Below are 72,089 nucleotides of genomic sequence, written 5' to 3'. Positions count from 1 at the left end.
GGTCCCTCGTCGGGATCATGGGCGGCTCTCCCTTCTCCTGGTGGGCGTCAGCATCGTCGTCGTCAGGAAGGGTGCGGAGGATGTCAGCCTTGCTCAAGGGGAGGTCTCCCCCATCCCTTCAGGGGTCACCTCCGAGTCTTCCTCCTCCTCCTCTTCCTCCCTCACAAGACTCACCAGAAGACAGATCCACCGGCGTCAGCGCCGCAAGGGCCCCGGTGGGCGCCGGCGGCACTAGCCCGCGTCCGTCTAAGGTCGGCATGGCGTCCACGACCTGCGCCCCGTCCTTGCGGAGGAACAAGGGAGTGAAGACACTCGGCGGGTACTCCTGGTCGTCCCCAACCAGGAGGTGGAGAGCCACAGCCAGCTCATCATCGAACAAGGCTTTTGAGCTGAGGCGAACCTTGTCCTCTTCACCCCAAGCTCCCACAAGGGGCGCGTACGATCTTGAAGCGGGGCTACACGCAGCACCAGGAATTCCCTCAGGAGCATGGCCCTAGTCAACTTTGCCGCCTTCGCATTGCCCGGCTTCAGGTCGGTGTTCATCTGCTCCACCACCAATGTCGCCCGCTCATCAGTAAGCTTCGCGCGAGACCACCCCTTGTCGGACTAGGGCATCTCCATTGGCAGCATCAAGCGTGGGTGGACGCACTTGGCGTCCATCATGGCCCACTTGCTCCTGAAGCCGTCGGCCTTCTTCCCAGTCTTCGAGATTTAGTTGGCCTTGCCGGCCGTGATGAAATTGGCACACCCGGAGGTATGGCACTCGTTGATGCGGAGGAACAAGAAGTGGCGCAGCAGAGCCACGGATGGCATCACACCAAGGTACGCCTCGCAATAGTAGGCGAAGATCAACAAGAGAAGGATGGAGTTGGGATGAAGATGCAGCGCATGCAGGCCATAGTGGCCAAGGACCTCGCAGAAGGAGTCAGAGAAGGGGGGAACCAACCCTCCGACAATGCTGCTCATGAAGAAAGGGAAGAAGGTGCTTCCCTCGGGCTCCGGCACATCGGAGCCGGCCCGGAGCCCAGTCTTCCCCCTCTCATTGCTTTCCCCCGCCATCAGCAAGTGCGTGGCGGCGAGGTTCTTCTCCGAGACATTGGGCGCGTCGAGAGCTGGCTCGTACCAGGCCGGCGACGAGGCAGGCTTGACCTTCCGGGGCGCCATTGGTCACTAATGCGGAAGGGATGGGAGTAGATATAGAGATTTCAGAAGCAGGGAGCAAGTAAGGGGATCTAGAGCAAGGAGAAAGGAAGCAATGAAGGCAAGCGCTGTCTACGCCAGCCTTTGACAGTCGGGCAGTTGCCGAGGAAGCATGGGGAAGCAGAGACGCCCACGACCAATCAACCGCCATGCGTCATCCAAGGCCGCAGGCTGATGGGGCCCGCGGCGCTCCGCACTTGCCCTTCGGCTTCGCCCCGAAGCCAAGCCCGAGCGCGCCTTGGGCCCGGGGACTACTGTCTGCGTTCTGGGAACGGGGGTCCCCAGACTTGCCTGCCTGTGGTTCACGGCGTGGCTCTCTGAGTGGGCCCGTACGGCCCATCCTCACCAGCAAGGATTCAAGACCCTCGCGACGGGTCAAGCCTCCCGAGGTGGATGACGCAAGACCTCCTTAGGAGCGGCCCCACCAGGCTGGCTCGTGAGGGATGGAGAGATCAAGGCAAGGCAAACCTCGTGAGGTTCCCATGACGTGAGCCATGACGATCGAGACCAGGCGGGCGCTAGCGCACAAAGTGTCCTTGTTTCCTCTTTGGTGCTAAGGAGGCAAGTGCGGGCGAGGAGTTCCAAGGCATCAGACAAAGGTTTCCATATCGGTGCAACGAGACCAAGACCAGCAAGATGGTAAGATGGAGGTCACCGTGGAGCCCAAGACGGCGTCACCACCAGAGCCTTTGGCAGGCGAAGACTACTTTTGTCAGGATAAGCTGTACTAGTTGTCCCCTTTCAAATTGGTCATTGTTGGCTCCCTTCCCGCTCAATATTTGGGAAGAGGACCAGCGCCTCTATAAATAGGACTAGCCACCACCATAGCTAGGCATCGGATCAGATCATAGGGAAAGGCATACCACCCCCAAGTACACCAAGCACAAGAACACCTCTTCCCAAGAGGCTGTTCTTCCCTTTGTACTATTCATCCTCAGCCCAAGAGGCAATCCACCACCACCACACTAGAGTAGGGTATTACACCACAACGGTGGCCCGAACCAGTATAAATCTTGTGTCTCGTGTGTTGTGAGTTCGTGTGCCTAGCCTAGAGATCGTGAAGTGTTTGAGGGCGTGATCTTTGCGCGCACCCCAGTGTTCAAACCTTAAGGGTTTTGCCGGAACCCGAAATCCGACAATTTTCTTTTTATAAAACCAAACTAGTGATAAACAAGAAACTAAAAGATTCAATTGCAAGATCTAAAGATATACCTTCAAGAACTCACCTCCCCGGCAACGGCACCGGAACAGAGCTTGATGTCTACTACACAACTTGTTCTTGTAGATTCATGTTGGGCCTCCAAGCGTAGAGTTTTGTAGGACAATAGAAAAATTCCCTCAAGTGGATGACCTAAGGTTTATCAATCCATGGGAGGCATAGGATGAAGATGGTCTCCCTCAAACAACCCTGCAACCAAATAATAAAAAGTCTCTTGTGTCCCCAACACACCAATACAATGGTAAATTGTATAGGTGCACTAGTTCGGTGAAGAGATGGTGATACAAGTGTACTAATGATAGTAGATATTGATTTTTTTAATAGTAACAATAAAAAACAGCAAGGTGGCAATAGATAAAACGGAGCACAAACAGTATTGCAATGCTTCAAAATGAGGTCTAGGGTTTGTACTTTCGCTAGTGCAATCTCTCAACAGTGCTAATATAAGTGGATCATATAACCATCCATCAACGTGTGATGCAGAATCACTCCAAAGTTCCTATCTAGTGGAGAACATAAGAAGAAATTGTTTGTAGGAAAGAAAACCACCTCAAAGCTATTCTTTCCAATCAATCTAGCCTAGAGTTCGTCCTAAAATAACACCAAGCTATTCTTTACGATCGATCTAATCAAGAGTTCATACTAAAAATAACACCATATGATACACATCACCCAACTCTAATGTCACCTAGATACTACAATGTTACTTCGAGTATCCGTGAGTTGATTATATGATACACATCAAACAATTTCAGATTCATAATACTCAATCCAACACAAAGAACCTCAAAGAGTGCCCCAAGATTTCTGCTGGAGAAATAAGGACGAAAACATGCATCAACCCCTATGCATAGATTACCCCAGTGTCACCTAGGAAATCTGCGAGTTGAGTGACAAGACATAGATCAAGTGCTCTCAAATCCATAAAAGTATTCAGTCCGATAAAAACGATATCTCAAAGGAAAAACTCAATTCATCACAACAAGATAGAGAGGGGAAAACAACATTTGATCCAAATATATTAACAAAGCCCGCGATACATCAAGATCATGACATCTCAAGAACACTAGAGAGAGAGATTAAACACATAGCTACTGGTACAAATGCTTAGCTCCGAGGGTGGACTACTCCCTACTCATCATGGTGGCCGCCAGGATGATGAAGATGGCCACCGGTGATGATTTCCCCCTCCAGCAGGGTGCCGGAACGGGGTCTAGATTGTTTTTTCGTGGCTACAGAGGCTTGAGGCGGCAAAACTTCTGATCTAGGGTTATTTCTGATGGTTTCTCTATTTATAGAATTTTTTGGCGTCGGTTTCACGCGAAGACGGGCCTCGAGGTGAGCACAACCTACCGGGGCAAGCCAGGCCCCTCAGGCGCGCACTGGTGGGTTGTGCCCTCCTCGTGGCTCTTTTGGCCTTCCCATGAAGCTTCGGGGGTCTCTTTTGTTCCAAAAAATCTTTAAAAAAATTCAGCTCATTTGGAGAACTTTCATTTCTGCACAAAAAACAACACCACGGTAGTTCTGCTAAAAACAGCGTTAGTCTGGGTTAGTTCCATGCAAACATACCAAAACCATATAAAATTGTTGTAAACATGGCATGAATACTTTATAAATTATAGATTCATTGGAGACATATCAAGCCCCCATTTATTCCCTCGGCCATTTACCTTCATCTCTCGCGCCCCACGAGACACAATAATCAAGCACACCCACGACGACACATACTAAGAGGATATCCAGCGGCTGCAATGTCGCTCCCCGTGGCTCCAACTACGTTCCCCATGGCTGATGATGACAATGGACGGTAGTTCACCTCGCCTCATGTAGTGGACACCAATGTGAGGGGGAAGGACCTCTCGGTGGTGTACACGAACGAGTCGATCTCGGTGAAAACCTCCATCCAAACTATGGAGCAGTTGCTTGCCGAGGACAAGTACCATGTGGTCGGCTTCAACCTCGAGTTCATTGGTGGTTGTGCCGGGCGGGACCAGATGGTTGTCGTCGCCCAGTTGTGCGTGCGCCATCACGGCCTTGTCTACCATTGTTGCCTGGCCACAAGGCCTTGCGAGCGTTTCGCCAGGTTTATCAAGAGTCGCAACTACAATTTCGCTACAATGTACATCATCAACGATCTAAAAGCACTCGAGGTTTCAGGCTTGGCCTGCCAGAACCTTGTCGACAACCATCACCACTACAGGGTCTGGGGCAGCCCAAAGAACAAGCAGAACTTCTTGGTTGACCTCGCCTCGGCCATCATCGACCCCTATTACAAGAACATGAAAGTTGCGTGCAATAAGGACAAGATCGCGTGCCACAGTGCCTGGGAGCAGAGACTGGATGAAGAACACGTCAAGTACGTGGCCAAGGACGCGTACACAAGCTACAATATGTATAGGTGGATCGTTGACATGACGAAGTGCCTTCGTCCTGCCCCAAACAAGGGATTGAGCCACGGAGTAGTGACGACAGCCTTAGAAGAAGTAGATGATTAGATGATCATTCCTCCTAGTTTATAATGCATGTAATTGTTTATTGAGGTGTGTATGTGAATGTTTTGTATAGTCACTTATGTGATTGGATGCTTATTTTTGGTTATGAAGGTAAAGGGAGGAGTTTGGAGTGTGCAAACGCAATTGGAGACACGGAGATTTTTGGCGTGGTTCTGATAGGTGGTGCTATCGTACATCCATGTTGATGGAGACTTCAACCCACGAAGGGTAACGGTTGCGCGAGTCCACGGAGGGCTCCACCCACGAAGGGTCCACGAAGAAGCAACCTTGTCTATCCCACCATGGTCGTCGCCCACGAAGGACTTGCCTCACTCGGGTAGATCTTCACGAAGTAGGCGATCTCCTTGCCCTTACAAACTCCTTGGTTCAACTCCACAATATTGACGGAGGCTCCCAAGTGACACCTAACCAATCTACGAGACACCACTCTCCAAGAGGTAACAAATGGTGTGTTGATGATGAACTCCTTGCTCTTGTGCTTCAAATGATACTCTCCCCAACATTCAAATCTCTCTCACAGGATTTGGATTTGGTGGAAAGATGATTTGAGTGGAAAGCAACTTGGGGAAGGCTAGAGATCAAGATTTATGTGGTTGGAATGGAATATCTTGACCTCAACACAAGTGTAGGTGGTTCTCTCTCAGAAAATGTATGTTGGAAGTGTAGGCATGTTCTGATGGCTCTCTCCATGAATGAATAGTGGGTGGAGGGGTATAAATATCTTTCACACAAAATCTAACTGTTACACACAAATCACCAAACTTGGTGGGACCGAATCATGAAACTCGGTCAGACCGATTTAGTTCAAAATGTGAACGTTGGGATTTTTGGTGGGACCGACATGTCAACTCGGTGGGACCGATTTTGTTAGAGTTAGGGCATAACGTAATCTCGGTGAGACCGATTAAACAAACTCGGTGAGACTGATTTTGGTAATGGACTAACAGAGAGTTGGTCAGACAAACTCGGTGGGACCGATTCGCTCTTTCGGTAGGACCGAAACGTTATGAAAGGGAAACAGTGAGTTTGCATTGCAATCTTGGTTGAACCGATCGCTCATCTCGGTTTAACCGAAACGTTGTGAAGGGAAACAGAGAGATTACAATCCCATCTCGGTGAGACCGAGATCCCTATCGGTGAGACCGAAAAGATTGGGGTTTCTGGCAGTGGCTATGTCAATTGAACTCGGTGGCGCCGGATAGAGAGTTTCGGTGGGGCCGAGTTTGACTTTTGGTTTGAGACATATGTGGATTTAGGAAAGTAGTTGAGGGTTTTTGGAGCATATCACTAAGAACTTTGAGCAAGAAACTCATTAAGCAACACCTCATCCCCTCTTAATATTATTGGCTTTTCCTATGGACTCAATGTGATCTTGGACCACTTAAAATGAAAAATGTAGAGTCATGAGCTTTGAGCTTGAGCCAATTCTTTGTCCTTAGAATTTTGAGGGATCCGGTTTTCTCATCCATGCCATGCCAATCATTGAGCTTTCCTGAAATGTTTATATTTAAGTAGCATTAGCTCAATGAGTTATATGTTGTTAGGAATTACCAAAACCGCCCAGGGATAGTTGCACTTTCAGGTGGTGAGTAAAATTGACTTACTAGCACAGTCGATGTTTCCTCCATACTTCTATAGCCAATCCATTCCTAGTATTATATCCAATCCTTGTGATTCCAAAATTATTAGATCTGAGGGGGAAACATGGCTAACAATGGCTAATGGTAACCAATCACACCATCGGCTGGTCATATACTCTGCTCCTGGAGAGCTTACTAACATGGGTGACCTAAGGGCTAAGGTTGGCAATTTAAACTTGTCCACAAATCCCCTTGATATGTATGAATGTGATGCACCAGTGTCAAAAAGAACGAGAGTGGTAAATAACTTAATCAAAAACTTACCTATCACTGCGTCAGGCTGCTCTTCAACTTCCTCCACGTTGATGTGGTTCACCTGACCTCTGGTGAAGGGATTGAGCTTCTTTCCAGAGCTTCCATTTCCATTGCCATTCTTCAGCTCAGAACAATCATTGGCATAGTGTCCAGTCTTCCCGCACTTGTAACAAGTGACATGACTTAGGTCCTTCTTAGCGGGTGTTGCTGGGTTGGAACGGTTTTGATTGTTGCTTCCTCCATTCCCATTTCCATTCTTAGGACCATTGTGGTTATGCGAACTTCCTCCATTGTGAGTGTGGCCTCCATGGTTATGATGAGTATGCCCTCCCGAGTTCGGGGTAAAACGAGGCTTCTGCTGAGCTCCAGAGTTGTACTTCCCCGGTCCATACTTCCTTTTGCGGCTCTCTATCTGCTGCTACTTGCCTTCAATCATAAGAGCCCTGTCTACCAACTCCTGGTAGTTAGTGAATGCTGCCACCATCAACTGCATACTCAGCTCATCATTCAGCCCTTCCATAAACTTCTCCTGCTTCATGGCATCTGTGGCCACATCATCTGGGGCATAACAAGCTAACTTACTAAACTCATCCACGTAATGTGCCACAGTACGATTTCCCTAGCATAGGTTGTGAAACTCACGCTTCTTCATACTCATAGCTCCAGCTAAGACATGTGATGTGCAGAAAGCTTGCTGAAACTGATCCCAAGTGACATTAGCCACGGGGAAAGTGGTTGTATAATTCTCCGACCATGAGGATGCGGGTCCATCCAGTTGATGTGCGGCCAAGCGCACCTTCTCAGCATCGGTGCAACCTGTGGTGGTCAGCTCCCTTCCAATCTTGCGGAGCCAGTCATCAGCAACAATCGGCTCGGTGCTACTAGAGAACACCAGCGGATTCAACCTTAGAAAACGGGCTAAGTTGTCAACTGGAGGTGGTGGCGGTGGATTGTTGTTGTTGCCTTGGTTCTGGACTAGCAACGGCATCAAGGCATTCTGCTGTTGGATCAACTGAGTGAGCTCCGGTGGGAAGACAAATCCGAGGTCATGTCTCGGAGGCATCTGATAGGTTTAGAGGGGTGAGAACAGAATAGAGTGAGGTCCAAGGAGAAATTCACTACCCATATGCACATGAGACAAACACATTCATTTCACACCACTCAATTCAAACAAGATCTTACAATCGATCTAAGCTACTATTACAAAATGCTCGGACTATTACTATATACATGGGGGAATACTAATGGTAATATGGTGGTCGACTAGAAATTTTGATCGGTGGAAGACTCCATGATATCTGCTCCAGCTTCATCTTCATAATCATCATCACTATCGGGGTCTGAGTTGGTGTCGTCGATTATGATGTAGTCTTCGGGATGATTGTCCTCTTCTGGTGTGGGATCTCCCATGAATATTCCTAGATTCTTCTTCGGGTCTTCATTCTTCTCCAGTAGTACAGCAATTTCCTCTTCATATCCATCGCGTGTAGACTTGAGTTCCTCTTCTAGCTCCATGTTCTTGGTCATCACCTTCTTCATGTCTATCATGCTGGCGCACATCTGGTTCTCCTGTCGACGGATGTGCTGATTTAACTCCTGGATGTAGGCTGCAATGGATCTATCCTTCCTGGTGCAAATCATCTCCCATTGCTCATCTCGACGTCCACATATCTAGTAGATGGTGTCCTTAAGCTCCTTGTTGTATACCTCGCCGATACGTTCGATGGCGATGTGGGCGGCCATGCTCTTTCCTAGACTCCAGGTTGGTGCATCAAAGGAAAACTCTATGGGCTCAATAACTGGTGTGAACGTCCTTCCTAGAACATGAACTCGAATCATCCAGCGCTCCTCTTCTGGTAAAGTGGCAGCGTAGGTCTCGGTGAAGCTTGGTATTCTGATGCTTAAGTACCTAGTGACTTCCTTCAAGTGTCGTCCAAAAGGTGTGTCCTCATCTGGTTGAGTGAACATGTTCCTTGGGTCCGCCATCTATAGAGTAGAAAATGGAGAGAAGTCAGAAATGAGTAGAGAAGAGTATCATGTGGCTTGTCTTAGTGGTCGCGTCCTACAGTCAGTGTGTGCTCTGATACCATCTTGTAGCGACCCGACCTCAGACAGTCAAGTCTCTGTGCTTAAGTGTCATCCCTGGATTGGTATTGCTGACACACATAGTACTCGAGGTTTTATAACAAAGTTCAATCACACACTTATTACATCGAATGTCTCAAAAGAGAACTTATTACAATAATATGGCTGGAGGCCATCTAAATAAGATAACAACGAAAGCTTCGAAGGTAGTAGAGTCCATCCAACTCCACGGCAAAACTAAGTGCATGACAATGACCTAGCGCACCTTACTCTTCGTCTAAAAATTCTGCAACATAATACGTTGCAGCCTGTGTAGGTCAGCACATGGTATATGCTGGCAAGATAACACTATAGAGCAATGAACAAATAACAGCTATCACTACATGCATATATGGCTGGTGGAGGCTCTATGGTTATCATTTGCATAAAGCTAGTTTTTCCCTACAACAATGGAATATATTTTATTTAACTACAAATTTTGTTGAAAACATTGAGAAGGTAACCCCAACTCAATCCCAATTAAAAGTTAACAATCCGACAAAATTAATTATGTAGAGTGATGAGATCAACATAATAATTCAAGCACCAAATACTCAAGATGTCCATAACCGGGGACACGGCTAACCATGATTAGTTTGTACACTCTGCAGAGGTTTGCGCACTTTTCCCCACAAGACTCGATCTCCTCCGTTTTATTTCTCGCACTGCATGATGTTTGAGAAACGGATGACTGATACACAGTCTTTCAGAAGCGCTAGCTCGTTACGACGGGTAGACAGTACCACCTACATCCCCTACATCTACTAGTCTACCACTGTAAGAGGTCACACAACATACTCAACTATGATAGAGTCCATAATGGCTTGTGGCTGCACATGGAAGTTTCCAGCATGAATAACATAATGATCCCTTTGAGCCTGGGTGGCGAACCATAGGATAATCACACGGATTCCCCGGGATCTCCTTGGACAACACTGGGTTCCCCAGGTGCCCACAAACCAATCCACCCATATGTGTATTAAAGTAGCCACCTTAAGTTAAACCTTAGATAACAATAATCTCTCACATCTTTCATGAATTCTCTCAAACCAAACCACGTCTACGAGCATAGCATAGCAGTATAAGCATACGTAGTAAATACCCAGGGTTTGATATAAGCCAATAGGTTCTACCTCATCAAATACTTCCCAATACCCACATGTTAATCAAACCTACTCATGCAATGTTTGAGGGTTGAAACTAATGCACAAAAAACTGGGTAATAAGGGATATGATCAAAGTGCTACTTGCCTTGCTGACGTTCGGAAAATCCTAATGATTCGTAGTAGCAAGCCTCGCACTTCGGAAACTCTATCGTGAACAAACAATAGCATACATAAGCACTCAAGCATAATATTCAAAAGTAAAAACAAGAGAAAAGATCTGAACTGAAAGTCTGAATGAAGAGCTTCGATTTGCACAAATAATCAATCGAATCGGAGCTACAAAACTCAAACTACGATCAAAAAAAGTTCGAATTCAAATCTGCTTGAAACCAAATTTTAAATTGTCAAAACCATGTTCAAGTTGATTATCTAGAAAGAGGGGATCAAGACAAAGATTTTGGCGTTGGTTTCACTGGATTTGGACAAACGAGTAAAACGTAACGGGGTTTTGAAGATCATGGACTAATCTATAAGAAAAGTATTCGCGGATAGGTTCCTAGCCGAAAAATAAAATTAAAAAGAAAAAATCTATCGGCCGAACGTCCGTTAACAGAGACTAACAAACAAAAACCGTTCGTTAAAATGATCTAACCGGTGAACGTTCGCTAAATAAAGTAAAACTAAAACGAAAAACAGATCTAAACTAAACCGATCTAAAAAACCGAGAAAAATTGAACGGTTTTATACTGTTTAACCAGAGAACCAGCGGCAGAAATCCGGCGAGCGGCGGCGAGATTCGGCGGCTCCGGTGGTGGGGCGACGGCGGCGAGGCGACGGCGAGGCGGTGGTGCAGCGCGGGACGGCGGCGGCGACGGGCGGTGGCACGACGCGGCTCGGCGGCGGGGCTGCAGCGGCGGTGTGTGGAGGTCGAGAGGGGGGTGGCGGCTTTCAAAGGCCAGGGCGGCGGCGGCGGACGACTTGGAGGAGGGGTCGGGCGGTGGTGGCGGGGCGCGCTCGGACTCCTCCGGAGTCCGGCGGCGCGGCACAGGGAGGCGGTGGCGGCCTGCTAGGCCAAGGTCCGGCTCGGCTGGGCCGGCCTAGAAACTTTTTTTAAAATAAATTTCGCCGCGTAAGAAAAATCCTAATAAAATATAAAAAATTCTAAAAATACCAGAAACAATTTTCACCGTCCAAACTAAATATTTAGGACAAGATGAACATTTTTCTAGACTAAAATGCAATTTACAAAAATGCATGTTTTTCTCTAAGTCAAATAAAATCACAAAAAATACGAATAAAATATTAATTTGATTTTAAAATTTCTTCTCCAATATTTCTCTTCTGTTGAAGAAGTCATTTTATCTTCTCTCATTTATTTTTGTTATTGGAAATTATTGGAGAGAAAATATAAAAATCAAAATTGATCCTCTTTTCAAATTTGAAAATAAATTCAAATAGGAAAATTTGTGAAACCTCCAACTCTCTCCTTGGGTCATTGAGTTGCTTAAGATTTCTAGGATCACAACCAAATGCAAATAAAAATATGATATGCATGATGATCTATGTATAACATCCAAATTGAAAATTGGGATGTTACATTATATAATAAAGTTTAGTATGAGTTTTGCTTTCTTTACTTTCATGTTGCAAATAAAGAAAATAAATTAGAAAGAAATAAATGAAGAAAGGAAATAAATCAATAACATTATATACTAATCCTATGGTAGGTGATAGCACCACATAAGGAAAAGTATAAGTATAAAATTTTATTAGAGATTGACAAACATATCATTAGTCAATGATGCAACTCATGAAAGAATTAATAGAAGAGAAGATTCACATGTAGATATACTATCCTAGAAATCTTTTGTGATTGTGAGCCCTCATCAAAATATTATATGCCAAAAAATTTGACATTGGACAAGGAATACAACTTAATGGTTTATGTTTGTTTATATTCACATAGAAATCATATTGTCATAGATCCTTTAACATGTGGTGCTTGCCCCCTATCTTTGCTAGCCAAAAATTATGTACTAAGTAGAGATACTACTTGTGCATCCAAAAACCCTTAAATCCAAATCTTTTTCAAGTGTCCATCATACCTACCTAGGGATTGAGCAAGATCCCTCAAGTAAGTTGTCATCGGTGCAAAAAGGCAATAAAAATTGCTTCTAAAAGTGTGAGATCATTTAGTGTAAGAGAAAATTGAGCATTGTACGAACTTGGATGACAAATAATAAAAGCGACAGACTGCATAATAAAGGTTGTCATCTTAAGGGGCAATACAACGTGACGTTCCCTTGCACTAAGGGATTGAGCATACAAACAAATAAGCGCATGGCAACCTCTGCTTCCCTCTGCGAAGGGCCTATCTTTTACTTTATGTAAAGAGTCAAAGTTTTTCCCTCTATTCCTTTTATTTTTCTCTTTGGGCAAGCATTATGTGGTGAGGAAAGATCTAGGCACATATGTCCAGTTGAATATAGATGGCATGAGTTATTATTGTTGACATCACCCTTGAGGTGAATATGTTGGGAGGCGAAACTATAAGCCCCTATCTTTCTATGTGTCCGGTTGAAATGTTTTGCTCATGGGTACGAGGTGAGTGTTAGCAATCATAGAAGACTATGTGATGGTTGAGTATGTGGACTTGCCTAAAGGCTCCGACACGTGACCCTTCCTGAAAACATGATGAATTGTAGTTGCAAAGTTGACTGAGAACGTAGTTTGTCTGCTTCTAATAGAGTTTTTGCTTTATACTTAGATTGTGTGATGAACTATTACTTATTCATGAGAAGCATATGATAAAAGTTCTATGATAAAAGTCCTATGTTTAATTTTGTTGCTGTTATAATAATCAACATGATGCTTCTGTGTCTGTATATTTTTTTTATCGACACCTCTCTCTCAAAGCATGTGGACATATTTTTCGATTTCGGTTTTTGCTTGAGGACAAGCGAGGTCTAAGCTTGGGGGAGTTGATACGTCCATTTTGCATCATGTTTTCTTACTGTTATTTATAATGTTTTTATCCATAATAATGTTTTGGAGTAATTCTAATGCCTTTTCTCTCATAATTTGCAAGGAACACACCAAGAGGGAGAATTCCGGCAGCTGGAAATCTGGACCTGGAAAAGCTACGTCAGGCTACCTATTCTGCACAACTCCGAATGAGATGAAACTTCATGGAGATTTTTTATGGATTATTTAAGAAATACTAGAGCCAATAAACACCAGAGGAGGGCCACCAGGTGGGCACAACCCACCTGGGCGCGCCAGGCCCCCCAGGCGCGCCCTGGTGGGTTGTGGCCTCCTCGGCCCACCTCCGATGCCTATCTTCTGGTATATAAGTCATTTTGACCTAGAAAAAAATAAGAGGAGGGCTTTCGGGACGAAGCGCCGCCGCCTAGAGGCGGAACTTGGGCAGGAGCACTTTTGCCCTCCGACGGAGCGATTCCACCGGCGGAACTTCCCTCCCGGAGGGGGAAATCATCATCATCATCACCAACAACTCTCCCATCTTGGGGAGGGCAATCTCCATCAACATCTTCAACATCACCATCTCCTCTCAAACCCTAGTTCATCTCTTGTGTTCAATCTTGTTACCGGAACTATAGATTGGTACTTGTGGGTGACTAGTAGTGTTGATTACATCTTGTAGTTGATTACTATATGGTTTATTTGGTGGAAGATTATATGTTGATATCTATTATGCTATTTAATACTCCTATTATCATGAACATGTTTATAATTTGTGAGTAGTTACTTTTGTTCTTGAGGTCACGGGAGAAATCATGTTGCAAGTAATCATGTGAACTTGATATGTGTTCGATATTTTGATAGTATGTATGTTGTGATTCCCTTAGTGGTGTCATGTGAATGTCGACTACATGACACTTCACCATATTTGGGCCTAAGGGAATGCATTGTGGATTAGCAATTAGATGGTGGGTTGCGAGAGTGACAGAAGCTTAAACCCCGGGTTATGCGCTATTTCGTAAGGGATCGATTTGATCCAAAAGTTTAATGCTATGGTTAGAATTCTTAATACTTTTCTCGTAGTTGCAGATGCTTGCGGGGGGGGGGGTTAATCATAAGTAGGAGGTTTGTTCAAGTAAGAGCATACCTAAGCATCGGTCCACCCACATATCAAATTATCAAAGTAGCGAACACGAATTAAACCAACATGATGAAAGTGACTAGATGAAATTCCCGTGTACCCTCAAGAACGATTTGCTTATCATAAGAGATCATTTTGGCCTGTCCTTTGCCTCAAAAGGATTGGGCTACCTTGATGCACTTTTGTTACTATTATTTTTACTTGCTCGTTACAAAATTATCTTGCTATCAAACTACTCGCTACTTACAATTTCAGCACTTGCAGACAATACCTTACTGAAAACTACTTGCCATTTCCTTCTGCTCCTTGTTGGGTTCGACACTCTTACTTATCGAAAAGAGCTACAATTGATCCCCTATACTTGTGGGTCATCAGGTCGCGCTCCCACCCTTTGTCCAATTCGGACTGCTAGGGGGGCGCCACCTCCTGTGGCCTGCCTCCTCCTCTCCACTATGGCCCATGAGGCCCATTAACATTCCCGGGGGGTTCCGGTAACCTCCCGGTACTCCTAGAAATCCCTGAACCTCTTCAAAACCATTCCAGTGTCCGTATATAACCTTCAAATATATGAATCTTTACCTCTTGACCATTTTGAGACTCCTCGTCATGTCCGTTATCTCATTCGGGACTCCGAACAAACTTCGGCCACCATAACACATAACTCATAATACAAATTGTCATCGAACGTTAAGCGTGCGGATCCTATGGGTTTGAGAACTATGTAGACATGACCGAGACACATCTCCGGTCAATAACCAATAGTGGAACCTAGATGCTCATATTGGTTCCTACATATTCCATGAAGATTGTGGGAGTCCTGGATTAGGGGGTCTCCGGACAGCCGGACTATCTCCATTGGTCGGACCGTTAGACTATGAAGATACAGGATTGAAGACTTCGTCTCGTGTCCAGATGGGACTCTACTTGGCGTGGAAGGCAAGCTAGGCAATACGGATATGTGTATCTCCTCCTTTGTAACCGACCTTGTGTAACCCTAACCTCTCCGGTGTCTATATAAACCGGAGGGTTTTAGTCCGTAGGACAACATACAATCATACCATAGGCTAGCTTCTAGGGTTTAGCCTCTCTGATCTCGTGTAGGTCTACTCTTGTACTACCCATATCATCAATATTAATCAAGCAGGACATAGGGTTTTACCTCCATCAAGAGGGCCCGAACCTGGGTAAAACATTGTGTTCCCTGCCTCCTGTTACCATCCGCCTTAGACGCACAGTTCGGGACCCCCTACCCGAGATCCGCCAGTTTTGACACCGACATTGGTGCTTTCATTGAGAGTTCCTCTGTGTCGTCGCCGTTAGGCTTGATGGCTCCTACTATCATCGATAGTGATGCAGTCCAAGGTGAGACTTTTCTCCCCGGACAGATCTTTGTGTTCGGCGGCTTTGCACTGCGGGCCAATTCTCTTGGCCATCTGGAGCAGATTGAAAGTTACGCCCCTGGCCACCAGGTCAGGTTTGGAAGCTTAAACTACACGGCCGATATCCGTGGAGACTTGATCCTCGACGGATTCGAGCCTCTGCCTTGTGCGTCACGCGGTCACGATGAGTATGATTTAGCTCTACCATCGGATAGTGTTCAAGAGATCGCACAGGCAGCCGCTCCGACCCTCAATTCGGAGCCAGTTGCGCCATCCATGGACGGGTGAATGGACCCCGCCATGGAGGCCTTACCCTCAGCGGCGATCGAGCCAAACATCGACCTTACCTTTCACAAGAGCCGTGGTGTTAAATTGTCGGATCCTTCTCCGGCCACGGACTCCGAGCCGCCTGCGCCCGTTCCTATCGAATCCGATTGGGCGCCGATCATGGAGTTTACCTCCGCGGATATTTTTCAGCACTCGCCCTTTGGTGACATACTGAACTCATTAAGGTCTCTCTCCTTGTCTGGAGGATCCTGGCCGAACTATGTCCGGCAGAACTGGGATACGGACGATGAAGAAATTCACGGCCCACCCACCACCCACTTAGTAGCCACTGTCTATGACTTAACCGACATGCTCGACTTCAACTCCGAAGACATCGACGGTATGGAGGACGATGCGGGAGACGAAGAGGAACCACTTCCCATAGGGCACTAGACAGCCACCTCATCATACGATATATACATGGTGGATACACCCAAAGAAGGCAATGGCGACGAGATAGCGGAGGATGACCCCTCCAAGAAGCAACCCAAGCGCCGACGTCAGCGGCGCCGCTCTAAGTCCCGCCAAAGCAAAAGTGGTGATACCAGCACAGGAGATAATAACACTCCGGATAGTGCCGAAGACAACAACAATCCCCTCCAGCAAGATTTAGAGCAGGAGGATGGAAGAGTCGGCCCTCCTGAGAGAGCGGCAGATGGATAGGTGGAGGATGATAATTACATGCCCCCTCCGAAGACGAGGCAAGCCTCGGCAATGACGAATTCGCCGTGCCAGAGGATCCCGTCGAACAAGAGCGCTTCAAACGCCGGCTTATAGCCACGGCAAATAGCCTTAAGAAAAAGCAGCAGCAGCTTCAAGCTGATCAAGATCTGCTAGCTGACAGATGGACTGAAGTCCTCGCGGCCGAGGAATATAAACTCAAGCGCCCCTCCAAGAGTTACCCAAAATGCAGGTTGCTACCCTAACTGGAGGAAGAAGCATATGACGCGGCTGATCGGCCACCTCGTGGCCGCGATAGAGAGGCATTCTAGCCAAAAACTCAGCCTTCACCCCGACGCCATTCAAATAAAAAGGCATGGGGAGATACGCCAGACCTGCGAGACATATTGGAGGACAAAGCAAAGCATGCAAGATCGATCTACGGATCACGAGGGCGCGCCACCATGTGAGACGATAAATGTCACACCAGATACAGTAAAAGTAAATCCAGCCGGGCCGAACACAGCGGGCAAGACCCATTCGAGCTGCGTCACGATATAGCCCAATACAGAGGTGCCGCACACCCCTTATGCTTCACAGACGAAGTAATGGATCATCAAATCCCAAAAGGTTTCAAACCTGTAAATATTGAATCATACGACGGCACAACAGATCCCGCGGTATGGATTGAGGATTTCCTCCTCCACATCCACATGGCTCGCGGTGATGACTTACACGCCATCAAATACCTCCCACTAAAGCTCAAGGGACCAGCGCGGCATTGGCTTAACAGCTTGCCAGCAGAGTCCATTAGTTGTTGGGAAGATCTGGAAGCCGCATTCCTCGACAACATTCAGGGCACTTATGTGCGGCCACCAGATGCCGATGACTTGAGCCACATAATTCAGCAGCTAGAAGAATCGGCCAGGCAATTCTAGACTCGGTTCCTAACAAAGAAAAATCAAATCGTCGATTGTCCGGATGAAGAGGCCCTAGCGGCTTTCAAACACAACATCCGCGACGAATGGCTAGCCCGGCACCTTGGTCAGGAAAAGCTGAAATCTATGGCAGCCCTCACGACACTCATGACCCGCTTTTATGCGGGAGAAGACAGCTGGCTGGCTCACAGTAATAACATATCAAAGAACCATGGTACTTCGGATACCAAGGAAGGCAATAGCAGGTCACGTCGCAACAAACATAAGCGCCGCATTAATAGCAATAATACCGAGGATACGGCAGTCAATGCCGGATTCAAAGGCTCTAAACCCGGTCAGCGGAAAAAGCCATTCAAACAAAGTACACTGGGTCCGTCCAGCTTGGACCGTATACTCGATCGCTCGTGTAAAATACACGGCACCCCAGAAAAGCCAGCCAATCACACCAACAGGGATTGCTGGGTGTTCAAGCAGGCTGGCAAGTTAATTGCCGAAAACAAGGACAAGGGGCCACATAGCGATGACGAGGAGGAGCCCCGGCAGCCACACACCGAAGGACAGAAGAGGTTTCCCTCACAAGTGCAGACGGTGAACATGATATACGCAACCCACATCCCCAAGAGGGAGTGGAAGCGTGTGCTCAGGGACGTATATGCGTTGGAGCCAGTCGCCCCAAAGTTCAACCCATGGTCCTCCTATCCGATCACTTTCGATCGCAGGGACCATCCCACTAGTATCCGTCATGGCGGATTCGCCGCACTGGTTCTGGACCCAATCATTGACGGATTTCACCTCACTCGAGTCCTTATGGATGGCGGCAGCAGCCTGAACCTGCTTTATCAGGACACAGTGCGCAAAATGGGTATAGACCCCTCAAGGATCAAACCCACAAAAACGACCTTTAAAGGTGTCATTCCAGGCATAGAGGCCCATTGCACAGGCTCAATTACACTGGAAGTGGTCTTCGGATCCCCGGATAACTTCCGAAGTGAAGAGTTAATCTTCGATATAGTCCCGTTCCGCAGTGGTTATCATGCACTGCTCGGGCGAACCGCATTTGCGAGATTCAATGCGGTACCGCATTATGCCTACCTCAAGCTCAAGATGCCAGGACCTCGCGGGGTTATTACAGTCAATGGAAACACAGAGCGCTCTCTCCGAACGGAGGAGCACACCGCGGCCCTCGCAGTAGAAGCGCAAAGCAGCCTCTCAAGGCAATCCACCAGTTCGGCGTTTCAAGACCCGAACACCTTCAAGCGCGCTCGGAGCAATCGGCAACTAGACCGCCTGGCGCGATCTGAGCTCGCGTAGCAATGCGGCCCCCACCCCAGTACCAGCCGAATGGCGAAACTCGTGCCACGCATACATCATTACGCATTAAAAATACCATGGGCATAGGTGGGGAGGGGGGCACAACTGCGGCACGCCCCAAGACGCGGCTTAAACCACACTAGGGGCTTCCCGTTTGGTTATCTTTCTCTTTTTCAGGACCTTAATCTCTGGAAACCCTGTCCGGCAGCACTATTGCCGAACACATGATGCAGCAACCAAGAAGGCAGAAAGCTACGTCACACCACGGAATTCCCAGGTGGATTACAATAATGAGCGAAATATTTGATTTAATACTGTTCCTCAGCTTGCCCTTGGAAGGGACATAGTCCTACTATTTGCTTATCGCACCATCTGTATCATTCTGCTTTAAACGCACCTTTTTGAATAAACAATGCATAACATTACGACTATTATTGCATTCTTGTTATACATATATGTGTTCATTAATGACACCTTGCAACCGTACACTTTGGTACGGCCAATACACCAGGGGCTTACGTACCCCACAATATGGTGTGAAAAGTCCAAACACTTTCACAAGTGCGGCACCCCGAACTTATAGCATTATATGCATCAGCTCCGAATCATGTCTTTGGTCAAATGTTGGGTTTGCCCGGCTCCTATGTTTTGGTACCTTACGTTTCGCTCTATCGGCTAAGGTAGCGCTAGGAGAACTACTGCGATTGTGCCCCGGTTCTGCTGGGCTAAGCACCTCAGTAGAGAAAGATAAAACTAACTGTCATGATAAGGCGAGAGACTGGTCGCTGTTTGGCGAGGTTTTCGAGTCCCTAAAGACTTATGCCGCTTAGAGCGAGGGGCCAGCCCAGTCCGGCTTAAAGGCGTGTATCGCGCCCCGAATTCGGTCTTCCGAATACCAGGGGCTTCGCCGAAATTTAAAATTATAGAATTCTATGGCTAAGTGAGAGTGATAAAGAATTATTAGTCCGGTTGCCTTGTTCGTTGTGCTGAGCACCTCCCTCGAAGGACCCAAACATGGGAACAAGAGTGCTCAGGTTTATCCAGAACACCCCAGCACTCGTGGCATGGGGGCAGAAGCCAAGGACTAGCCATCTCTCAGATTGGATAAACAGCCTAACAGAAGGTAATATTTTAAATTCACACAAGCGTTGCATAGCGCATATGAAACAAGTTTTCATCATACAGGATCACACGAGCAAGTTTACTCAAATATTACATCCTTTGAACATTCGTCCACTACAAGACGGGCACCCTTCACGACACCCTCATAATAAATTTCGGCGGTGCGATGCTCCTTGCCTGCGGCGGCCCTTCCTTGATCAGCTTCACGGCATCTAGCTTGGCCCACTGCACCTTCACACGGGCGAAAGCCCGGCATGCACCTTCGATGTAGACGGACCGCTTGAGGACCTCCAGCCGTGGGCAAGCATCCACAAGCCGCCTCACCAGGCCGAAGTAGCTGTTCGGAAGGGCGTCGCCAGGCCACAGCCGGACTATAAGGCCCTTCATGGCCTGTTCGGCCGCCTTGTGCAGCTCGACCAGCTGCTTTAGTTGGTCGCTCAGAGGCATCGGGTGTTCGGTCCCAGTATACTGAGACCAGAACAGCTTCTCCGTTGAGCTTCCCTCCTCAGCCTGGTAAAACTGTGCGGCATCCGACACGCTGCGGGGCAAATCTGCGAATGCTCCTGGAGAGCTCCGAATTCGGCTAAGTAATCGGTAATTTACTTTTACATGCTTGCTCTGCATACAGAATGCCTTACCCGCCGCTATCTTCTTCATTGCGTCGATCTCCTGGAGGGCCTTTTGGGCTTCGGCCTTGGCACTTTTTGCGCTCTCGAGGGCCGCGGCAAGCTCAGACTCTCGCGTCTTCGAGTCAAGCTCCAACGCCTCGTGCTTCATCACAAGAGCCTGGAGCTCTTGCTGCACCTCGCCCACTCGAGCCTCTTTCTTTTCTCGCTCGGTGCGCTCCTTGGCCGCTTTATCTTCGGCCTCGGACAGCTTGCTTTAGGGTCGCCACTTCGGTCGTGGCCCCTAGCAAATTCACGATGATCCTGTCATTTTGCAATCGCACTCTTTTTATACATATCCACAGACTAGGTACTACTTACCTTTGTTCTCCTTGAGCTGCCTCTTGGCAAGGCCGAGCTCGTCCTGGGACCCCTTAAGGTCTTGCTTCAGTACGGCGACCTACGTAGTCAGTGCGGCAGACGCCAGTAGCGAAGCCTGCATATGCATATTGACATACTCATATTAGACTCCTGCGATATTGTTTGATCCTCTGTTCGGCTTTTCTTTGCGAACACCGAACAGAGCATCAGGGGCTACTGTCTATGCGGTAATATTTTCCTATATTTTAAACACTTACCTCAAAGCCTGTTAGAAGGCTGGCACAGGCTTCAGTCAACCCGCTCTTGGCGAACTGAACCTTCTGGATCACCGCACCCATGATAGTGCGGTGCTCCTCGTCGATGGAAGCACTGCGAAGCGCTTCCAGCGGATTGTCCGGCGCCTCTGGATGGACAGAGGTCACCGGTACAGGCGTTTGGCCCCTCTTAGAAGGAGGCCGCCTGCCCGAGTCCGGAACCACTGGAAGTTCCGGTGCGGTGTTCGGCTGAGGGCCGAACTCGGAGCTCTCAGGGGCCTTGTCCCCTCGGCTCCCGGAGTCCGGGAGGCCGCCTTGAGGCGCCTCCGGGACTGTCTCCCATCGACCCAGTGCCTCGTGAGACAGCACCTCGGCGTCGTCTGCAGGATGAGGGGAGGTGGCGGTCGGGACTGGATCGCTATCCATATCCGACGAGCCCAGGGAGCCGTCCGATGATACATCAATACGTGCTCGGGGCGGCCTACATAATCATATTTCGGCGTTAGGTGAAGTAGTGCGACAAAGAAATGCTATGAGTTACTCTGGTATCCAAATCCTTACGACTTCCCAAGGGGCTTGGCCTTGGGCAGCCACTCGTCTTCGCCGTCGAGGGCGGTGGTAGAGCTGTCCGGAAGGAGAGTCCTCCCCTTCTTGGACCCTTCGGCCTCCCCAGTTGGGGCGGCCTTCATTTTCTTGTCTCCCCCGTCTGGAGGGGGAGCATCTTCTTCTGCCTCCTCGTCTTCAGGGGAGGATTGCGTCATAGAGTCCTCGGACGGTGAGTCCGATGACGCCTGGTGTCGGGAACTCTTTCGGATTCCCTTGGCCTTCTTGGTCTTCTCCGGCACCGTATAAGGAGCCGGAGTCAGCATCTTTGTCAGAAGAGCGTCTGCTGGGCCTTCGGGCAAAGGAGCCGGATAGTCGATTTGTCCGGCCGTCTCCTGCCAGTCCTGTCAAAGGAACGGGAGTTTAGATCCCGCATGGAGTCAATCTATGAAAAATAAGTATCCTGTAAGAGGTAAAGCAGCTTACCGCACTGGCTTGGCGCTTTGCGCGGAATCCGCGATCCTCAGTAATGGGAGGGGGGACCTCGGCGCTCTTGAACAGCACCCTCCAGGCATCTTCGTGAGTTGTGTCGAAGAGCCTGTTCAGAGTTCGGTGCTGCGCCGGGTCGAACTCCCACAAGTTGAAGGCTCGTTGCTGGCATGGGAGGATCCGGCGGTGGAGCATGACCTGGACTATGTTGACCAGTTTGAGCTTCTTGTTCACCATGTTTTGAATACATGTTTGGAGTCCCGTCAGCTCTCCCGAACTACCCCAGGACAGGCCCTTCTCTTGCCAGGAGGTAAGCCGTGTGGGGAAGCCAGATCGGAACTCGGGTGCCGCTGCCCATGTAGGGTCACGCGGCTCGGTGATGTAGAACCACCCCGATTGCCACCCCTTTATGGTCTCCACGAAGGAGCCCTCGAGCCATGTGACGTTGGGCATCTTGTCCACCATGGCGCCTCCGCACTCCGCCTGGCGGCCGCTCACTACCTTCGGCTTGACATTAAAAGTCTTCATCCATAAGCCAAAGTGGGGCTTGATGCGGAGGAAAGCCTCGCACACGATGATAAACGCCGAGATGTTGAGGATGAAGTTCGGGGCCAGGTCGTGGAAATCCAGGCCGTAGTAGAACATGAGCCCCCGGACAAATGGGTGGAGAGGAAATCCCAGTCCGCGGAGGAAATGGGTGAGGAACACTACTCTCTCATGGGGCCTGGGGGTGGGGATGAGCTGCCCCTCCTCTGGGAGCCGGTGCGCGATGTCGTCGGGCAAGTATCCGGCTCTCCTCAGCTTCTTGACGTGTCCCTCCGTGACGGAGGAGACCATCCACCTGCCTCCCGCTCCGGACAGGGTTGGAGAAGGTCGAGGTGGGAAATGCGAACTTGGGCGCTGGAGCTCAAGTGTGCAAAGGTGGATGAGCAAAGGAGGAAGAAGGCATGGATGAAAATGCAAATCCTTACCCCTTTATATGGGCGGACGAAACTATGTGTCCCCACTAGCCTCATAAAACTCGCTTTTCCCCAAGCGTCGTAATCGATGGCACGGTTGGGTTACCCACACCTGTATTGATGAGAATCCCGTGATAAGGGGACACGATCTCTGCTTTGACAAGACGTGTCAAAAAACTGCCTCGCGTTATGTGCGGGGCTAGTTAAAGGAAACGGTTTGAATAATCATCGGGCCGTGACATAATGTCGTTGCCAAAACAAGTCAGCAAATTGGATTTATGGAAATATTATTCTCTCTACGGTGGTATGTGGAACTTATTTTGCAGGGTCGGACACTATCCTTATGTTCAAATTCTTCCGTGGTATATTCGGAGGAGGAACCCGCCTTGCAATGCCGAAGACAATACTGCGCGCCGGACTCATCGTCATTGAAAGCCTGGTTCAGGGGCTACTGTGGGAGTCCTAGATTAGGGGGTCTCCGGATAGCCGGACTATCTCCATTGGCCGGACTGTTAGACTATGAAGATACAGGATTGAAGACTTCATCTCGTGTCCGGATGGGACTCTACTTGGCGTGGAAGGCAAGCTAGGCAATACGGATATGTGTATCTCCTTCTTTGTAACCGACCTTGTGTAACCCTAACCTCTCCGGTGTCTATATAAACCGGAGGGTTTTAGTCCGTAGGACAACATACAATCATACTATAAGCTAGCTTCTAGGGTTTAGCCTTTCTGATTTCGTGGTAGATCTACTCTTGTACTACCCATATCATCAATATTAATCAAGCAGGACGTAGGGTTTTACCTCCATCAAGAGGGCTCGAACCTGGGTAAAACATTGTGTTCCCTGCCTCCTGTTACCATCCGCCTTAGACGCACAGTTCGGGACCCCCTACCCGAGATCCGCCGGTTTTGACACCGACAAAGATCTTTATCAGTCAAACCACAATAACAACATACGTTATTCCCTTTGTCATCGATATGTTACTTGCCCGAGATTCGATCGACGGTATCATCATACCTAGTTCAATCTCATTACCGGTAAGTCTCTTTAATCGTTCTGTGATACATCATCCTGCAACTAACTCATTAGTCACATTGCTTGCAAGACTTATAGTGATGTGCATTACCGAGAGGGCCCAGAGATACCTCTCCGATACTGGGAGTGACAAATCCTAATCTTGATCTATGTCAACCCAACAAACACCTTCGGAGACACCTGTAGAGCATCTTTATAATCACCCAGTTACGTTGTGACGTTTGATAGCACACAAGGTGTTCCTCCGGTATTCGGGAGTTGCATAATCTCATAGTTAGAGGAATATGTATAAGTCATGAAGAAAGTAATAGCAATAAAACTTAACAATCATTATGCTAAGCTAACGGATGGGTCTTGTCCATCACATCATTATCTAATGATGTGATCCCATTTATCAAATGACAACAGATGTCTATGGTTAGGAAACTTAACCATCTTTGATTAACGAGCTAGTCAAGTAGATACATAGTAGGGACACTCTGTTTTGTCTATGTATTCACACATGTACTAAATTTCCGGTTAATACAATTCTAGCATGAATAATAAACATTTATCATGATATTAGGAAATATAAATAACAACTTTATTATTGCCTCTAGGGCATATTTCCTTCACCAACGCCCACCATTGTTATACTACTACAACTGGCAGGCGGGCGCCTGCCATGCCTGCTACTGATGTCGTGTTGGCAGTGGAGGGAGGTCAATGGCAGGCGGCCCTGAGAGCCTGGCCTGCCATTGCTGGGCTTTTGGCGCCCGCCACTGGTAGGCATTCCTGTAGTAGTGAGCAATTTGGCAAGGTGTGCATGATTGGTTTCATGAGCAAAAACAATATGAGCCCTATAACAGGGAAATGATCCATAATATAATCCGATCGCTAAGCCACTGATGGTACACCATTCAAAAGGCCATCAACAAGTATTGTGGTGTGTATGCACGAATGGAAAAGCGGTGGCCAAGTGACGCATCACTCCTTAGCTTATAAGTTTTTGCATCATGTTGTTGCATATGTTGGTCATTTGATTAATTTTCTCTATGTTGCAACTTATTAAACATGTCATTATTTACTTTCCTACCCCGGCCGTGTTGCCATGTTGTGCCACAAGGCCGAGCCAAGCCATTCATGATGATGCACTGTTGGGAAAATTTGAATGCGCAACATTGTCAATTCTGTCAAAACCGACAACGCCAAAGCAAGTAATGAAGGTAGGCGGTGGAGTTGGAGGAGGGCTTGCACCGGCCATCCATGTGGCTAGGTTGAAGGAGGTGTAGGCGGGTGGGAGAACGAAAGGATATGCAAGAAGGGGTGGCAACCAAGATAACAGAGAAGTTTAAGAACAACATGTTCAAAAAGGGAGAGGCATGTGCCAAGCACAATGAGATCAAAGATGAAAAGAAGGCGGAGTTGTTTAGATTGTTCATGGAAATTCAAAAGAAGAAGATTGAGCTAAAGTAGAGGAAGCTTGCAATCAAGGAAAGAGTGTGAGGAAAAAAATGTCTTATACGTTAAGGTAGACGATTTATATCCTGATGCGGTGAAGTTTGTTCATGACTTGTGTGATAGCAAGTAAACAACTTTGCGAAAAAATAAGGGTGGTGAGAGGCCAAAAATAGAGGCATCTAGTAGGGACATCCGTTCATTTGGTTTGATGGGTCTTCGTTCATACGGAGCTGCTTGCAACTATAAAATTTATTGAACATACGGTGCTTTTGCTATTAGATGCATTTGTTTGCAAAATGTACGATCAAATTGCTATTAATTTAGAAAATTTGACAATCATTAGAGACCAAATAAATAGGGAAGAATATAAATGACATAATTGGATGACCTCCATCTAGTCGTATGTCGACAGACACGCCCTACCATGTTCACATACATTTGAAGGTGTCCATTTTGATGATGCCCTAAGTGGTTGCTCATGAGCTGCCAACAAGGCGTGTCATGTTCGTTGAGCATCACGAGCCGTGGTTTTAGAATAGTTCATGTTCTAAGAACATCTCGAACAGTTAGATTAAAAACTAGATATCTAAAAATAATGGAGAGAGAGAGAGAATGTTTTAAGTGGGCAAAAAATTGTCTACTTTTATAGCATGACTAAAAACTGGATACCTAAATTTCAGCTCCTACTTCTATCAAAAAAATTGTACGCAATGCTCTAAATAATATGAAACTCGTGTCAAATAAATTGTAAACAAATAAAACACAAATATTACTTAATTGCCATGCTTCGGCCGCTTGTTTTTCTCCATGTTGATCAATATGATCATGGCACTCATCTTTGGGTGGCAGCACAGGGAACAGCCATAATCAGCGGAATAGGGCAGCGGTGACCCAAGCTTCGGCAGCGGCCGTGACAGATGTCCCAAGTGGCAGTAATGAGCGGCGGGGCTCATGGGGGCTCGGGACGGCGATGGCATCCAGCGGCTGGAATTGGGCAGGGACCGGGGTGAGGCATCCCGGCAGCGGAGAAACTTCAAGGGGCGGTAGTTGGCGTTCCCATGACTATGATTTGGCTTTAGGCTTTGGGTTGGTGGAAGCCTATATTTTGCAATTGGGTAGAAAAATATAGGTAATGGCCAAACAAATAGTAATCCGTAAAGATTTAGATTAGTTGTTGGAGCTGTTTTTTGGCAAAGAAAAAGCCCAAATTTTAGTTTTTTGGTATTCACCTCATTTTTAGGCTAGCTATTGGAGATGCTCTAAGCATCTTAAATTTTAGGAGTGACTTCATCGAACAAAGTTCCATCAGTGTCACCCATCATTTAGCTATGCATTGAATTTTTGTCCCCAAAAACATATATGTTAAGATTGATGTCCAATTTGAGACCCGTTCAACAAAATCTATCGTTTCACATTTTTCAAATTCTTAACCATTGTTTATCTTGTAGATATATTTGAATCAAGATCAAGGCATTCGGTGTTTTTTATTCAAAGGATTAGAATTTTGGAGGCCACGGGCATGGCGTCGTGCGAGCTTACTTAGCGGTGGCTGTCGGCAGTCACGGGGTTGTGTGCCCCCCCCCCCCAGTCCACTGGGACTGGTTGGGAATACGGGTGTGGGCGCCTCCTAGCGGAGGCGTCGACCCAAACTTCGTGGCTGATGTCGGGCTAGGAGTGGAAGGAGGCGCCTTCGACTCTTTCTACCATGGTTGGTACTCCATGATGTGGGCAGTTGGTGGTGTCTTAGACATGGATGCCGGGGTGGCGGCCCAGGAATGCGGTCCGCATGGTTGGCTCTCCAGCGGGCGCCATGGCGGTGGTGGAGGCTCCCCTTCTTGCTCGTGTGGCAGCAAGAGGGGTAGCGGCTGGTAGCTCGAGCGTGTCTCTATCATTGGCAGTGGCATTGCCCAGATCCGCCCATGGGGTTCTGAACTCATCGCGCGTGTCTTGGAGGCCTGAGGTTGACATGGGTGAGCCTCCAAGAGAAAGCTCCACGCTTTGCCATTGACACGACGACGCTCGCAGGTGCCACTCTTCTTAAAGCCATTGTCGTGGTTCTCCTCTCTATGTCAGGGTTTCGGATGAAGATCCTTGTCCGTTTTGGACTTAGCAGCGGCGACGCTTAGCGCCATTATCCCTCTTGGGGGCGTTGTCGTGGAGTTTTGGTTTGTTAGGGCGTTGTGTGGGGTTGTTTCAGCTCTTCCTATGTTCTCTTTCGGTAGCATAGCCGCTTGCGTTCTACGTGATTCGGTTATCTTAGAATCTGCTTTGTAAGAGGGTTACCTCTTCACCTTGTATTATTCGGCCGTGTACTTTGATTTGTTGCTTTATATATAAAGCGGGGAGAAAGCTTTTTCCGGAAGGAGGATTTAAATCCTAAGGAATTTTTTCTACATGGGTTGTTTGATTCATAGGATGACACTCTAGTGGATTTTTTTCTTAAGATTCATTTGTACTAGATTTTATAGAAATAATAGGAAAATTCTATCTGTGTTTAGATCATGCTTTACTTCATGTTATCTCCCGTTATGCTTAAGATAGTCTATTTGTTTGTTCGTCTGATTTTCATCTATAGCTACTTAGTTGTCTTTAGCTCTAATGAACATCTCATAATAGCTGGTTAGTTTTTATCTCAGTGTTTTCCTTCGGTAGTTTATTTTCAGTAAACCTGCTTCTAATAGTTTATTTCCGATGTGATGTGTTAAGAGTTATGGAGTTTCAAAAGAAATTTTACTCCGATCGATATACTTAGATTCTAGACATACGAAAAGTGATTAGTTTCCATATTACTAAAGAAAGAATATGTGATGTCATGCAAAGAAAATTTAAAATAAATCAGAGGGGGTGTGAATTGAAGGGAATTGAGATGTCGGGCAAATAAAATTGGAAATAAATCAAATGGAAACGATTGCAAATAAATAAAATTATAAATAGTTTGGATGAAAATAAAATAAGATAAATCAGTGTGAGGGGGTGTGAATCAAAGCGAGAATATCACATGGAAACCAATATCCGGTGGAAACCATGCCGAAATGATGTTTTGAAGTTTCAATAAAAAATGCGGGATGCTAAGGGCATTTCTAACCGATCCCCCTAGAAGGCCATACAGGAGTAAAATTTTCGGTCTACTCCCTTATGGCGGACCTAGCCGATCCCCTAAAATAGTTAACGGAGTAAAAAAAATTACTCCAACTCCCTATTCCTCAAAAAAAACTAAATTTACTTCAACTTTGGGCGACCGAGTAAAACTGACTCTCTCCCTCCCACGTCGTATTGCCTCCCGCCCTCGCCGCCGCCACCAATGACCTCCGAGCCGGCCAGAATGCATAGCCAACACCCCCAGCTCACCCCGCCAGCTGCCGGTGCCGGCGAATCGCCACCGAAATCCACCCACGCGCCGCCGCCGGTGGTGAAAAAAAGCTTGGGGATGACAAAGAACCACTGCGTCCAAGCTTCGGCTCCAACCGCGCGAATGGTGTTCAGCGTGGCCACTGCGTCTTCGGCAAGGGCAGGCCGCCTTCCCGCCACACCCACCGGAGGCAAACAGTCTCGAAAGCCGATGGCGGCGGCGGCGATGCTCGCCGAGGCGGCTGCCAAGAAGAAGACAAGAAGACCGTGGCGTCGACTCATGCAAGGCTTACACCTCGTGCGGCAACTCTGGCTACCCCTACGGCGAATGCTCCGACTCGAGAAGCGGTCGCGGCCGACAACAAAAAACACGGCTGCCAAGTGCTTGATGAAATGCTAACAAGGTAAAAAACTCGTGTCCCGTTGGAATTCGATAGTGATTGTTCGTGATCGGTAGTGAGGGTCTGTAGTGCTTGCTTTGACATTGTAGAGCGGAGATGACCACGACCGAATTCCTTGCATGGTTGGAGTCCTCGGCACCGTTGGCCTTGATGATTTCAACTATGGTGAGTCGTTTTTCAATCATTCGGCCACCCAAGACACGGAGGAGGCCGAGGAGGAGGTGGTGGAGGTAACTGAATCAAGCATCAAGGCCGCAAGGGCCCTCACCCAAAACTACAACCAAAAGGAGGACCTTGCACTTTGCGATGCTTCGTGTGCCATCTCCATGGATGCAACAATCGGAACGGATCAAACCAAGACCATGTTTTGGGAGAGGATCACCGACTTCTACAACTCCTCCGTGAACGTGCGATCAAGCTGTACACAAGGTTCGCTTGGGCATCGTTGGAGCACCATCCATGATCAATGCAACCGGTCTTCTGGTTGCATCGACCAAGTGAACCATGCTCCACTGAGTGGTGTGCAAGTGGCGTAGTATGCCCCCTACATCCAAGAGCTATTCAAGCATCGAAACACCAAGTTCAGCCACAAGCCCTTCACTTTGCATCATTGCTACAAAGAGCTATGCAAGAATGAGAAGTGGATCCAAAGAATTGCGAAGACCACTCCCAAGAGGTCAGGGTTGAGCATATCATGTTCATGAATCCAAACACAATGGATGAAACCGCAAGAGAGTATTGGGGGCTCACTCATGGAGAAATCTCGGCCTCTCTTCGGAATGTTGGTGGTGGCCGAGGGATTGGTGGCCGAGGGGGTGGTGATGGTGCTCATGGCGATGGTGGTGATGGTCGTGGTGGTGATGGTGATGGTGGCCGAGAGGGTGGTGGTGAGGGTGATGGTGGCTGAGAGGGTGGCAACGTTGATTTCTTTGCGAATGACCTTGTTTGAATGGTGGTGGCCAAGAGTGTGGTGGTGCACATGCCAATGATTGGCTGGATCCACAACATATACATATGCTATGTTTGTGGTGATTTTGAATCAAACATTATGTTTGAACTTTGAAGTGATGTTTTTTTGGGTGAACTTCGCATGTTTAAATTTGAAAAACGCGATGATGAAACTTTATGTTATGACGATTATTGCTATCCATGCTTTCATTTAAATGATTTTAAGATATGTATTATGTAGTGTTTGAAATTGGTGTGGCTAGGACACAAAATCAAGACAATTTTATGTTTACTCCACTAACTTTTAGAGGATCGGCTAGGTGCGGCCACCGTTAGTGGAGTAAAATTGTACTCCACTAACTTTACTCCGCCATTTACTCCCTTAAGTTTCAAAGGATCGGTTAGAAATGCCCTAAGATGGTGACATTTAATTGCCATGAGAAAATTCAAGCTCAAACATATCACAGGATGCGAGATATGGAAAGACAAAATCCTGAATAGTGTTAAACAGAAACATCACTATTCATAGTTAATTTGTTTTCCATAACTTTCAACTTGGAATTTCACATGACAATAAAACTTGCCCCTCTTAACATTTCATGTATTTTCAGTTTTTCTTTGATGAATTTTTCTTGGAATGTTGGTTTTCATGTGATACTCCCCCTTATTTGAGACCGTGTGACCAAAATGCCATTTGTGAGGAGTGTAGAAACATCTCGATTCATAGTTTCAAAACCTTGATCATATACTTCTGAAAGGTTAATAAACATGAAAACCAGATGCAATCGACAATATCTTTCTTTGAATGTTGGTTTTCATGTGATATTATTTCTTATTTGAGACCGTATGACCAAAATGCCATTTGTGATGAGTGTAGAAACATCTAGATTCATAGTTTCAAACATATACTCCCCCAAAGGGGGGGAAACATAAAGATCAGATGCAATTGATAATAGACCTTTGTACTCCCTCCGATCCATATTACTTGTCTTGGATTTATCTAGACAAATCTAAGACAAGTAATATGAACCGTAGAAAGTACTAAAAATAGGAATGCATTCGTTACATAACACAATGCTTCAGATGGAAACTTCTAGCTTATCAAGCCAACATTGAGCATGATGCATCAGCCCACTAGATCACCCCAGCAACTAACGGCGGGCATGATGCATCAGCCCACTAGATCAAACAAAAATGCCAAAAATGGTAATTTGTTGTGTTCATCAAACTGGACCACGAGCAGGGTAATTTCATATTTGATCATTTGCACTCACCCACCCCGCTATCTGTATATGTCGGTGATTAGCTCTGGTAAAGTTGTAAGCCTATGGTGTCTAAATCCTATAATGAATGGATGTGTTAAACCTTCTTATCTACAAGGAAAATGTTATGGCTGCGCAAGATTAACAGCAAACTATAAGCATGCATATGTAGGAATTCTACTTTGTGCTTGCTTCCTCTATCTGGCCGACAAAGAATGGGCTAGCTTTCTAGCCTTCGTTTTATCAACTCCCAAAAACTTGAGTTGCAAAAAGCTCCCATGACCACTTCGGTGATCCGAATGCCATCACTGCCAGAATATAGTTGGGTCGTTGCTGTATACCGCACGATCCTGGATCTCTAAGATGGAGACGTGCCAATCAACAAGCCTTGCTTGGATCAATTTACACAACACGAGTCCAGTTGGGAATAACCACCAGCTAGTTTCATCCCTGAAAAGATTTGAACTCCGAGTTGTTAGGTGCTACACCCTCTGTTCCTAATTGAACTGCAAAAATGTCTTACATTTATGAACGGAGGTAGTTCCTCCGTTCCTAAATACTCCCTCCGTTCGGAAATAACTGATGTGGTTTTAGTTCAATGAACTAAAACCACATCAGTTATTTCCGAACAGAGGGAGTATAAGATATGGCCGACCAATTGCATTTAATGCTCATGTAACCCTTCTTCACAGAGCGGGCAAAGATGCTTACCCGCCCAAATTCCATGGCTGCATGCTTGGATGTCTTTTTGTTGATGACTTATAATGCACAAGTCCACATACAAAGGCCACGACCTAAGTCAAATGCAAATAGGTTACAAAGAGCTTAAAAAACATTGAAACTGGTATTGGAATAGCAAGCACAAAAACATGATAATGATAGGTATAGCTGAACTTGCTAGTATTCAGCCAGAGTAGAATATGATAATGATTGTATAGTCGTAAAATCAGTAGGCATGCTTGTCTGTGAAAGGTGCAACAAACTCAAACACTGACAATATATTACTGTTGTAACGAGCAAATATTCAAATGACATGAATCTGATTCTGCATGACATCCAGACAAACCACTGAACATAATTGCCTAGTTTTACAGCTCGATAAATACGGATAAGTAATATTATATGTGCATGTGCTCTGTTTTGTTTGTGAATGTGTGTGAATATGTGCATGTGCAAAAACTTTATGATAATATCAAACACAATAAACCAATGAAAAACCCCTCCAGAAAACAGTGATAATTTTAACCCTGATTATAGTCCCCAAAATATACAACATTCGAAATGAACTAGTAATAGCAAAATATATATACAGGCAAAGAAGGGTACTTACAACATTAACCAGAGATGTAATGTTCCACAACGCATACACACGAGCAAGGCCTGCTGAGCGACGTGGGCCATGACTAAAGAGAGCATTTATCCCAGCTGGAAATGGTGCCAGTATTCCAAGAGGAAGAACAAACAAGACTAACAAAATGTCGACCATAGAGTAAGAATATAGCTGGAGAGACGTAAGCAACACTAAGCTAAAATCTGCAAGAAGCAATATTGAGATGACCAGACCAACAAGATCCTGCAGTTAAGAAAGCAAAATACCCATGACAAGTGTAAGATACTCTGATCTCTTCGTAACCACACTAGGGGTTGAAATAATGGTCAGTCTCTGCAAAACAAGTCACCTGATGTCCAACCGGTTTAGTATTATGCAAGATAAGAGACAGGGGATGAAACAAATCACTCCTGTCTTTGAGCGTCATCAAGTTGTCAACATTGAGAATTCCACCGGTTATTCTTTTACACATATAAGCATCATTGCTCCTTGAGTGGCCTAGTTGAGAGTCAGCATCTTCATTCTGGTTTCTGCTCGACATAGGATCATTAGTTAAATTGTGATAAGAGAAGAAAATGAAGAATAACTGGAGCTAGTAACAGATAACTCACAATGAATGTTGATCAAATATTATTCTAGAGCCACTTTGAAGTTCAGCAGCCACGGCTTCTCCCTCCACAGCATGAATAACAAGACCGTATTGACAGTATCCTAATGCTGTAGCTTGGAACCATGCAAGGTCAACACGTACATGGTATGTGTCTAAGGCAGGATTTGCATGAGTTTCAAGCCATTTGAGCATAGGAAGAAAGGTTACTTTCAAATTTCCATGACGAACCAAACGCAGCTGGGCATTCAGTCCAGCAACAAGACGGTGCCATATTGATGATGGTACAACCTACAAAAGATATTTATCAGGAACTGAATAAAACGTTATTTCAGTGATTCGGCACAGAAGGAAATGTTTCAGAATCAACCTGGCTTATAAGACTTGTGACTACACTATCACTGTGAAGTGAAAATGGAGCCATGTAACTTCCATCACCGCCAAAAATCAAGGACATTGGAAATCTTTGATGAAGACAAGTGGGCAGATCGGGCCTTTTCTCATCCCCACCAAGGTAAAAATCCAAATAACCCAGCATTAAATCTGGAGTGGCAGCTACCTATAAATCGGAAAAAAGAGACCACCCTCAATCCATAATATCAGACTGCTAGTTATATAACAACTGGAATTGTAGGTGGCAAGGTGCAACCTACGATGTGTACTGCTATAGCAGCCAATAATGCACAGTCAACATGGCCACACTTATAAATCAAACACCACATTCCTTTTATCTGTTTGGATGCCCTGGATATTTCTAGTTATTCTGTGGTGGGTGGGAGTACTATGCATCTGTGGACTCAAAATATTGGATAATTCACTTAAATCAAGTAGATAACACTTAGACATTGGTTTCGTATGAAAAAGTGATACCAAACAGCCTAATTTCAAGAAAAAAATTCAATTCATAACAAACTGCAATTTTCTATGAAAAAATTGGTATTGGAAAACACAATACCTTCAGTCCTTCGTAAAGGGCACGTGAACGGCACGACCGTAAGCACGAATGATCATATTCAGATCGAACAAACTCACGTAGTCGTTGTAACTTTTTTCTTCGGCGCCACTGTTGCCAGGACCATGCCAAGGGGTAGGAAAGTATACACAGAATACTACAAATCGATCCCTCCCACCACTGATAAGCTGCCAGAGCATTGATCTCATCGACAAACTTGTTAAACGCATCCTCGTATCTGACAACAGAAGACAAACAGCACAACAGCAGTCAATACTCAGTTATATATTTCTATAAGACAAAGGGCTACGTAAAATTCATGAAAAAAAACATGAATATTGGGAAAATTTATAACAAGACAGCTAAATGACTTAAGGGAATTTGTGCAAATGTAATCTTGACCACGGGCATACACAATATCTGTAATCTGTTCAGGTGGCGTGTGCGGGAGATGCCAAGGTTCACTGAAGGTATTTGGGCCCATGAAAAACATCCTGTGCACATGGCAGTGAGATTCTTCGGCCCTATTTGTTTCCAGTACCTATCACATTAGCAGAAATTTCAAACACCACCCAGCATGATCATGCAACAGCTTAATGCACTGAGCCATGGCAACAGAATGTATTCCACTACCTCATTCAGTGATTCTAGGAAGGGAAAAGAGTGATCAATTTGGGAGCCATGTTGAGTTGGTGCTGGTCCAGGAAACTCATCAGTACCAACAAACTTCATCCGAGCAATACTCAAAACAAGAGCCAATAAAACAAGAAGGCCTGAAAGAAGCAAGCCAAAGAACCAAGGTCCACCAAAAGTGTATATTAGCTCTTCAAGAGCAGTAAAACAGTGAGGCATACGATATCTATCTGACACACATTTGTACGGGCATGGGGTTTCAGCGACACCTCCTGTGAAAAATGTTATTTAAGATTAGAAAATCAAGGTTAATCTAACAGAACTATTGATTGTGAACACAAATGTTCTGAAACTATAAAAAATAGAAGTGTAACAAAAGAACACAAAAAAAACTTGTAATCCAGTTTCTTGAACATAACACAATGAGCTAAAAGCAAATGGCTCAGTGGTTGAGCCACACACAAAGCTCTGGCATCTACCCACAGGTTCTTTTGCAAACAAGACCATTAGGTATATGAATTTATAAATAACACCACATCATAAAAAAAAAGATCCCACAAGGTATGTATTTTTGTATAAAATACATGTATGATACACTGGCTATTGAATTCATTTGACCTGTACTGAAGATACATATTTCTCATACAGCAATAAATACAGTAAGAGTTACCTCGGATATGCATGTATATAGCCCGATGAGGGAGCTCATATGCAGGGCATGGAGAACACAAGGACTTAGAAGACCCGGTAATGTTCTTGTATGTTCCTACAGGACACTCCTGCATTTCGCCGTAGAAATTATTGCAACAATGTTAATTAGTAAATTTAGTTACATTAGTTAACTGAGCTAAAATGATAATAGGTATGACAATGGCACGCTGCTATCTCGGTACATTTATCCTATCTGTCTCAAACACTGAAACATGGTAAGCGCACCAATATTCAATATTCGAAAATAGCAATGCACCAAATGGTGCCAATAAAAAAGGTATTATGTGCCTCAAGAAACCGTAATAGACAGAAGAAGAAAAAAATAATGGGCAACTGACCTTCTGCTCATAACATAATAAATAACGGCACAAAGGAGTGAATGAAACGTGCTTCTCGTTTACCTTGCAAAATGTACCATAAAGACCTTTCGGGCAATCTTTTGCTGTAACTGTGCCATTCTCACCAGGAAAACCTCGGCCTTCGACAATTCCTCCTCTGTAATAACAACACAGAGTCAGCCTACAGGTTTACCAATGTTCTGTGCATTAAGACATCTTCAGTTGTTCGACAACAAATAAGATGGCAGTAAAAATCATAGAACCCTGACACGGCAGAGGGAACATGAAGAAAGGGATTTTTTTTAACGGAGCCCCGACAGTAAATTTTACTGAAAACAGATGTACTTACAGGAGAGGGGACTGTACAAGGGAGGGGAAGAATTGGCTGGGGGGGGGGGGGGGGGGGGGGGGAGCTGCTATACAGGACTAACAGAGAGTAGTCACGTCAGAGCTGGAGGGGCCCTGCCAGCACCCCTTTCATTTAAAATGAGAGAATAAAGAGACAAGAAGCAACTTAACACCAGTAGGAAATAAGTTTTGAATAAAAAACAAGGTATACAAAAACTGGCTTTAGACAAGACAAAGCCACCCAAAATCCTTTAAACTGCTCCAAGATTCAAATTAAGGAACTGCAAAGCTACATATATTATTCTGAAACACCAGTGCAACACGGAATAGCCTTAAAAAACTTATAATACAAATAAAAAGCTAAAAAAAAAGACAACCTTACTTCCTGAATAAAATAGCAGGTTGAACGACAGGGAAAAGGCCAACAGAGAAAGCATCAGATTTTCAGGACGCACCTCGCAAGTATTGATCCTTTGACAGTTGCAAAAGGAACATAGTCATCTCCAGTGGGAATGTCGGACCAGTGGAAGTGAATGCGACCGCCTCCACCTCCACCACTACCATTGCTTCCAACCCCACCAACACTAGAAAGTACAGAGTTGTTCTCTAAGGATAAAGTCCGCACAAATAGAAGAATTGTGCCCCCAGAACCACCACCAGGTTCTCCATTTGCAGCATGAGTCGCCACACCAGTGAAACTGCCACCGTTGGCTTCCACTGAACCAGAGAGAGAGAGAGAATAGGCAGAGATTGCTCCAAAGAACCCATCACTGAATGTGGAAATGAAAAGGCAGTAAAGGCCAGTGCTATTAAGAATATCATGACTTGATAGAGGATGGTCATGGTCCATGTACACCATCATTGTTACCTATTATACCACCACCAGCTGTTGAAGATGTTGTACTGACATTACCACTGCCACTGCCAAGTTCACAAGGCAAATCAGCACTACCATATGCAGCTCCGCCACCTGAATGCTTGCCGCTGTAAAAACCATCCCCGCCTTTACCACCATGCCCACCCCCACCACTAAGGCCACTGCTTAACATTCCTCCTCGTCCAATTCCACCTTGGCAGCCTGCCATCAGAAAAAGGAAACTTAAATTCTACAAAAGTTGGTAGAAGACACATGGCCAGAAGACAAGACATCGAAAGAAGCTTAATACACATGCCTAGAAAATTAGATATATGTAAGCACTGACAAATTTAAACAAGGGTCATTTCTTTCTTGACCTGCATACAGATAATTATGACAGTTCACCTCAAACTAGAAAACTGAAAACTATATAACATTGAGTAAGAAGGGAATGAAGATAAATGTAAACAGCAGGCTGCACAAATAAATGGCAAAATAGCAATTCAACCCAGAGAACTAAATCAATTGCCAGTTGAAGAGGCATAAGATTATATTTGTCGGTACTAAAATTATGACATGTTATTGAGCCTCATGCCTAACAGGACGAGTGGATAGTGAATATCATCAGGCACAAAAGCACATTCAAAACTGTATAGGTATGTTTGTAGTAGGAAAGAATTTACAGAAAATCTCACGCCGCTGCAGCGAGGTCTGCCTCCCAGCTATAACTAGCCACCATGGAAAATATGCTACATAGCAATTTTTGGTGGCCTTAAAATTCACAGTACAAAAGAATTAGCAATCAGAAGATAAACATAATGATCATAACAGCACTATGTCCAAAATAATCATTTTCTTCCTTTAAAAAATATAAAACATATAGTGCGATATATATGCATGATTGTAAATTTCCTGATTTCCGTTGCAGTTCAAGGATTTCATACTACATGATAAATGAATTGTGAATCAGACCTATACTAATCTTAGTTTAGTGAAAAAAGTAACTCGATTTTCATTTTGGTGCTTAAATTTAGAAGTAAAGTTCTAGATAGAACCTAAGGGCAACTCCAACGCGGTTCATCAAAGGAAAAAGTCCAAAACAAACCTTGAAGTTGTAGGTGAAAGCTAAATCAAACCCTGAAATTTGAATCCCGGAAATTGGCACTCTGAACTTGTAATCCCGGTCTATTTTAAACCCTAGACCTGTTTGGCACACTGGGAATACTACAATCCTGACCGGGATAACCTGCTACTCTGACGGACGAGAATTTGGGCCGGCCCACTATACCACAACAGGAATTCGTGAAATCTAATAAATGTTCGCACATTTCTAAAATTGTTCAGAAGTTAAAAAAATGTTCCTGCTTTCTATTTTGACAAAACTTCAGTTTCCTTTTGTGTTTTTTAAAACATGTTTGGAATTTTGAAATTCTATTCACATTTTTTTAAACTGTCCGTGATTCAAAAAAAATCACATTTGTCAAAAACTATTCAGAGTTACAACAGCTTTTCACATGCTATGAAATGGTTTATGATTTTAAAAAATTATTTTACATTTTTCAAAAATTTGAAACCTGAACATATGCGTAAAGAAATGTCGCAGCCAAAAACTGAACCGAGTATGGACACAGCCAAAAACGATGGACCAGTGTCTCGTCGCGGCCACATGCAATACAGTACACTCCCGGTTTTATTTTCCTCCACAATAATTCATCTGCTACCGCTAGTCCATTCCGGAGTAGTCTCCAAATATGAATCAGGTTTTAGAGTGTAGCTCTGCCACTGGCCGCCAGTAGCAAATCCAGCCACTCAAAAATGTACGTGGCATTACAAAAAAAAGTATGTACAATGTAAATAATATTCGCGTGATTCAAACAAATGTTTCGTCAATTCAAAAAATGTAACATTTCAAAAATGTTCACGAGTTTAAAAAAATGTGCTTGTGACATATTCAGAACAAAGTATATGCAATATAAAAAAAGTTTGTGTGATGTAAAAACATGTGTCATACCCTTATAAGAATATACGTGACATGTGTTTGAAAAAAGTTTATTCAATTTTAAAAATGTTTAACAATGTAAAAATGTTCGTGTAGTTTAATAAAATGTTTATTGTCGTTAAGAAATGTAAAACGTGTATTTGGAAAAATATGACCGTGTATTCATTTTTTTTAAACATGCATTTAAAAAATGTAAATAATTTATTTGAAATATGTTGAAAGTATAAAAATTATTTGTGCTAAAAATTTACATTGGGTACTAAGAATAATTAGAAATGAGTAAAAAAGAAAACCGGTTACCGGTAAAGAAACAAAACAAAAGGAAAAGGAAAAATCAAGAAAATTAAGAAAGAAACTAAAGAAAGAAAAAATATAACAAAGAAAGAAAAACCAGATAAAACCAGTGAAAAAACAAAATATAACGAAGGAAAAAACCAAAGAAAAAACAAAGAAAACAAAGAAAACCAGACCAGTGTGAGATACTGTGCCAATGGGCCGGCCCAATTCAGCGTATACCGGCTAAATCCTCTCAAGGTTCAAAATAAACCGGGATCAGAAAGTTTGGTGTGCTGATTTCAGGGATTGAGAGTTCGGGGTTTGATTTAGCTTTCGCTTATAAATTCAAGGTTTGTTTTGGACTTTTTCCTTCATCGAATGTCTGCGGACACGTCCGGACTTGTCCGGGGAAAGCATTAGGGGAGCCAGCCATCCAACTCTATGCACCAAATGTCCAGCGCTAGTTTAAACATACACCTTAAAAAATGAACGATATTTGCTAAATTTCCAAATATTTGAACCAAAACGGACAAAATTTAACAAAGTTTTAACTAATAACAAACAAAAAAACTAAGCAAGGTACCGAACGGTGACCTCATAGGCATGGCAGATTGCCGAACTCTTGTCCCTCCCCTCCTACTCTTGTCCCTCTCGCTTCTCCACCAACCTCCTCTGCTCTCTTTCTTCCATGTTCAGTTGTTCACTGCTTGCTGCTTTGCTGGTGTGTATGCCTAGTTGCCTACCAAATTCTACTCTATTCTGCTGCTTAAAACTCTCTAAGGTGTTGCCTTACCGCCCCCACCCCCCCTCCCCCCGCGCGTGGCTTAACCGCCTTAAAAACATTGTGTGGCGGCCCCACGATCCAGAGTGTTAGCCCAACTACAGTCTAGCTAGCTCTCCCGCGAGGATCGAACTACGGACCTTCAGGGAATAATATTTCTAGTAGGATGTAAGGACACAAGCAGTGTACTCTCCACGCACACATGCACTGGATACTGCTCACATAGAGCTACTTGCTCAAGTACTACTAGTTTGAAGCTGAAACTGGATGGCTTAATTTACAACTGAGGGACTCAGGGTCCTTATACAGGGGAATACAAGTGAGCCCTTGAGCTGCACAACACACACACGAAGCTACCACGAAGGTGCCCAGCACTTGCGTGTGCTACTACTCAGCTCAGCCTTTTTACTAGGTAAAGGCTACTACTACTCTCCACCTCAGGCTTTTAACAAGAGAAAACCTACATGCAACGGCAGCTATCAAGAGAAAGCCAGAAAGCCTACATGCAACGGCAGCTGTCAAGAGAAAGCCTACATGCAACGGCAGCTGTCAAGAGAAAGCCTACATGCAACGGCAGCTGTTGAGGGAAAGCCTACATGCAACGTCCTGTAGACTGGGATTGATCAACAATCTCCCCCTCAACCCTGTCGAAGGGACTTGACGTTGATGATCCCGACTTTGTCGCGCAGCTCCTGGAACCGAACGCGGCCAAGAGCTTTTGTCAGGATGTCCGCCTTCTGCTCACCGGTCCTGATGAACTCCACTATCACCGTGCCCTTCTCCACACAGTTACGTATGAAGTGATAGCGGAGATAGATGTGCTTGCTGCGGTCATGAAGCACTGGATTCTTCCATAGGGAAATCGCCGACTTGTTGTCGACGAAGATGTGTGCCGGGGCAGTGCCTTGGTTTAGCATCTCGCCAAGAAGGCGAGCCAACCAGATTCCATGACATGCCGCTGTAGCTGCCTCGATGTACTCCGCCTCGCACGAAGATGCGGCAACAACCTTTTGCCCCATTGATTGCCAGCTGACGGGACTATTCCCGAGAAGGAATAGTATGCCCGAGGTGCTCTTCCAGGAGTCCACATCACCGGCATGGTCGGAGTCGCTGTAGCAGACCAAGCTCTCGCCGTCACCACGACGATACACGCATCCATGCGTGAGTGTACCCGCGATGTACCGGAGCAGGTGCTTGACGGCAGCAAGGTGATCGCTTGCCGGGGCTTCCATGAACCTACTCAGGTACCCGACAATGAACGTGATGTCCGGTCGGGTGTGCATGAGATACCTGAGGCTCCCGATGATGCTGCGGTAGAGCGTAGCATCCAATGCCTTCTCGGAGCTATCCTTGCTGAGCTTCAGCCGTGCCTCCATTGGAGCATGCACGGCATGGCATTCCTTCATGTGCTCGCTCGAACATCTTGGCAGGGTAGGCCGCCTGCGTGATCGTGATGCAACCACCCTCCTGGTTCACCTCTAGTCCAAGGTAGTACCGGAGCAGCCCGAGGTTGCTCATGTTGAAGAGACGATGCATCTCTCCCTTGAAGGGTCGAACCTCTTCGGGCTCTGCCCCGGCGAAGACCAAGTCATCGACGTAGATGCCGACGATGAGCAGCCTGTTCGCGGTGCCACGCGAGTACACGCCATGCTCAGAAGCACTGCGGGAGAACCCAAGGGATGCGAGGCTTGCATCGAGCTTGGTGTTCCACGCCCTTGGGGCTTGCCGGAGACCGTATAGGGCCTTGTATAGCCTCTACACGCCCTGCTCGTGGTTCTTGGCAACGAACCCTGGAGGCTGGGAGACGTACACCTCCTCGTTAAGGTCGCAATTGAGGCCGACTTCACGTCCATGTGGTGTACCTCCCACCCGCGGTGAGCAGCCACGGACTCCAGCCTTGCCACCGAAGCAAAGACTTCCTCGAAGTCCACTCCTTCACGCTGCACGTAGCCCTTTGCGATGAGGCGCGCCTTGTGCTTGACAATGGCGCCGAGCTCGTCCTTCTTCACCTTGAACACCCACTTGAGCCCGATGGCTTGGTGCCCAGCAGGCAAAGTGGTGAGTGTCCAAGTAGCGTTGTCGTTGATTGACGCCAGCTCGTCTAGCATCCCGCGGCGCCAACAATCCTCTTGCTCGGCCTCCGCAAACGTGGTTGGCTCCTCGCCGGCCATCAGATGCAAGACGTCGTCATCATCAACGTCCTCTTCCTCAGGTTGTTGCGGTGTTGCCGCAGCCTCGCCGAGGAGATCCGCCATGCGCCGAAACCTGTGAGGGGCGCCAACGCTGTCGTCGGCGTCGAACAACTCTGACCTTCCTGTTGGCGGGGTCGCGAATAGCCTCCCGGGAACCACCTTGCTTGACGGTGGGGCATCCGGGGATGCTATACCCAGTGACCGTGTTCTCGGGGTTGCAGTCCCAGATCCACACCTCCCGGGCTTCCTGGGGGTTTGCTTCCATGGTGGCACTTCCCGGGGTCTTGCTCCCCGAGGTTGTAGAGTACATAGGGTACTCTACGATGAAGGAGTTGCTTGCCGGGGACTCCCCCGGCGCCTCCCAAGTCCATCGCGCATCTTCGTCGAAGATGACGTCACGCGAGACATGCACACGCTTCGCAACAGGGTCGTACATCTTGTACACCTTGGAGCCCATCTCGTAGCCCATGAACACCATCGGGGTGCTCCTGTCGTCGAGCTTCTTCAGCTGAGGGCGCGTCGTCTTGACGTGCCCGACGCAGCCAAAGGTGCGGAGGAAGCGTATGTCGGGCTTCCTCCCATACCACGCCTCATAAGGTGTCTTGCCGTCGACACCCCTTGTGAAGGAGCGGTTGAGGATGAAGACGGCCATGAGCACGGCCTCCCCCCAATACGTGCTCGGCACCTGCTTTGCCTTGAGCATGCAGCGTGCCATCCCAAGCACCGTTTGGTTCCTCCGCTCGACGACGCCGTTCTGTTGCGGCGAGTAGGGGGCCGTTAGGTGACGTTGTACCCTTTGTTGTCACAGTGCTTGTAGAACGTGGCCGACGTGAACTCGCCGCCACGGTCCGTGCGTAGCACGCGCATCTTGTGGCCGCACCCAACCTCTGCTGCCGCTTGCTGCTTGACGATGGCTCGCTCCGCCTCGTCCTTGGAGGCAAGGAGCAGCACCCACATGAACTTGTTGTAGTTGTCGACGAGCAGCAGGATGTAGCGACGCCCTCCTGGCGTTGCCGGAGTGATTGGGCCGCAAAGGTCCCCGTGAACCAGCTCCAGGGGTTTCTGCGCCCGATAGTGTGCCTTCTCGGGAAAGGGCAGGCGCCGCTGCTTCCCGGCAAGACACGCATCACACAGCTCGTCGGCGTGCTCGATGTGAGGTAGCCCACGAACGATGTGAGGTAGCTCGTCTAGGCCTTCGACTCCTGTACGCGCTCTACGCCGATGCGCAGAGTCTTGATGGTGTCCCATGCTTCCTTGTCCGTCTTCTTGGCGCCAAGGGTGAACACCATCTCCGATGGGATGGAGCGCAAGATCGCCTCCAACGCCAGCCGGTCCTCCTCGTACCCGACATCGCCGGTTTCCACGGCTTTCCACATATGCCGTGCCTCCATGATGACTTTCATCAGGAGCGACCAAGTGGTATAGTTGGTCCGCGTGAGGAGAGGGAAGGAGGTACTAGACATGCCCACGTCTCGCACGAAGCGTGGCGCACCCAGCTCGCCTCCCGGCCTGCCTCGCAGCGCAAGCGCGTCTGCCGCACGGGCCTCCTCAACCGAGCTCTGCTCGGCAGTCTTGGAGCCGTCGCTGGCGACGCCTTCTTTCGGCATAACATGAGGCTCTGATGCCAATTGTTAGCCCAACTACAATCTAGCTAGCTCTCCCGCGAGGATCGAACTACGGACCTTCAGGGAATAATATTTCTAGTAGGATGTAAGAACACAAGCAGTGTACTCTCACGCACACATGCACTGGGTGCTGCTCACATAGAGCTATTTGCTCAAGCAGTGTACTCTCACGCACACATGCACTGGGTGCTGCTCACGAGCTACTTGCTCACGTACTACTAGTTTGAAGCTGAAACTGGATGGCTTAATTTACAAGTGAGGGACTTAAGGTCCTTATATAGGGGAATACAAGTGAGCCCTTGAGCTGCACAACACACACACGAAGTTACCACGAAGGTGCACAGCACTTGCATGTGCTACTACTCAGCTCAGCCTTTTTACTAGGTAAAGGCTACTACTACTACTCTCCACCTCGGGCTTTTAACAAGAGAAAGCCTACATGCAACGGCAGTTGTTGAGGGAAAGCCTACATGCAACGTCCTGTAGACTGGGATTGATCAACACAGAGCTCCCCGCGGATCCATGTGTCGGCGTGGAGAACCACCTGTTGTCGGCAACGCTTCAGCGCTGGAGCAGCGTCCCGAGTAGGTTTCTTGGTTGCCCGCGTCCTCATTGAAGCAACGCTGGTCAGCCGTCCAGTCAGGTCACGTCGGTCTGACCGGCATGAATGCGGTTGGCGCCCTTCCGGCCGTGTCCACTCTGAGCGCATTGTAAGCGTCTCAAGAGACGGGGCCACACCGATCCACCGGGATGTGCCGACCCCGGTGTTGAAGTGCATATTTGGATTGCCTAGCCCTTTCCATTGGTTCGGACTTTTGGTTGCGTTGGCTAGTGCATGAAGCTTAACATGGTGTCAGAGTCTAAGGTCTCCTAGCTTTCGCAATTTATTAAAAAATTGTTGTTGCCGCCCTGTCCCCCTTTGTGTTCACGTATATTCACGTGTTGACTTTCCGTGTCACACGTGAGGGGGTGTTGAAGTGTATATGTGGATTGCCTAGCCCTTTCCATCAGTTCGGACTTTTGGGTGCATTGGCTAGTGCATGAAGCTTAACACCCGATACCACGCCAGCCCAAAAAGTGTGGACCGAGGGAAAGCGGGAGCCCGGGTTGTTTTCGTGCATCCCAAGCGTGTTCCCCGAGCACCCCTTCCCATGCACCTATGACGATCGGTCAGCCCTACCCTCCCAGAGGAGGAATGGTTGGCACGTCTTTGGGCGCTCGAGGGCTCGGATGCCCAGGAAAGGTCTGGCCAGGTTAGCGGGTACGACCGCGAAGGGGCTTGCCCTTCTGCAACAGCCCTGCCACCTGGTGGTCATCATGATCGGCACACGATGGCCAATGACGCCCATCGATCGGACTTGTCATCCGACGGGCGAGATGAGCTTGCAAGTCCTTTTGGCTTCGGCCTCTCCTAAGGACGACATGGCGTTTCCCGCCCATCCTTGATGACGGTTAGATCTGACGGAACAGTCAAAGACATGGCATTGCGTCGCTATAGGGCGTTGCCGCTAGCTTCTACCAACTACGCGGGCACATGCTGATAAGACCCGGGCAAGTCAAGAGGATGGGGGTTCAACTAACCCCGGCACCAAAAAAAGTATATTGTGGTTGCCCCCGTGATATATAAGGGTGGAACCGGAGCCAGGAAGAAAGAGGAGCAATCTTGTAATCGCACACACACACACTTGTCTCCAGAGCAAGAACTACCACACATGACGTAGGGTGTTACACCTCTTGATGGCCTCAACCTGGATAAACAAAGCCTCAATCCTTGAAGCGTTTGACCCCTGGCCGAATCTCTAAAAGGGGATCCCCATGATCTTTGATCTCAACAATCACCCGTTGACATCTGGCGCGCCAGGTAGGGGGTCAAGGCTTCGGTTTCTCTTTAGACCATCATCGTCAACCATGCCCTCGCGTGGATCGCAGACACAGCGGCCAACAAGCTGAGAACCACCCAGCGTGGGACATCGTCGCGGCCACCCCCCCCCCCCCCAAGCCGTTCCCACAATGTAGAGCATCAACCAGCGCGCCGCTGTTCGGGCGCTGACGAGACCACCTAGGTGGCCGCGCTCCAGACCGTGCACGTTCTCCTCCGACACCCGCTTGTGCCGTTGGAAGAGGAATCCCCCATGCACCCGTGGCTCCAGGAAATCACCAGAATGCTTGAGGACGCCAGCGCTTCCTCAAGGGAAAGCCCCCTTCGGTCACTGGAGGGATGTCGCCACCACCTTCGTAGGGGAGCCCCGCGGAACAGGTGGCCATCATGCAGGCCTAGTCCAGCAGAAGGGAGTGCCGACAAGCACCCGAGCGACAAGATTTCATCTGTGCGGAGGAGAATCGGCTTCAGGAGGCTCGTTTCATCCGCGAGGTGATTCACCCTGAGTGGCTTGCCAATCCCATCAATGTGTGGTCCTCAGTTCCTGATGCGCACATGTCTAACATGGCTGCAATTTTTTGGTCAATTCCCAAGCTCTCTATTCTAGTACTTGTCCAACTCTTTATTTAAAGGGACAATTCCGTTTCTCCCCCTAACTTGAACCCACACCTGGCATTTACCCCTAAATTTTGAGTATGCTCAAAAATGCCCCTCTTCCGTCAAAGCTTCTTATAGATATACCCTTCCGTACCATTTCCGTGTGGTCAAGGGCGTTTGACTAGCTACGGGACATTTTCTGGCCAGTTTTGCCCCTATACGCATATGACACTTATAGGTGGGACCTGCCCTAGGGAAAAGAAAAGAAAAAACTCTCTCACTCTCTCCCTCACCCCCTCTGTCACTTACAGGTGGACCCACCAAAAAAGTAAAAAGTTGTATTCTCTCTTACCTCTCTATGTCTCTCTCTCGCTCACCTCCGGTGGCGGCCAACATCTGACGACGGTGGCCAGCTTTAGGCTCGCAGGCGTGGTTTGCGGCCGATTAGATCGAGCACTTCCCGATCTATTTTCCAGCAGGATAAATCAGACCGAGGCACCCGAAATCGATGGCTCACTCATTGTCTTTCCCAACTCCGGTGGATTGCGGCCGCTGCCCGATCTCCTCTAGCCATGAATCTAGGAGGATTCCCCCTTTTTACTCAGCTCCAAGGCAACCTCTCGAATGTCCTGGTGCGCCCTCGAGCTTCCCTGCATCACCGAGAACCCCTCCCCATGAGCGCCGCCCATCGTCGCCGCTCGAGCTCACTATTTCCCATCCTCACAGCCACCGCACGGTCTCCGACCAACTCAGTCCAGTTCGTCTTCATGCCCGCAGCCTCGCAGGACCGCTCTGAAGCCCACAGACCTCTCCGGCATCCTCCCGTACGTCGCCAGGCGCCGGCGTTTAGCCGCTGTCGTTAAAAAGCGATTTAGGCTAACCCTCCAGTCAAGTGTTCCATTGACTCATGGGCCCTTTACTAACTATAAAACAATTATAAAAACTTTAAAGAGAGAATGACATGTGGGCCTCCAAAACCAAATTTGACCAGTCTCTGTTGACTAGTCCAACTTTGACTTAGTTTTTTTTCTTTACCGAAATGTGGACTAGTACCATCCAGGGGCATTTTGGACAAAGCACATGGTCAAACCCCTTTGACCTAACAGAAACGGCGCTCAGGGGTATTTCTATAACACCACCTAACGGCGGAGGGGTATTTTTGAGCATACTCAAAATTTAGGGGTAAATGCCAGGTGTGGGTTCAAGTTAGGGGGAGAAATGGAATTGTCCCTTATTTAAACTATACTCCATTTAAGTATTTGTGTGTAGATATTATCTTGGCACTAATTTACTTCGTGTGATGTTGTCTCAACATAGCCGGTCCCAAGCCCGGGTAAAGGAGGAGGGTTGTCATAGGCTTGGCGAGCCAACGTAAAAACTCAGCCACTCTTATGGAGATGAAGGTGATACCTGGAGAGAGTGTTGTACCTCAGCATAAGCTGGTGGTTGCTGACTTCCGCTTTCGGATTCGTGTCCAGCGGGATAAGCGTGCCAAAGTCGCTAGAACAAAGTAGTGGAAGCTCAAGGGGGAGGTAGCTCAGGCGTTCAAGGAGAGGGTCATTAAGGAGGGCCCTTGGGAGGAAGGAGGGGATGTAGACAATGTGTGGATGAAGATGGTGACTTGCATTCGTGAGGTAGTCTCGAATGAGTTTGGAGTGTCCAGGGGAAGGAGAAGCGAAGATAAGGATACCTGGTGGTGGAATGATGATGTCGAGAAGGCGATCAAAGAGAAGAAAGATTGCTTCAGAAGCCTATGTCTGGATAGGAGTGCAAACAACATAGAGAAGTACAAGATGGCGAAGAAGGCTGCAAAGCGAGCTATCAATGAAGCAAGGGGTCGGGCATATGAGGACCTCTACCAACGGTTAGGCACGAAGGAAGGCGAAAGGGACATCTATAAGATGGCCAAGATCCAAGAGAGGAAGACGAGGGATATTGGCCAACTCAAATGCATCAAGGACGGAGCAGACCAACTCTTGGTGAAGGACGAGGAGATTAAGCATAGATGGCAAGAGTACTTAGACAAGCTGTTCAATGGGGAGAATGAGAGTTCTACCATTGAACTGGACGACTCCTTTGATGAGACCAGCATGCGTTTTGTGTGGCGAATCCAGGAGTCTAAGGTCAAGGAGGCTTTAAAAAGGATGAAAGGAGGCAAGGCGATGGGCCCTGATTGTATCCCCATTGAGGTGTGGAAAGGCCTTGGGGACATAGTGATAGTATGGCTAACCAAGCTTTTCAACCTCATTTTTCGGGCAAACAAGATGCTAGAAGAATGGAGACGGAGTATATTAGTACCAATCTTCAAGAACAAGTGAGATGTTCAGAGTTGTACTAATTACCGTGGAATTAAGCTAATGAGCCATACAATGAAGCTATGGGAGAGAGTCATTGAGCACCGCTTAAGAAGAATGACAAGCGTGACCAAAAATCAGTCTGGTTTCATGCCTGGGAGGTCGACCATGGAAGCCATTTTCTTGATACGACAACTTATGGAGAGATACAGGGAGCAAAAGGACTTGCATATGGTGTTCATTGACTTGGAGAAGGCCTATGATAAGATACCGTGGAGTGTCATGTGGTGGGCCTAGGAGAAACACAAAGTCCCAACAAACTACATTACCCTCATCAAGGACATGTACGATAATGTTGTGACAAGTGTTCGAACAAGTGATGTCAACACTAATGACTTCCCGATTAAGATAGGACTGCATCAGGGGTCAGCTTTGAGCCCTTATCTTTTTGCCTTGGTGATGGATGAGGTCACAAGGGATATACAAGGAGATATCCCATGGTGTATGCTCTTTCCGGATGATGTGGTGCTAGTTGACGATAGTCGGATGGGGGTAAATACAAAGTTAGACTTATGGAGACAAACCTTGGAATCGAAAGGGTTTAGGCTTAGTAGAACTAAAACCGAGTACATAATGTGCGGTTTCAGTACTACTAGGTGTGAGGAGGAGGAGGTTAGCCTTGATGAGCAGGTGGTACCTCAGAAGGACACCTTTCGATATTTCGGGTCAATGCTGCAAGAGGATGGGGGTATTGATGAAGATGTGAACTATCGAATCAAAGCCGGATGGATGAAGTGGCGCCAAGCTTCTGGCATTCTCTGTGACAAGAGAGTACCACAAAAGCTAAAAGGCAAGTTCTACAGGACGGCTGTTCGACCCGCTATGTTGTATGGTGCTAAGTGTTGGCCGACTAAAAGGCGACATGTTCAACAGTTAGGTGTGGCGGAGATGCGTATGTTGAGATGGATGTGTGACCACACGAGGAAGGATCGAGTCCGGAATGTGATGATATACGAGAGAGTTGGGGTAGCACCAATTGAAGAGAAGCTTGTTCAACATCGTCTGAGATGGTTTGGGCATATTCAGCGTAGGCCTCCAGAAGCTCCAGTGCATAGCGGACAGCTAAAGCGTGCGGAGAATATCAAGAGAGGTCGGGGTAGACCGAATTTGACATGGGAGGAGTCAATTAAGAGAGATCTGAAGGATTGGAGTATCACCAAAGAACTAGCTATGGATAGGGGTGCATGGAAGCGTGCTATCCATGTGCCGGAGCCATGAGTTGGTCGCGAGATCTTATGGGTTTCACCTCTAGCCTACCCCAACTTGTTTGGGACTAAAGGCTTTGGGACTAAAGAGAATGTGTGATGTTTCGCATCTGCATGTTGCTTAAGCCCCAAAAGAACTGGCCCTAAATTGGAGAACATGGGAAATCATCTCCTGAAGTGGTTTCTGAATAAAAAAATCAAGAAAACGGATCTTTGCGCTTCATTGCATTGAAAAGATGGGAAAGTACAATACTCCTAGGAGGCTGGTGTTACATGGGTCAAGCTCCCAATCAATGGACATCCCAGGATGTGGGCAGAACAACCTTGAGCCCCTGTGCCCCGGCTTGTGCCCAACATTTGGCCTCAGCTTTAATCCTATCCATTAATGCTTCGGTCGAGGGTTGCGCGTTTTCAAAGACGCATTTGTTCCACTGCTTCCAGATCATCCAGGGAATGAGCACGGCGATGGATTGCAAGCCTTTGCGCAGCGCGTTAGTAGTTACTTGTTACAGAAATCTGTTTTCTAGAATATATTTGGGTCAAAGTGTCATGCCCCATATATTAAGACACAATTGAGGGTATTTTCTAGAATATACCACACATTTAAGACATCTCTCCAACAGAAGATGTTCCACAGATAGAAAAACATATAAGGAAAAAATGTGGATATCACTAGTCTTTGGGGAACTCATTAAGGTTTTAACAGTTTAAAAGTTCTAAAAATTATGAAAATAATACTTGAACATCACGATTACGATATAAGTCGATCCAACAGAACAATTGCAAAAGGACGACTTCATGTACCCACGGCGGAAAAAAAACAATCATTGCAGCTAACCGCGACATAGATGAACTCAACTATATGTTTTTTTCGTCTGGGGGGATATAAAGCCGTAGTTTTTCAATCGCTCTGCTCGACCATCTTTACATCATAATCATAGTGTTACGGCGTTCTTTTCATGATTTTTAGGAACTTCTACACAGTCAAAACCTTAGAAGAGTTCCACAGTAACCATTGACAGAAAATTCTTTACGTACATGTGTACATACACACATTTATGTTAGTTCAGAAATAATAATTGAGTTACTACTTTCAATGCTTTTAGGTCATTATGCAATATAAAGTACCACTATATGTTTTTCTATCAAAAATGGAGCATCTTTTCAACTGGAAATAAAAAGTATATTTACTTATATACGAATTGAGGCCTTGTATTTTTGTCTCACCCCGGGGCTTCCAATATCGATATGTCAGGACCAGGCCTGCTCACAGCTAACGCTAGATATTTAAAACGCAAAGTATTGACACATGGTGAACAACTAAATGCGAAGAGGACAAGTAAGTACCCTATGAATTAGGTGTCCAGACTGAAGTCAAGCAAAAATAACTAAGCAGAGTATGGTAATTGGTAACACCAAACACCTGAAACTTCCAATAGAGCAATGGCAAACATATAGCAGACACATGCAATGTAACATACATACAAATATAGTCACAGAACATGTTATGCAAGCTGTCTGCAGGGTTATAGACATAAGGATCAATTTGTTCTTGTGATGTTGTGCGATGCTGCCCTACAACATCTAGTTAGTTATGGGAATCTTTACCAATTCTAGTAAGTTTGTTCTGTAGTGGATTCCAAGAGGATGGTTTCAGCTAACTGTGGCATCCAAAAGTAGAAAAGGTGGTTTTTAAAAGCAGCGACAATGACAACAAAGACTTAATAGCAATTCTGGCAAACAAGAAACAGTGATGTGTTACCTAATCCTGTTGCACTAATGCTCCCATGTCGCTGTATGGTGACATTTCTTGCTCTATTAAAATTTATGACAGTTCCTTGCACAAGGCCAGACACATCAATATCTTCAACACGGCATATCTGCATGACAAAGTCCGCCATGGATTACATGTTAATAGGTATTATAAGAAATAAGAAATATGTGAAGCATCACTGCATGTGGGATGTTTAAAATTTTAAGAGTGCACCTGTAGAGTAAAAGACAAGGAAGAATTCAGATTGCAATCCTCGGGCGGATGAAAAATTTCCATAGGACAACTCTCATTTTCGCAATTCAACTTTGGGGCCCTAGAGTAGCCACAAAATCTCATTAACCATTTGAACATCTCCATTACAAAGGAAAATAGCATAAGATAAGTATTTAACACTAGAACTGAAGGACGTAGTATTTACACATCATCACCGCTCGCGTTTATAAGTGGGCCCCGTAGAACAGCTCCACGTCCAACCTAAAACGAATTATGAATCAATTAGCACATTCTGTTCTTTGAATGATCATGAAAGATCAGAAACATCTAAGTGCAAAAATGGTTTATGAAACTGAATAAGTTAGACTGCAAATATCAAAAACCGCAAAAGGGTTTATGCTAATGTACACCGCATAAGGAATAGAAAACAGAAGGAATACTTCGAATGTTTGTACTCTGCATTGTAAACAATTGGCGAAAATATTGAACAGTTCAATTATGAAAAAAAAATAGTTCATCACATAAGATAAGTTCCAACAATCAAATTCAGCATCTTCATTCTTGAGTTTCAAGAGAAATGAATAAGTGAATAACAGGATGAACAATACTGTGTATAGAACATGCAAACTGGTGATCAAGCTCCTAAAGAACAGCTTCACGATGCATCAAATTAAGATGACATCAATGGCAGTACCAAACCTCTGGATACAACTTAACTCAAGCCCAGAAAGTTCTCCCAATAAAGGCATAAAGCACAATAAGTAAAGAAAACTTTCGCCCAATCAATAAACAAACCAAAATCACTTGATTTACCAGTATGTTGTAGAATAGTGATAAAATAAGACGTTGTGCCTCAATTGTGTCTCCATTTCCGGATAAATTCAGAACGCCTTGACCATGAATTCCAAGATTAGCATTAGAATGTATCACTGATGATTCCTGACAAGCACGTAAACAAAAATATCATACAGAAGATAATGGCAGGTAAAGGGGGGTGTACAACTTACAATAGTAGGCCAATAACGTACCCTCAAAACTATCAAATTGCTTCCTTCCAGTAAAGAAGTTGCAACTCCTGAATCTCTGCCACCATCAATAACCATCCTAGAGTTCCACATAAGGAGCATCTTTACGGACATTCTTAGAGCACCAAAGACCTGAAATTGTTTAGAGTGGTGAGGTGTAAATGCACCAAGTAGAGGGCCAAAAATTTCTGAAAATAGGTAATGAACCTGTATTGTAGAATCACTCATAAGAAGTTCCTCAGCCAATAGTTCAAACTCTGAATATGGGTAATGTGTCAGGCTAAAAGTTAGAGTAGCCCGAGATAGAAGACTAATTTGTCCTTGTGCCTGAAAATAAGAAAGCAAACACAAATGATTATTGGAACACCTTTTGGATAGGATGGAATAAACAAGTAAAGAAAACATGAGTCCGCTTATAGTCACAATACATGTTTACCAGTTGACCTTTTCATATCAGTGCAAACAATAGGTGATAGGTAAGTCTTAGGCACTAAGGGCATGTTTGGTTGGAATCCTGGACACTTGGTGCCTGGCCTGAAGCCTCCCTGAGAAGTGCCTGGTAGATGTTTGCTTGCTGTCCTGGACAAGGTGCAAAGTAGCCTGGCCTGGACTTTCATTAGCCTGGCTTGACACCCGGCAGCTTCATTAGCCTGGACCAGGCGTCCTTTTCCCCACGCCTGGCCGGAGCAACAGCAGCCTGGGACTGCTAATTCCTCAAGTTAGCATCTGATGTGACGTTTTCTATTCAGGTCTAGTACACCTTTTTGTCTTTCACATACTCTTCTCACACCCAGGCTTGAAGCCTCCAACCAAACACTCCACCGTCAGACATGCCTCACCAGGCAGAAAAACAGCTGCTCTCCAGGCCACTACCAGGCACTACTTTTTCCCAGGCATGCGACCCTGGTCACGAACCAAACTGCCTCTAAGTCAACAGAAGCAAAATTTGTTTTGTCATCCTGTTTAGCAGCCACTTGTACTCTGTAACTTGAGGTGTAAACACTAGCTAAAAGTTTGTGGGCTGTCAGGTTCCTTATACAAATCGACTTACCTCTGTACCGACCTGCCCCTTGTTCTCTCTCTCTCTCTCCACACACACACACACACATAGATATATACACATATAGCACGTAATAAACCATCTAGCCGCATACCTGATACCTGTGTATGTTAGGAAGAAAGATTTCCCACAAAAGGTACTATTCTACTCCCTCCATTCAAAAATAGAAGCCGCATTATTGTGGTCAATGTTTTAAAACTTGCCACTAATATATGTGGAAGTATATGGATTGGCATGTAAGAATGTTATCATTCTATTTGAATTGCAAAACACGTTTATGTCATATATCATTTTACGAAAACAAATTTTGTGAAAATCGCACATTGGAGGCTGGAAAGTCAAGCAATGCCATATATTTTGGAACTGGGGGGGGGGGGTACATATTTCAGGCAGCTAGCTTCGCTAGCAGGGAGCTGCGACTACTGACGAGAAATGCAGCACAAAAGTATACAAAGACATATTATGTGACTTTGATGGTTCAAGAAAGCACAAGAGAAGTCACCTGAATAACAGCAATTATGTATCTGACTAAAATGACAAGAGGATTTCTGTAAAGAAAATTGTTGCGCGAGTTTATCTCCACAAAAGTAAGAGAAACAAATGCAGTGCTAGTAGCAAGATCATTATAATACACTGTCAATGGAGATGATATTTTAGGCCTCAGACCTGAAGACGACTCCAGCGCAGGGGCAGAGAAACTTTTGCATGATTCTTGATAAAAACATTTGTCCAGAGTGGCTCATATGGGGGGTCTAAAAAAACTGTATCAGTTTGTGTGCTCAAGTTATTGTTGCTAACAGTAATACTCTTAGGTACTTCTTCATAAAGTGTCCCAGCTGCTCCTGCATTGTCTGGACATCCTGAACTCCTCCCCCCTTAAACGTAGCATAGGTCAAACACCAACAAAAAGTATGTCAATAAGCTTATACAAACTGGCCATTTAATGGCGCTTGAGCTCCATGGAGCCCGAAAGTTAACAAGTTCAAAAAATAAATTTTTAGGTTTCAAAAAATTATGAAAAAAATACACACATACCTATGGATGTATACAACTTATCTGTAAAGTTTCATGGCAAAATAAATTTTTATGCAAGCTATACAAAAATAACAAAATCATGTATATCTAGCACATGTACTGTTCGCTATAAAAGTACATGATTTTTTTTGTACAGTCACATCAATATGTATTTCATAATGAAATTTTACACACATCTATTATACATCTATAAGTACTTGAGTATTTATTTTCAGAATTTTTTGAAACTTAAAGAGTCGATTTTTTAATTTTTGAAAATCCTCACTCGATAGCTAGTCCTTTTATAATGAATGACCTTATAAAATATGACCAAAAGATAGGGAGTATTATTAAATTGACCAATTTGTTTGGTAGAAAATTACAGCTACAGATTCCAACATAAAATACCTTGTCAAATTAGAGAGTCAAAACTCTGGACCAGCACGATAAAGCTCGCTACCTAACCTAGATCAGATCACGTAGTTTCACTTCACAATCTACATGAGAATGAGGAGAAGTCGAGTACATCATTTTGTCATTCCTCTCTCAGAAATTTTTGAAGCATATCAGGAACTGAAGCTACCCTCTTCCAGGACACCAGTACCACTTTCTAACAGGTTACTGGCAAAAACTAGTGGTTCTGGTCAGTAAGATTCATGATGTTTAACCCAACTCCATAACCTAAATTTAGTCAGAAGAAGTTATGCTCATTGAAAATTTAGGCTCAGGGGAAATCTGGGCAAACTTTTCAACCAAGTTAATTTTTTCCATTCAAAGGTTAGTTTGAAGTAGTATGCTTAGTTGGTCAGATTAATAAAAATGTAAAAGGTTCCCAAAATAGGCCACAATATTACAATAACTAAACCCTATGCAATGGCTCTCCAAACCTGAACAAAGTAGCATCCATAAACCAAATCAACATTCTTTTGCACCTTGATTAACATTTAGCCCGAACAATTGTGAAGACCAGAAAATAAATTCAACTCTATCAGAAAAAAGTGTGAATAGTATGAATGTGGCATGTTATAAGCAAAAATAACTCCATGCAGCCCATCAGCTAGAACAGAAATGCAACGATCCAACTGGAAGCCCGTATTGGATTACCATGAACAAAAAAACAGGTGTCATCATGCCTACTGAAAACATCAATAGAAACACGTCCTCCACCTCCCCCAGACAAACCATTGCCTCCACATGCACTTATTTTGCCACCGCCTTGCCTGTTCCAACAAAATATTAGATAGGGTCAACTGAATTACCAATGGCCTATAACCAACATATTTGAGTAAAATGGAATTCTAGATCATCATCAACTAATTCTGTTTTTAGAAACAGAGTCTTGATAAGCATGAGTTAAAGTTCTTCAAAAATATATAATAAGTTTGAGAAATGTACATATGAAGGGCCCTGTACTTATAGCAGAGAATGATAACATGAATGTATGCTATCATTCCATCAAGCCTAAAATGAGAATGATAACATGAATGTATTACTATCATTCCATCCATCAAGCCTAAAATGATTCAAATATCACTCCCTCTTCACATTCTAAGCAGATCAAAACACTGTTCCTAAACTAGAGATGGTGAAATTGCATTGAGTGCACTTCACTATTGAATTAAATTCTAAACTGTTCCAAAATCAGGTAGGTATGCACACTATGAAGTGCAGATGTTTATCAAAATCTTTCTAAAAAAATTGCACCAAAATCATTGCAAAAATACTCACATGGTTGCAGCCTTAAGATAGATGCTTCCCCCAGAGCCACCCCCACCCTTGGTGCCACCATTACCGCCATCTGCAATAACTGTTCCGTTCATGACAATTTCATCTGCAAACAACCACACTACTCCGCCACCCCCGCCACCATAGTCCTTCTCGACGCTAGTAGATCCCCCTTTGCTCCCATAGCTATTCGGGGTCTTGAGCTCAGACCACGCATAGGTATCGCCACCCCACGAGTCCTCCTGCGTTTGCCCCTTATTGACGTAGCAGCTTGCGCCGCGGCCACCATGCCCACCACCATCTCCATATGTCCCGGTGGGTACGCCGCTGGTCTTATCCGGCGGGTTGCCGGCAAGCGCAGTGGTGTCGATAACGGCGTCGTCGCCGAGAGTGATGTTGGTGGCCGCGAGAGAGACCCATCCGGCTACGACACGGGCGCCATGGCCGAAGCGGATATCACCAGACAAATTGGCGGAGACAACGCACCCTGGCCTCTGGCAGGTGACAGAGACACCGTCGAGGAGCTGGAGGCTGCCATTCCCGCTGATGAAGACGCCACCGCCCTCGAGCCGCACGGACGCGGGGACTACGCAGCGGGTGTCGAGGTCGCCCACGCCACCGAGGTCGCCGGCGCAGGTCGCCGCCGGGGCGGCCGGCGGGGGCGGCAGCGCTGGGGGAGGCGGCGGCGTGTAGTCATGAAATGTCAGGATCGAGTACGCCTCCGCTTCGTCGGCCCCCCGATCGTACACCCCGGGGCTAGGGTTACCTGATGCGACGGCGAGGAGGGCAAGGAGGAAGAGGTGGTGGAGGCGGCGACGAAGGGGAAGGGGAAAGGGACGGGGAATGTGGTGGGCCATGGGGTGGGAAGCATCAGAGTACGAGCGCCACGGGCGGTAATAGGGGCAGGGTTGGGGTTGGGATCAAGGCCAGCGCGGCGACGGCGATCGCCGGAGACGGCGAGGTGGGCCGTCGGGGCTGGGGTTTGGTGATGGTTGTTTGCTTTCCACTCTTCAGTTAGCGAATGGGATTCAGTGCGCACGCTGCGGCGGGAGAGAGGAGAGTTGGGCCGTTGGATGTGGCTAGTGATGTGGTCGAGCTAGTGGGGTCGTGGTGCAGAGAGGCAGCGGAGAAAAGGATCAGGCATTTTCGCTTTCCGGATGTTTGAGATGTGTTTCTGTTAATCGGTTTTTTAGTTTGAAACTTTTGGTTTTGCTCATTCTAAATAGTTTCGATTTTTTTGACTAATTCGTTTTCTCACTTTCTAAAAAAGTTTAGGTCGTATTTTTAACTAAACATAGATCAATTTAGGCATATAAAGAAATTGAACCGGCTATTTTTTGAAGAAAAATTCAACCGACTTAAGTGCAGATAGGTCCTTGTTTACAATATTTTTAACTGTGATGTGCTTGCTGCCAACAAATTGGACGTCTTCGGTAATCACTATACCATATTGTATTTTTTTATTTAGTACAACATGTTAAGCAAATGTTAAAGAGTTATGGTTTTGATATCTTATACGTAGGATATCATCTACACGGCAAAGTCATCTTCATAGAGATCACGTTTCTTTTATACACACTTTTTCTCCATGTCATGTCTTATTTATCTTCCACGTTAGCATATCTCGTGAATTCTAAAGAATTTTGTCGCCCATAACTCAACGGCACGGTGCATCAGGTGGTGGTGTGATCCCAAGCAAGGCCATGTCACATGATAAAAGATTCCCACAAGGTAGTGCACAACGAACTACTTATTTTGCACGTATCACCTTGGCTCTGCAAGCCACTAGGTTGGAGTAAGCTTGCGGGTTTATGCCGACATATGCACTCGAATAAAAATCTCTATACTAGAGTGTTTACACGTTATCTTTTTATAGATAAAGTTGTATATCATATCTGTTTCTATAGAAATAAATGTAAACTTTGATACTATACTTAGATCTAAAATACGAAGATGTTGTTTCTCATGTTCTTTAACTGCTACTGCGTCATCTCTAGGAAAAATAACAACCATACGCTTCTTCACGAGAGACTTCTACACGTCTTATATACCTTACTTGCCCACTTGTTAGTGGGGTTATCTTAGGAGCGAGAGTTCTTGTTCTCTGAATTCAAAATTTAGATTCTTTTGTAAATATTGATGCTACATTGATTAAATACTTGTCAAGTTGAAAAAACAGTCTCTTTACCAAAATAAGACATAACTAAAACACAATGCAATGTTGGCTATTCTTTGATATTTAGTTAAGCTTTGTCGCTCTTTTTAGTAGGACCTAAAATATCAAAGAATGGCCTCTTGTTCATATCAATGAATATATTATATATCGAGAACATAGCGTTAGTCTTGCAGCCATGCTCCGGTGGGATATTCGATCAATGTATATTCAACCAACATATATTAAATCATAAATACCTTGGTATTACTTAACTATCTTTTCTATGTTGTTTTTCACCGTCAACTACATTTAAGGACTCTCACTAATTATCTATGAACATGCTAGTTATCGATTAGAAGGGGGTGAATATGCGATTTTTATGAAAGCCTTCAAGATAGCAATGTCTTCGAAGACAGACAGTAAAAACAACAACTAACAGAACACAACGGAAGATAAACTACGCTAGCCATGCAATAGAGTCAGAGTACAATACAGGGAATGCACGAAGACAAGTAGTAGTTAGGTAGATATATCAGAATTGGAAGATAGTATGAAGCCATATATGCAATTAGGGGTGAATGTCTTCACACAATGAAGATAATGAGAGCATGCAAGCAATGACTTCACGAAGCTAAACTTTAAGTAAAGGGGTCAAAGTGATAGAACCATTTGCTTGACGAAGACAAGAATTTGGCAGACCAGTTCCAGTTGTTGTGACAACTGTATGTTTGGTTAGTGAGGGCGAGATTGAACTCAGAAGACCACGTCTTCACCTTATTCCCCTTGAGTTAAGGCCACTTAGTCCTCGCCCAATCACTTAGGCCACTTAGTCCTCGCCCTTCAAGGTAGTCTTCCAAAACTTCACAGACTTCGTTCACCGGCGATCCACAATGACTCTTGGATCCTTAGAACGCAATGCCTAACTGACTGGAAGATCACAGTCTTCAAGTGTAATAAGTCTTCAGATCACGCGGACAGGAAGACTTCATTGATGCCAAACACTCTTTGGGCTTTGGGTGTTTTGGGTTTTTTCCTCGCAAGGATTCTCTCTCAAAGGCGTCGGAGGTGGGTTGCTCTCAAACAACAAAAGTCGTACACTAACTCTGAGCAGCCACAATTTATGGTGGAGGGGGTGTCTATTTATAGCTAGGGCAACCCAACATAATTTGTCTGAAATGACCCTGGGTCATTGGGGAACCGGCACGTGTTCAACAGTCATATTTCAAACACACGCGACAGCTTGACTTGGGCTACAAGTAAAGTTGACTTATCCAACCCAGGATAAGATTTTCTCTCATTGTCTTCACTTGAAGACATAGGATTTGGGTTGAGCATCATGTCAGTTTTCTGACTTTGTTCACTTGAACCCCACTTGACAGTTCGGTGGTTCCTATGACTCGAGAAATAAGAAAATGAAACTATGAAAGAGACTACGTCTTCGCACTCCATTGTCTTCAAGCGAATGTCTTCACGCATCATTGTCTTCGACGCGAATGTCTTCCCGAACCACCAACGTCTTCATACATTTTTAGGTGTCATCTTCGATGGGTAAACCGAATCAATAGGGACTTCTACCTGTGTTTTCTTGTGAATCTCACAAACACATTAGTCCCTCAACCATGTTTGTCGTCAATACTTCAAAACCAAGTAGGGGTGGCACTAGATGCACTTAAAATCTCCCCCTTTTTGGTGATTGATGACAAACTGGTTGAAGTTTTCAACAGCGATAAAAGTATATAAAAGTTAAAGAACGTGGTCATTGGCTTCATGAAGTTGAAGGGCGCCCCTTGAAGATGTGCATATAAGTAATTTGCCTTTGAATGCAAATGCACATTGCAGGTTTTGCTTTGTGGATATCTCCCTATATTCATGAAGTCAAATCAAAGTACATACAAAAATGTATTGAAGATAATGACATGCACAATGACAAATGGGCATCTGCAGAATGACTTCATGCGCATAAGATAGAGTTTAAATGGCACATAACCAAAAACAACAAGTGTAGCAAACTTCCATCGGGACTTAAGTGTTACAACTCAAAACCAAATGTTCACTAACGAGAGTTGCAAACTTAATAAAAATAGCATCCGACCCAATAATCCCGCTTGAAGACTATCAACCCACATGCTTCTCCCCCTTTTATCATAGAATGACCAAAAAGAAATGAAGACATAGGGTGTCTAAGCGTTCCCGGAAGGCGGTTGTGAAGATGTTGTTGCAGCCGGGTTGACGTTGGAGTTGGGTGGTGCAGTGGAGCCTGATGCAGCATCTTGGTGCAGTGAAGCTATTGCTAGGGAAGTGGCATCGTCCTCCTCATCAATGACGCATGCAACAACTGTTGGGAAGGATGATGAGTAGTCTGAATCTTTGATTGATGGTGTAGGACGCCACTTAGCCGATTCTGGTGTCTTGGAGTCAAACTTGAAGTGCTTTGTGAAGCCATCAGCAATGAGATCATCTTCAGAACAAAGCAGTGTGAGGCTCTTCCAAGCTCGCTGGCAGGCTTCATGTGCGACAAAGGAATTCTTGGTGGAGAGATTGCAGATGCGATTGACGTTAACAAGAAGATTTTGCATTTGGCGTTTCATCCAATCATGATGCTTATCATGCTCTTGATGAAGGGAAACAAGGAGTTCCCTATTAGTCAATGTACGAGCACGCTTCTGAGGCCTTTGTGGTACTGTGTTAGTGGTTGCATCAGTGTTTGCGCGATGAGGCAGAAGGAGCTGACCTACAAGGGGACCGAGAGCAACATTATTTGGAACATGAGTGGCTTTAAGAGGAGCGAAGAAGCTTTGATAAGCAGCATTGTCTTCACGGAGTGGTTCTTTGGTTGACTGAGGATAGATGGCTTCATGCGACATATCAACATCAGGCAAGAAGACAACATGATTGCGAGTTGAAGCTTGATAGTTGATGGTGGAGCGAAGCTTAATCATCCGCATTATCCATGGAGCATAAAACTTCTGGCCAAAGAGATCAATGCCTAAAGCAGCCAGTTGTCTGATGAAGAAATCATGCGTGTTGAAGCGTATGCCATTGAGAATATAGAAGACCAATGTCTTCATGGTGCCTTCAAGTTTTTTAGAAGATGAGTGCCCTTTGATTGGCCACAGAGTATGCCTCACAATGTGATAGATGGTACGGGGAAAGTACTCAAGGTCATTGACAAAAAAATGAGTGGGGTACTCAGCATCAGCAGGCAATGGCTTCATCTTGCAGATCATCTAGCTCATGTTTGGCTCTGGCTTCTGAAAGATGCTTTTCTAACTCCTTCTAATAGGCTTGGCAACCTAGCTCATAGAGATCACCAGGAGTGGGAAGGGATGTGAGCTCGAGGATATCTTGAACTTTGGCTTCATGATGGATATCGCCTGTCATCCACTCAAGGATCCATGTCTTTGGATCCCTGTTGTAGCCTGAGATATGTAATGTGGCATAAAATTGGAGTAGCAGCTCCTCATTCCAGTGTTCCTTGTCGATGACAAATGGAAGAAAGCTAACATCTCTGAAGCAATCAAGAGCTTCTTCCAAGCAGGGCGGACCAGCCATGGCATCACAACAGAGCCGCTTGTGGGGGAAAAACTTGTCCTGATTGTATAGGATGCACATGTAGTAGTTGCGCTGCAGATAACTCCAGAATCTATCCGAAGACATCCATGGCTTCTTGTAAGGATTCTTGGCCCTGTCAAAGAAGGTATTGTGTTGTCTAAAGTTTTGCACACTGAAGGATCTCTCAGTTGTAGTAGCACTGGGAAGCCTTGGCATGTGGGGCATTAGCTTCTGAGTGTGAGGCCTATGTTCGACATGGTACTCATACAGAGGTCCATGCACTTCTGGAGGTGTAAGAATGGGCCATCTGACACTGACTAGTTCTCCTTCATGATTGAAAACCCTCGCCATGGTATGCGGTATAGGTGCTGCAGCAGCAACATCAGAGGTGGATGGCTGACTGGCTTCAGTGGTAGTATTGGCTTCAATCTGCAGATTGACTTCAGCCATGATGACATCACTGGCTTCAGTCGCAGTGGCAAGTAATAGTGGCAACAACAGCAGTGGCTTCAGTGGCAGGCGGGTTAGATGCAACATTGACTTCAGGTGCAACATTGTCAGCAGCAGGAATCACAACATGTTCATCTTCAGTCTCATTGGCTGATGCAGCCGGAATGTCTTCAGCGTGTTTAGCTTCAGACTCTTGGGAAGTATTTGAAGGGATGGCTTCACGAAACACTTCACGTGCTACTGAGCTTGTGGCTTGCACATCCTCTTCAAGGATACTGGACATGGAGACAGAGGGCCTTGGGCCTTTGCGAAGCTTGCGGAATGTGGGTGACGCTTGATGAGATGGCGTTGTCTTCTCCATATCTTCAGGTGTGTCTTGGGGGGGGGGGTCTCAAGCACTAGAGTAGTCACTTGAGTTGGTGGTGTACGCGGGATCACTTCATGCAATGGGGAGTTGGGGTGTTGCTCTTCCCAGAATTCATCTTGAGCAATTGGCGTCATGGGACCACCAATGCTTATGGTTTCACTGTTCACAGGAACAGGTGATGATACCTGGTTCTGGATGATCTGAGGAAGGACTTCATCATCTTGTTTTTCCACATTGTCTTCGTGACCAATGTCTTCAGCCACGATGGGTCGGTGGCTAGAATATCTTCAGTGACATGAGCCTCTGTGGGAGCAGGTTCATGCACGACCATTCTTCTCTCTCCATTTGAAGAGGCAAGAAGAGCAACTGAGATGGGCTTCACAAGCAGCGGCTTCTGAGGAGCATATGAATAGGTTGGTGCTTGTGCCCTACCCAAAGCCTTTGATGACTTCGTCTTCTGCCGCTTCTGTGAAGAAGGGGCATCAGAAGCTTCTTTGTGTTTGCGTTTCTTGGCTTTGGCTTCAGCTTGCTTGGTCTTCTTCATTTTGGAAGCAACAGATAGAGCAGACGACTTCGAAGCAGCAAAGAAAGGAGGGAAGACAATCTTCAGCACTTCTTGTTGAGAAGCCTTGGCTTGGGGTACGACTGCCTTCTTCTTCTTCTTTGGTGCAAGCTTGGGGTCAATGCCAGGGCGGCCAAGTGCATTTCTCTTCAAAGCCTCATTGTGAGCCAGAACACATTTTTCAACATAGGATTTCAGGCGCTCACGTGAGCCTTTAGCTTCGTCAGGACACCTCTGGAATTCAACTTTCAGGTCAGTCATCATTAGCTTGAACTTATCAATGTCAGTGGCGCTGAGCTTGGCCATATGTTTCTTGAATACTGCCTTCTCATGATCAATCTTATTTTTCCGCTCAATCACTTTCTGAGCAATAGCAAGTTCTCTGTTTAACGAAACCTTGAAAGGTAATGCTGATGCCAATGGCCATCTGCAGATCTTCAATAGATAGAGAGGGATTTTCAAACCACTCACCAATGAAGTTATTCAGAATGTCAGCATTGAACAGAGGCAGGTTCTTGAAGATATCATCCTCTTCCTACTTGTTCTTGATTAGCAGCTCCAATTCATCATCAGCATCATCAAGATCTTCATCGCTTGACAGATCAATGACGTCACCATCATCTCACGGAATTCTGGTTAGAGGAGGGGCACGACCAATAGTGTCCTTTGTCTTCGGAGAGGTCTGAGACAAATCTTCTGAATGCACACTAGAGTTAGGAGGTGCAACTTTCAGTGGTCTCACTCTTGAAGCTTTTGTTGCAGAAGTAGCTTTCGAAGCCTTTGACTTCTTGACAGGCTTCGGGGACTCAGGAGGAATAGTTTGATGATCTCCCTCTTGAGCAGCTTCAACACTTGCTCGTTGTTCAGCACAGTGCGCCAGATATGCAACAAAATCATGGAAGGGGCCAACTAGATTGGCTTCAGCCTAGCGTGTGCCATCAGGCCTTGGTTCAACTAGACATGAAGTCAATCCCATAGTCCTTCTTGTCTTGGGCAGAAGAGCCCCTGGCAAACTGATAGTTGGCTTCAAAAAGATCATCATCACGACACCATAACATGCTTGAAGGAGCTGAGTTTTCTGGCATGGGGCGCCTCGCCATTACAAAAAAAGACACATTCCTGACATTTTGGCCCGAACGAAAACTTTTTCTATCATGGTTATGACACTTCTATGACGATAATCGTGACAAAACCACGTATCATCATAGATGTGGTGGGCTCCTACTTCTATGACAAAAAGTCATGACAGAAAATGGGCTTTTCGTCCTAGGCGGGCCAGGGACGCACCTGCATGACATTCTTTGGGCCGTCCACGACGGAAAAAATCATGGTAGAAGCAAGGGCGAGGAAAATTTTGGGGAGTTCCCGGTTATGGTGGGTGGTCAGGGCCGAACGATGCACGGAGGTTTGCGTGTTTCTCTCGTACACGTATGTAAGTGCATCTAGTGCCACCCCTAGTTGGTTTTGGAGTATTGACGAACAACCTAGTTGAGGGACTAATGTGTTTGTGAGAATTGCAGGATAACACAGGTATAAGTCCCTTATTGATTCGGTTTTCCTACCAGAGATGACCCCTAAAAATGTATGAAGACATTGAAGTCAGAGGTGGTATGTGAAGACATTCACATTGAAGACTATGATAAGAGAAGACATCACATGAAGACTATGGAGCGCGAAGACTTAGTAGTTCCGTCGTTCTGTGTTTTTCTTTGTTGAGTCATAGGAACCACCGTACTGTTAAGTGGGGTCCAAGAGAACCAGTCAGAATGACTGAAGTGATGCTTAACCAAAATCCTATGTCTTCGAGTGAAGACTATGAGAGCAAATCTTGTCCAGAGTTGGATAAGTCAGCCTTTCTTGTAGCCCAAGTAAAGTTGTCGTGTGTGTTTGAAATCTGACCGTTGGAACACGTGTCAGTTCCTTAGTGACCCAGGGTCATTTCAGACAAATCAGGTCGGGTTGCCTAGTGGCTATAAATAGCCCACCCCCTACAACCATAAACGGTTGGCTGCTCAAAGTTAGAGTACAGCTTTTGTCGTTTGAGAGCAACCCACCTCGAAGCCTTTGAGAGAGAATTCCTTGCGAGGATAAAGCCATAAACACCCAGAGCCAAAGAGTGTTAGGCATCACTTAAGTTGTAACACCCTGGATGTAACTTACCCAATTTGTACTCCAACTCTTGCCGTTTCCGGCTTTAAGTTATTTTATTTTCTTGGGTTCGGGTTTTTGTCTCCGTGTGTTGTTGTCATTGTCATGCATCTCATATCATGTCATCATGTGCATTGCATTTGCATACGTGTTCATCTCTTGCATTCGAGCTTTTTCCCCGTTGTCCGTTTTGCATTCCGGCGCTTCGTTCTCCTCCGGTGGTCATTTCTACCTTTCTTTCATGTGTGGGGATTAAACATTTCCGGATTGGACTGAGACTTGCCAAGCGGCCTTGGTTTACTACCGGTAGACCGCTTGTCAAGTTTCGTACCATTTGGACTTCGTTTGATGCTCCAACGGTTAACCGAGGGACCGAAAAGGCCTCGTGTGTGTTGCATCCCAACACCCCTCCAATTTGGCCCAAAACCCACCAAAACCCTCTCCATCATCTAGAGCGTTCGATCACGATCGCGTGGCCGAAAACCGCACCTCATTTGGACTCTCCTAGCTCTCTCTATGCCTATATATAGATCCCCTCTCAAAAATCCCGGGTCTCCTCTCCCCCTAACCCTAGAAAAACTCCTCCCGCCGCCGCCGGACAAAAATCCGCGCGTCGGACGTGTTCGCCCGGCTCCGCCGGACGAATCGCGCCGCGCCACGTGTCCCTGGGCCGGTCCCCAGTTCACCGCCGACCCCGCGGGCCCGCAAGGCCCGTGCGGGGCCCTCCCGGCCCGGCCTCCGCTGCCTCCTTCCACCGTTCGCCGCCCCCGCGCCCGGCGCTGTTCACTGCGCTCGGCCGCCGCGGCGCCATTGCCGGCCGCCGTCCGAAACTCCTCAGCCGCGCCGCGCCCGCGCCGGCCGGAGCCCCCTCGCCGCCTCACCTCGCCGCGGAGCGCCGCCCCGCCGCCACTCCGGCTCCTTGGCGGCCGGATCCGGTGAGATCCGGCTGGGGAGCGCCTCCCCGCCGCCTCCTTGTCAACTCCGGCGGCCCCATCGCCATTTCCGGTGATCCTCAGTTCGCGTGATGCTACAGTGATCCCAGATCCAGATCCAGGCGTGGTTGACTTTCTCCCGAAACCCTAGTTCATATGCTCCTGTTCATCGCATCGTAACTTTGCATCCGTAACTCCGTTTTGGGCATATAGCATATCAAAATGTTCGCCTCAGAGAGACATCATTTCATTCCATTGCATCATTTTCATTTGAGTTCATCTTGATGCCCGAAATGCTGTTAGAAGAGGGCTACTTGAGATAATTGCCAGATCTGCTGCTCCATTTAGATATTGTCATTTTTGCCATGATTATTGTGTGCATGATATGACCTGGACCTCTACATATGTTTTATTAAGGGTTTTGCCATCTTTCCAGAGGTGCAACCCATGTATTTTTGTGATGTGTGTGGTGACTAGCACAAGCTTGCCAAGTGAGGCACTTGGTAATGCTGATTTCAGGGACTTAGCATTTCCACCAAGTCCTTGACCTGTTTATCTCATATGGCCATATGTTCATGTTGTTTCCTAGTGATCCGTGCCTCTTTTGAGGATGATCAGTAAGGATGTTTTGTTAATCTTGTAGTTCTCTATCCATCCATGTATTTGGTTGCAATTATGGAGCACCCTAGCTTGAGTCAATCGAGCTCTACTTTTGCTACTTCGTGAATCTGGGCAGATTGTCTACTTGTTAGCGATTTTGCCGATGATGTTGTAGTTGATCCGTGCATGCTATGTTATTGTTCTTGCCATGTCTAGCTTGTATTTTGTGTATTCTTGATGGGTGTATGCTTAGATTATCATGACTTGCTCCGTAGGGAGTGCATCGAGCTCGTAAACATGCCTACTTGATATCTGTTTTCAGCATGCTCCAGTTTTCACAAAGTCTGTGAACTGATTATGTTTTTGCCATGTTCACATGCTTGCAATTGTATTTTGTGATCCCTTTTGGCTCAAGGTCACTAAGGGACTTTTGTTAAGCTCTTTGAGTAGCTCCATGCCATGCTTTACTTTGCCATGTTCAGGTCCTGTAGTATGTAGTGTTGTTGCTCCGAAGAGTGCTATCTGATCTGAAATTCCAGACAAGTGTTAATTTCACTAAGTCTGAGATCTGTTTACCATATGCATTTTTGCCATGCTTGTTTGAACCTGTTAATGGATGATTTGGCCATAGCTCAATGCTAGACTTTTGTTAAGCATCTTGAATGCATCCCTGCCATGTATTTTGTTGTCATGTTTGGGTGCTGTAGCATGTTCATCTTGTTGCATTTAGATGGCTACTTGTTGTAAATCGCAGACCGGTGTCATATTTGAATCGCTTGCCATTTCCAAACCGTAACTCCGATTCCGGCATTCTTTATATCGTTTTCAAGCGATTTCATCTCATCTTTCCAGTGGCACACTTGGGTTTCCAAGTTGAGGCCAGGTTCATGCATCCCTTGTCAAATCTTGCATATGCATCCCGCATCGCATCCCGCATAGCATACCATCCTTGCATCATATTGTTTGATCCTTGCACGTGGTTGATTGTGTCCTTGTTGCTTGTTTGTCTTGTTTGGGTAGAGCCGGGAGACGAGTTCGCTAACGAGGAGCCCGTTGAGTTTGCTTTCGAGGATCCAGTCAATTCTGACAACTTTGCAGGCAAGATGATCATACCCTCGAAATCACTACTATCTTTGCTATGCTAGATTGCTCGCTCTTTTGCTATGCCAATGCTACGATGCCTACCACTTGCTTTCAAGCCTCCCAAATTGCCATGCCAAACCTCTAACCCACCATGTCATAGCAAACCGTTGATTGGCTATGTTACCGCTTTGCTCAGCCCCTCTTATAGCGTTGCTAGTTGCAGGTGAAGATTGGAGACCGTTCCTTGTTGGAACATTATTTTCTTGTTGGGATATCATTATATTGCCATGTTATCTTAATGCATCTATATACTTGGTAAAGGGTGGAAGGCTCGGCCTCTCGCCTAGTGTTTTGTTCCACTCTTGCCGCCCTAGTTTCCGTCATATCGGTGTTATGTTCCCGGATTTTGCGTTCCTTACGCGGTTGGGTTATAATGGGAACCTCTTGATAGTTCGCCTTGATTAAAGCTTTTCCAGCAATGCCCAACCTTGGTTTTACCATTTGTCACCTAGCCTCTTTTTCCCTTGGGTTTCCGGAGCCTGAGGGTCATCTTATTTTAAACCCCCCCGGGCCAATGCTCCTCTGAGTGTTGGTCCGAACCAGGCAGCCTGCGGGGCCACCTCGGGGAAACTCGAGGGTTGGTTTTACTCGTAGCTTGACCTATCTGAGTGTGCCCTGAAAACGAGATATGTGCAGCTCCTATCGGGATTTGTCGGCACATTCGGGCGGTGTTGCTGGATTTGTTTTAACCTGTCGAAGTGTCTTGAAGAACCGAGGTGCCGAGTCTGACCGGAACGTCTCGGGAGGAGGTCTATTCCTTCGTTGACCGTGAGAGCTTGTCATGGGCTAAGTTGGGACTCCCCTACAGGGATTTAAACTTTCGAAAGCCGTGCCCGCGGTTATGGGCAGATGGGAATTTGTTAATGTCCGGTTGTAGATAACTTCAACCTTAATTTAATTAAAATGAATCAACCGTGTGAGTTACCGTGATGGCCTCTTCTCAGCGGAGTCCGGGAAGTGGACACGATGTTGGAGTAATGCTTGCGCAGGTTGCTCTCTAGTTTCTCGCTCGCGCTTTGCCTCCTCTTCTCGCTCTCTTTTGCGAACAGGATAGCCACCACATATGCTAGTCGCTTGCTGCAGCTCCACATATATTTACCTTGCCATACCTATTAAGCTTAAATAGTCTTGATCGCGAGGGTGCGAGATTGCTGAGTCCCTGTGGCTCACAGATTACTATTACACCAGATGCAGGGCCTGACGATTCCGCTCCAGGTGACGCGCTCGAGCTCAAGTGGGAGTTCGACGAGGACTCTCAACGATACTATGTTTTCTTTCCTGATGATCAGTAGTGGTGCCCAGTTGGGGGTGATCGGGACCGTGTTGCATGTTGGGTTATCTTTTATTTTGGCGCCATAGTCGGGCCATGAGTGTTTGGATTATGTAATGTTATTTATGTACTTGATTGATGTGGCGAGTGTAAGCCAACTATGTTATCTCCCCTTTTATTATCTATATTACATGGGATGTTGTGAAGATTGCCTAACTTGCGACATATGCCTTCAATGCGATTATGCCTCTAAGTCGTGCCTCGACACGTGGGAGATATAGTCGCATCGAGGGTGTTACATAAGTCTTCCTGTCTGTGTGATCTGAAGACTTATTACACTTGAGGACTTTGAATCCTCCAACCGGTTAGGCGTCGCATTCTGAGCATCCAAGAGTCATTGTGGATCACCGGTGAACGAAGTCTGTGAAGGTTTGGAAGTCTACCTTGAAGACTTACCATAGTGATTGGGCGAGGTCTGTGTGACCTTAGCTCAAGGGGAATACGGTGAGGACTGAGTGTCCTGAGCTGCGTGTTCAGGACTGTGTCCAGGACTGTGTGTCCTCAGGTTTAAATACCTAGCCACCCTAACCAGACGTATAGTTGTCACAGCAACTAGAACTGGTCCAACAAATCATTGTCTTCAACGAGTCACTGGTTTCATCCTTCCCTTCCCTTTACTTACTATTGGTCCTTGTGAAGTCATTGCATGATTGCATTATCTTTTGTTTTCACTGAGTGACTGCTTGTTTTGATTGGCTTCACAATATCTTCCTACCTGATCTTTACTGCCTAGCTGCTATTAGTCATTGTGCTTTCACTTCATTGATTACTTGACTATGGTTTGCCTAGTGTAGTCTACCTTCCGCTGCATGGTAATAGGTTTATTTCTATCGTTTGTCTTCGAAACTTCCATGTTTTGAAGACTTTCATAAAAATCGCCTATTCACCCCCCTCTAGTCGATCACTAGCACTTTCAATTGGTATCAAAGCAAGGTACTCCCTTGTTCTGTGTGATTCGGTTTAACCACCTGGAGTTTTAGCTATGTCAACTGCAGGGATAATTAAAGTCTCCGCTGCATGCCCCGTCTTCGATGGAACTGAATATCCCTACTGGAAGAATAAGATGTGCATGCATCTTGAAGCCATTGATGTCGACCTATGGTATGTCGTCAAGAATGGCGTTCCCAAGGCTGGTGAAGGTGTCACCGCTGCTGACGTCAAGAAGTTCGTTCAACTGGACTCCATTGCCAAGAACATCATCTGTGTTCATCTGACCAAAGGACAGTATGGTCGCGTGAGTGCTTTGGAAACATATAAGCTAGTCTGGGACTGGCTCTCCAAGGTCAATGAAGGCGTCTCAACCCAGAGAGATCAGAGAATCAGTGTCCTTCGCAACCTCTTCAACCGCTTCAAGAGAAATGACAATGAGAATGTCCAGCTCACGTTTGATCGACTCACTGACATCACAAATGAGCTTCAAGCTCTCGGCGCCATTGAGATCACCAAGCATGAAATCGTCAAGACACTCCTGAGATCACTTGACAGCTCGTTTGACACCCTAGCCCTGATGATTCAAGAATGTCCTGACTTCAAGACACTCGATCCGTCTGACATACTTGAGAGGCTCAACACACACGAATTTCAGCTTTCTGAGAAAAGAGACATCTACGGTCCCAACTATGGGCGAACTCGTGCCTTGAAGGCAAAAGCTGTCTCCTCAACTGAAGAAGAATCTGACAACAGTTCTGATGATCCTGAAGACATTGGAAAGGAGCTTGCTATGCTTGTGAAGAAGTTCCAAAAATTCACCAAGAAGAAAGGCTTCAGAAA

At 46.1% G+C, this 72,089-nt stretch overlaps 3 protein-coding genes across 4 annotated transcripts; 2 read left to right on the top strand and 1 right to left on the bottom strand.

Annotated features, from left to right (window-relative positions):
* The first annotated feature begins 4,329 nt into the window (after nucleotides 1–4,329).
* On the top strand, nucleotides 4,330–4,914 carry LOC147990401 (uncharacterized). Its single transcript, XM_087538207.1, has one exon. It carries the CDS (start codon nucleotides 4,330–4,332, stop codon nucleotides 4,912–4,914), a length of 585 nt encoding a protein of 194 aa, XP_087394333.1.
* Nucleotides 4,915–31,230: 26,316 nt separating this feature from the next.
* Nucleotides 31,231–58,148, bottom strand: LOC125551581 (uncharacterized). Of its 2 annotated transcripts, XR_015599384.1 has the most exons (13): nucleotides 57,084–58,148; nucleotides 56,460–56,575; nucleotides 55,008–55,216; nucleotides 53,489–53,608; nucleotides 53,285–53,413; nucleotides 53,070–53,195; nucleotides 52,462–52,517; nucleotides 52,257–52,356; nucleotides 52,032–52,149; nucleotides 37,374–37,583; nucleotides 36,961–37,275; nucleotides 36,221–36,314; nucleotides 35,790–35,887 (listed from the first exon to the last, which is right to left on the bottom strand). XR_015599384.1 is itself a non-coding variant. In XM_048714842.2 (12 exons), exons 3-12 carry the CDS (start codon nucleotides 35,789–35,791, stop codon nucleotides 31,892–31,894), a joined length of 1,776 nt encoding a protein of 591 aa, XP_048570799.2. In that variant the 5' UTR covers nucleotides 35,792–35,887; nucleotides 36,221–36,314; nucleotides 36,961–37,275; the 3' UTR covers nucleotides 31,231–31,891. The 2 variants fall into 2 exon arrangements, 1 of the variants encoding a protein (XP_048570799.2); XM_048714842.2 differs by lacking the exons at nucleotides 37,374–37,583; nucleotides 52,032–52,149; nucleotides 52,257–52,356; ... (5 more) ...; nucleotides 56,460–56,575; nucleotides 57,084–58,148 and adding exons at nucleotides 31,231–32,036; nucleotides 32,298–32,380; nucleotides 32,917–33,159; ... (4 more) ...; nucleotides 34,889–35,016; nucleotides 35,109–35,380 and having other exon boundaries at nucleotides 35,779–35,887.
* On the top strand, nucleotides 49,341–52,025 carry LOC147990400 (uncharacterized). Its single transcript, XM_087516009.1, has one exon. The coding sequence runs from the start codon at nucleotides 49,347–49,349 to the stop codon at nucleotides 50,280–50,282; it is 936 nt and encodes a 311-aa protein (XP_087372135.1). The 5' UTR covers nucleotides 49,341–49,346; the 3' UTR covers nucleotides 50,283–52,025.
* Nucleotides 58,149–72,089: the final 13,941 nt, after the last annotated feature.

The sequence above is a fragment of the Triticum urartu genome, chromosome 1A (genome assembly GCF_056163025.1).
Source record: "Triticum urartu cultivar PI428250 chromosome 1A, HENAU_Tu73, whole genome shotgun sequence".
Classification (NCBI taxonomy): Eukaryota; Viridiplantae; Streptophyta; class Magnoliopsida; order Poales; family Poaceae; genus Triticum; species Triticum urartu.
This window is presented reverse-complemented; position numbering and strand designations above follow the sequence as displayed.

Bases quoted from the DNA above. Each gene is read 5' to 3' on its own strand.
- LOC147990400 (XM_087516009.1), top strand. From the start codon at position 49,347: ATGTACGATAATGTTGTGACAAGTGTTCGAACAAGTGATGTCAACACT.
- LOC147990401 (XM_087538207.1), top strand. From the start codon at position 4,330: ATGGAGCAGTTGCTTGCCGAGGACAAGTACCATGTGGTCGGCTTCAAC.
- LOC125551581 (XM_048714842.2), bottom strand. The intron at 33,815-33,893 runs GTTGATTCTGAA...TATCTTTTGTAG, and splicing joins TCACAAGTCTTATAAGCCAG to GTTGTACCATCATCAATATG. The intron at 32,381-32,916 runs GTAAGTACCCTT...CATTTGACTTAG, and splicing joins TTACATCTCTGGTTAATGTT to GTCGTGGCCTTTGTATGTGG.